The sequence below is a fragment of the Puma concolor genome, chromosome C1 (genome assembly GCF_028749965.1).
Source record: "Puma concolor isolate L17-30 chromosome C1, mPumCon1.1.hap2, whole genome shotgun sequence".
Lineage (NCBI taxonomy): Eukaryota > Metazoa > Chordata > Mammalia > Carnivora > Felidae > Puma > Puma concolor.
This window is the reverse complement of record NC_141674.1, coordinates 24,960,032-25,030,665: the sequence shown is the minus strand read 5'-3', so window position 1 is coordinate 25,030,665 and position 70,634 is coordinate 24,960,032. Positions and strand designations below refer to the sequence as shown.

Sequence of the window (70,634 nt, the reverse complement as noted above, 5' to 3'; positions counted from 1 at the left end):
TCTTTCTCGGCTTTGCCTTGGGCCAGGCTATCCCTGGGATGACAGACACCCAAGGGACTTTCCTGGAAAAGGACTTCTTGCAGGGACAGACGAATGGCTCAAGAGAGATTTTTGACTTGGGGACGGCCCTGTGCGGAGCCTGAGGATGCCTAGGAACCCAAGCAGATTTCCCAGCCTTGCTGGCAGCCCAGAACTCAGAGCAGATACCTGGACTGTAGTTCTTTTTGGCCTTGAGGGTGCAAAAGCAGGACTGTTATTGAATGAAATGGCGCACGAGCCCCACACAAAGCTCATACAGTCCTCTCCAGGGGATGTGGGCACCACCATTAAAAGGCCTATATACTGTAGGAAGCTCTAAGCCCTTGAACACTGGGCCCTCAAGCCCTGAACTGGGATGGGTCTCTCTGGGTCCTTATGGAGAGGATTTTTGGGTTCTGATGAGCAGGTCTTTGGATACTCCGGCCCCAGGGGAGGGTTTCTCACAATAACAGATGAGTTACGAGAAAGACAGGAAGAGCTAGAGTGTCTGAGTCAATCTGAGTGCACGTATTTCCTGTGTCTGTCAAGTTCCTCGGTGCCACTCCTTCCCCAGGGCACTCACCCCCATGGCTATCTTGTGCCCTCCACATTGGCCTCCCAAGCATCACTTTGTGGAGCTAAAGATTAAAGCTGGAGAGGTGAGGAGAGCTGCCCAGGACCGCACAGAGAGGGACACATCTGGAATCAGATCTGACCCTCTCCTCTGGTCTCTATCTGCCCTTGTACCCTCTGCTAGCCCACCCTCCCCAGTCCAACCCAGCCTTGCCTTGCTAGCCTGTGCTGAGCTGCAAGCCTGAGAAGCCAGAGAACCAACCCCTGCTCTCCCCCCACACCCGCCCCCATCCAAGTTTTCCTTTCTGAAAAAGCCCTGTCTGGGAATGAACTGGGGGCTCTTATCCTGGCTCTGCCTCCTTCCCCATGTTGCTGTGAGTTTAAGTGAAATCGTGCATCTATAAAAGTACTTCATAAACTGAAAAACACTGCAGCGACTCAAAGGGAAGCCACCCTTTCATGCACGGAGACAAGAAGCTCACAGTCTGGGGAGACAGACACGCAGACCCACAACCCCAACATGGCACGAATAATGCGACAGCCCAGAGGTGTGCCAGGCACCGCGAGACAACTCCTAAGGGAGTCAGGGAAGGCCCTGAGAGGACGCCTCAGAGATGGCCCCTGAGGGATGTGTGAGAGTTTAGCAGGTAGATAAAAGATGAGACAAGGCATGTGTTCCACAGGAGGGAGCAGCAGCTGGTGCAAAGACGGGGTGGAAAGGGAACGGTGTCCGGCTAGCGCTTCCAGTCGGTGGTGGGGACACGCGTCTTGGCAAGGCAACCCAGGGCAGGGTGGAGGAGAGCGTGGACATGCTTGCAAAGAAGATTCGGAGCTGTTCTCCACAAACAGTGGGACTTCTAGAGGAAGGAGGGGTACTTGTGCACGGAATCATGGCTTCCATTTTTTACAGATTTCAAAACAGAGGCTCAGAGTGAGCCAGCAAACTGCCCAAAGCCTCTGTATTCGCATAGGGCCAGTCCAAGTCTGGGTTCCCTGTGAGCCAGTCAAGTTGACACATAAAATTAACTATAGCAGCCTCATGGCTAAAAAGTGGCAGGGCTGGGGTTCGAACCCAGGCCTGGGACTTATGAACACTCTGCTGCAGCAGGCACTGGGCACAGAGAGATCCAGGCTCTCCTTTCCTAGCCTGGGCTCCAGCCCCATGCCAGCTGGAGAGAAGCAGACGGTCACCAGCCAGGGTGGGCTGTGGGCCAGTCAGATAGACCAGCAGGGCTTCGGGAGGAACCAACCAGCAGCTTCTCTGTTGTAGGCCAAGCTTTACAACGGCTTTACACCACCTTGGGAGGAGAGGTGAGGGCAAGGGAGCGGGGCCTCCAAGAAAATGCCTGGCAGGAGCAGGGAAAGCCTCCTCAGTCAGGCATCTGAGCAGCCCACCTCTGTCTCTCTCGTCCTCCTCTGGCCTGGCCCGGAGAGTTGTTGCTTCCAAGATTGTTGGAACTAGAAAAGCCCCCAGCCATGCTTTTTTCGAATCAATTCCACGCCGTTAAGCAAATGACAAAACACAGGTCCAGAAAGGGAGAAGGCTTCCCCAGGGTCACGCAGCCAGTCCGGTTCTCTTCGACCCATGTTTGTAGGCCTCACTATGTTCTACTGGGTAGGGGGCTTAAAATGTAAAGAAATTGAATAGTTGAGTCCAGGAGTGTGGTTATGTGACCCTCTCCCCACCAGCCAGGGGGCCCTAAGGATAGAGTGACCTACCTCCGTGCCTCCAATGGCAGCACAGGGCCCAGCATAGGGAAGGTGTGTGCCTATTCAGTAATGTCCCCACATGTTCCACAAGGTCCCAGGGTACATAGGATGGACTCCCAGAGAACAGAGTCTTTATGACGTGGGCTAGTATAAATGTGGTGGTGAGGAAAAGGAGGATAATACGCCCCAGGTTCCAGGCTTCCGCTCCTGGGTATGTGGGGATAGCCTTGTCTAATTTCGAGAACAGTCAGAAGAGCAGATCTTGATAACAAATACAGTTGGGACCCTGAAATCACAAGTAAAGGGCTGGGGGAGGAAGGTTTGCTTGAGGAAGTTATTGGTGTATGTTGAAGAGTGAGGAGAATTAGATCTGAGCGGGAGAGGGTTTTGAATGGAGCCTGAGGTTGGTGCTTGATCCCATCTGGGCAGAGAGCCCCTGGAGGTCTTTCAGGGGCATGGATCCCAAAGGTCACTTCCAGCCAGCACCATGGGAACAGCACACCCCAGATTCAAGGTGTGCTTTACAACGGCTGTAAAGGAGGTGGGGGGAGATGAAGTTGGGCTGTGCCTCTATCTGTCCTGTTCACCCCATTGAACTCAGTAACCCTGAGAGGGGGGAGGGCTAAACAGCCCATTAGCAGAAGGAGAAACTAAAACGTTTCTTCTTTTTTCTTTTTTTCTTTAATGTTTTATTTATGGGGCTCCTGGGTGGCTCAGTCGGTTAAGCGTCCGACTTAGGCTCAGGTCACGATCTCGCAGTCCGTGAGTTCGAGCCCCGCGTCGGGCTCTGGGCTGATGGCTCAGAGCCTGGAGCCTGCTTCCGATTCTGTGTCTCCCTCTCTCTCTGCCCCTCCCCCGTTCATGCTCTGTCTCTCTCTGTCTCAAAAATAAAATAAACATTAATGTTTTATTTATTTTTGAGAGCCAGAGACAGACTGTGAGCGAGGGAGGGGCAGAGAGAAAGGGAGACACAGAACCCTAAGCAGGCTCCAAGGCTCCGAGCTGTCAGCACAGAGCCAGACAAGGGGCTAGAACCCATAAGCTGTGTGTGAGATCATGACCTGAGCTGAAGCTGGACACTTAACCGACTGAGACACCCAGGCATCCCGAAATAAAGACGTTTCTAAGATGGGGAGATGAAGTGGCTTGCCCAGGGTCACAGCTAGGAAGCAGAATCACAGTACCCAAGATGCTTGGAGCCCATCCCCCTCCTGTTTTATAGAGAAGGAACGAGAGACCTAAAAGGGAATGTCCCCGTTCTGCTGATGAGGAAGTAGAAACACAGGAAGGCCAGGTCTTCTCCACGCTGTTCAGTGAATAGTGATCAAGCCCTCCAACTATCCTGGGTGTCTTTTCATCTGTCCACGGGGCTGGGCCTTTCTACTGTCCCCAACCCCAGAGTTGACAAAAATACTTGGCCACAGGATCTTGGTTTCACGATCACGCCACTGCAGAACCAGATACAACCCACTGTCGCTCGGCACTGAGATCCAGAGAGGGGAAACAACCTCCCATGTCACCGCACAAGCCCGGATCTAACTCCCAAGGCCATTTCCCTGGGCCGCCTTTGGAGGAGCACAATAGAGGCGTGGCTAGTGGGCCAGCCTCTAGGAGACCCTGGGAAACTGCTCTGAAGAGAGAGAGGCTCTGAGGCCCAGAGAAGGCGAGTGGGCTGGGCTGCGGCTCCTCACGCTGAGGCTTTGCTGCCGCCCCATGAAGCACCGGGGGAACACCTGGTACTTTCTGACCGCGGTGGGGGCCGGCTGGGGTCACAGCGCCCGCCACAAGAACGCACCCAGCTCGGGGAGCTTTTTCAGCCGATCCCCGCGAAGTTGCGCCACCACCCCCAGTCTCACCACAAGCATTTCCTTCTCTAAAAACTCCCTTCTCGGTAGGCCTGAGGCCAGCACGGAGGACGCACACTAGCTTCTTGGTGTGGCGGGCACACCAGCTCAGGAATGTCCCCGGGGGCCCTCTTACCCCGCCTCGCCACAATTCAAGGGTTGGGGGGCAAGGGGCGGGGTGCTGGCCTCAGGAAGGGCTGGGCCTCCGAGAGTGAGAGTAACCGGCTCCCACCGCTTGCAAGCAGTTTACAGGCAACCGCGCCCTGGGTCCTCACTGCGGTCCTGGGGGCGTGGCACGGTTACGGGGGACAGTCGCCGGCTTACAAATAAGGAAATTGAAGGCAGGGAAGGAGCCAGGGGCAAGGCGGCTCTTTTCCCCCCGCGTCTGACTCAGCTCTCCGCTCCTCCTGAGGGTCTATCTACTCAGTGGTGTCAGGTATCAGGTTTCGATTTTGCTTTCGCATTCGGAGATTTTTTTGGAGGGAGGTTCCCTGGGAGTTAAAAGACTTAATCACGCCAAAGCGGGAAGGGTTTCCCGGGATGGGGAAACGGGTGCGGGAACGGAGACCTGGGTCGGCGAAGGTTCCACAGCAAGTGAACTGGCTGGCTGGGGCAGACTTGGCCCGGCTGCAGCCTCCCACCCACCCACCCCTAAAGCCTCAGTTTCTCAGCCCTCTAGGCTGGGGCTCCTCCAGAGCGCACGCCTCGGGTGGGGCCGCAGAGTGTGGGAGCTGCGTGTGCCGGAACGGGTTTGGCTGTGTGGGTGCACAGATTCCGGCCCCGCCTCCCCCAGCCCCGGCTGGCCCCCCCTCGACACCCGCCCCCCCCCAATCTCGAAAGGCCCCGCCCCCAGAGACGCTCCCGCTGTGAGGGGCAGGGTGTCGCCGCAGCCGGGGCCAGGCAGGAGCCCCGCACCCCACCTGAAGGACCCACCCAAGAGAAGGGGTTTCGCTCCCCCTGCGAGAAAAGAGGGTTGGGCTGCTGGACGACGCCTACTGGCTCCTGACTCATTCATACCTTCTTCCATTCACGCGTTTGGTCTCCCCATGTTTATTCATCCATTCTCTAACATTCTTATCCATCCCCTTCTTTTTTTTTTTTTTAATTCTTTGTTTTTTAATTGAATTTGAGAGAGAGAGAGAGAGAGCATGAGCCGGGGGAGAAGGGTAGAGGGAGAGAGAGAGAATCATAATGTTTATTTTTGAGAGAGAGAGAGAGAGAGAGCAGGGGAGGGGCAGAGAGACAGGGAAACACCGAACCCGAAGCAGGGGAACTGACAGTGCGGAGCCTGACCCCAGCTCGAACTCATGAACTCATGTGCAGTGAGATCATGACCTGAGCCAGAATCAGGCGCTTAACTGACTGGGTGCGCTTAACCAACTGTGCCACCCAGTCGCCGAGAGAGAGAGAGAGAGAGAGAGAGAGAGAGAGAAAGAGAGAGAATCTTTTTTTTTTTTTTTTTTTTTTAAATTTTTTTTTTTTTCAACGTTTATTTATTTTTGGGACAGAGAGAGACAGAGCATGAACGGGGGAGGGGCAGAGAGAGAGGGAGACACAGAATCCGAAACAGGCTCCAGGCTCTGAGCCATCAGCCCAGAGCCCGACGCGGGGCTCGAACTCACGGAGCGCGAGATCGTGACCTGGTTGAAGTCGGACGCTTAACCGACTGCGCCACCCAGGCGCCCCAAGAGAGAGAGAGAGAATCTTAAGCAGACTCCATGCTCAGCGCAGAGCCCGAGGTGGGGCTCGATTCAGGGACTGTGGGATCGTGACCTGAGACAAAACCAGGAGTCCCATGCTCAACAGACTGAGCCACCCAGGTGCCCTTTATCCAGCCCCTTCTAATTCTCTCATTTGATGTATCCTGACAGCGACTCTGGGGCATGCCTTCTGCCGGACCCTGCCCTAGGGACACAGAAATGAACAAGGCGAACATAGTCTCTGCCCTGGAGGAGTTTAAGAGTATAGGGAGTACAGCATTGTGTGTCTGACGCTATAGCAGAAGGATGGTCGCCGGACAGCCACAAGACAAAGGGAGTGGGAGGTATGGGAGCTGCCGGGGGAAGACTAGAAAGGAAAGAGGCAACTGACCTGGATCTGGAAGGGAACAGCAGTTGGCCAGGTGAACAGTTAATAATAGTAACAACCCCAATATAAGCTCTTTGCAGGCTCTTACTGTATGCTTTATTTCCATTAATTTTCATGTTGACCGCAATCCTGGAGGATAGATATTAACACCTCCATCTTACAGACAAGGAAGCTGAGACTCTAAGAGGTTTAATAAATTGTCCAAAGTGAAACAACCAATAAATACCGGAGCCAAAATTTGAACCAGGTCTATCTCCAAATCCAATGCTAAGTTTAGACCTAAATTTAAGTATAAACATACAGGATGTTAACTGTAAAGTCCTGGAGGCTATGCCCCAAATACTAGCAATGGTAGTCTCTGGGAGATGAGTTGGCATTGTTATACACTGACATACGTTTGGATTATATATTTCTAGCATATATAGACATATCTATATATGCTAGAATTCACAATTATCCCCAGGTACACTAGTTTTGTTTTCTCCAATTCTTTTTCTTCCCCCAGAAATGAAAGTTGCTTAAGTGTGGGTTTTTTTTTTTTCTTGATTGCAAAAATATAGGATCATTTAAAAAAATCAGTCCATATTTGGGGCGTCTGGGTGGCTCAGTCAGTTAAGCATCTGACTTTGGCTCAGGTCATGATCTCACAGTTCGTGGGTTCAAGCCCCACGTCGGGCTCTGTGCTGACAGCTCAGTGCCTGGAGCCTGTTTCAGATTCTATGTCTCCCTCTTTCTCTGCCCCTCCCCTGTTCATGCTCTGTCTCTGTCTCAAGAATAAATAAACATAAAAAAAAATTTTTTTTAAATCAGTCCATATAAAAATGACCATCACCAGTGATTTTTTTTCCCCTTTCTCTTTCCTAAATTACTGCATCAAGGATGTATTACTCTTGTCATTCAAAAGTAAATGTTATTTTTAAGAAATAAACTGCACGTGGGGCACCTGGGTGGCTCAGTCGGTTAAGCGTCTGACTTCGGCTCGGGTCACGATCTCACGCTTCATGAGTTCGAGCCCCACATCTGTGCTGTCAGCACAGAGCCTGGAGCCTGCTTTGGATTCTGTGTCTCCGTCTCTCTCTGCTCCTCCCCTGCTCACTGTCTCTTCTCAAAAATAAATAAACATTAAAAAAAAATTAAATAAATAAAATTTAAAAAGAAAAAAAGAAAAGAAATAAACTGCACGTGTCAAGGACTGGGGTGACCCAACCAACCAGACCTCAGGCAGTTCCTAAGAAAAAGGCCTGGGGGTTTTGGTCAACCTCAGAGCAGAGTGAGTCAGCAGGGTGAAGTAACTGCCAAAGCTAGACAGACAAGTAGAAACATAGGTCCCATATGGGAGTAGGAAACTTCCCCTGCACCCTCATCTGAGGCTCAGACTTGCTAGAGAGCCCCTAAGCACCGCTGAGGGGTACCTTGGAGAAGAGACACCCGGAGGAAGGTCTCTACGGCACGTGCATAGTGGGTATGCAGGTATGGGAAGGGCTTGACCAGGCGGCTTAACCTGTCTGGAGAAATAGTGAGCAAGGACAGGTGGGAAGACCGCCTCATTGTAGGGCAGCTGTGTGGGTGATAGGTTGCATTAGGAGACCTCCCTAACACGTACAGTGTTTGTAGGATATGAAGGGGGAGGGATACATGCCCAACTCAACATCTCAGAGGGAACGTGCTGGAACTATCAATAGTAAGCACTGGGTGGCTCAGTCAGTTAAGCTTCTGACCTTGGCTCAGGTCATGATCTCACGGTTCATGGGTTTGAGCCCCACGTCGGGCCCTGTGCTGACAGCTCAGAGCCTGGAGCCTGCTTTGGATTTTGTATCTTCCTCTCTCTCTGCCCCTCTGCCACTCATGCTCTCTCTCTCTCTCAAAAATAAATAAACATTTTAAAAAAGCAAAAACCAATAACGAGAACCATTTGTTGAGTGCTTATTGTATGCCAGGCTCCTTACACCTAGCACATTATATGTAATACAATATATAGCATATTAACTATGTTAAGTGTATCTATAACATATGGTATGTTATACAGTACATAATATAATTATATATAGGCATATATATAGGCAAGGCATAAAGGCATATATATAAATGGCTTTCAAGCTTGAGCTACACTAGAATTCTCTGGAAAGAATGTTGCAACATAGATTTCTGGGCCCCATTTGAAGAGTCTCTGATTCCATATATCAGGGGTGGGTCTAACTGACAGGTAATATTAATGGAGCTGGTCTTGGAACCACACTTTGAAAACCACATTACATTATACATTATCTTATTTGTCACAACTACCTTACAATGGAGGTTCTGTTATTATACCCATTTTACAGATCAAAAAACAAGCAAAACAATGTATATCATCTGAGTCTTCTCCCAGAGGTAAAATTACTGGGGTTTTGGGGTGGTTTTTTTTTATGTTTGTTTTGTTTGTTTGTTTTTGTGAGAGACAGATCACGAGGAGGGAAAGGGCAGAGAGGGAGACACAGAATCCAAAGCAGGTTCCAGGCTCTGAGCTGTCAGCACAGAGCTCGATGTAGGGCTCGAACCCATGAACTGCAAGATCCTGACCTGAGCCCAAGTCGGACACTCAACCAACTGAGCCACCCGGGCACCCCTAAAATTATTGTTGACAGCTAGTAAGTGGCAAAGCCTAGGTTTGAATCCAGGCCTTCCAGATTCCAGTTAAGTTCATGCTTAACCGAAACAGTTCTTCTGTTCAATTCATTGATAAATAGAAATCAAGATTCTGTTGTTTGGTAACAAACTTATAAACCGTTTATTCATGATATAAAATAAGAATAAAAATTGTGATGCCTGGAAGAGGCTGGAGCAGGAGTTACCAGTATTCTGGGGGCAGAACAACCGCAAAGCCTTGGGGGAGGTGGGGATCTAGGATCTCATGTGTGGGCTCTCTGCTGGAGCAGTATTCTTCCCTTTCTTATGATGCAATTCACCAAACATGTGTTGAGTGTCTTGCTCAATGGAGCAAGTCAGGCTGAATAACGGCCAACCAAAGATATCAGATCCTAATCCCCAGAACCTGTGAACATGACCTTATATGGCAAAAGTGACTTTGCAGATGTGGTTAAATTAAGGATCTTGAAAATGGGGAGACCACCCTGGATTATCAGGGTGGGGCCATTGTAATCACAGGGGCCTTGTGAGAGAGAAGGCAATGTGTGGAGACAAGCACAGAGAGAGAGAGGTCTGAAGGTGCTGTGCTGCTGGCTTTGATGATGGAGGAAGGGCCAGAGCCAAGGAATGCAGCTCTAGAAGCTCAACAGCCCAGAAAACAGATTCTTCCTAAGGGTCTCCAGAAGAAATGCGAAGCTCTGCCATCACCTTGATTATAGACCCTGTATGACCCGTTTTGGACTTCTGACCTCCACCTGTAAGACAGTGAAACTGTCATTGTTTTAAGCCACTCAATTTATGGTAGTTTGTTACTGAAGCAATAGGAAATTGATTCAAACATAATTGCCTCTGGTTTTTGCATAAGTTTCCGCACAAATCCACACACATTCACACTCACACTGCTGCTGGCCTTATGTATGCAGGGGAGCGAGTGCAAATTGATGTTTAAGTGGCTTCCAGCCTTGGGGAGCATCTATAGTCACCTAGACCCACACAGACCACTGCTGGTCTTATTTCCACAAGTGAGCAAATGTGATTCATTCCCTTGACTGTGCCCAGCATGGTGCTGGATATGGGTACAGAGAAATGGACCCAAATAGATCCTCGTGGGGTTTCTGGTCTAGGAGTGGGAGAGGGGGTTAGAAATCCAATATCCTCTCACATGGTGAGGGTTGTCTCTGAAGGAGGTTTACCTCTATAAAGTCAGCCCTCAGGTGGAAAGGGCATAGCATTCAAAATTATATTTAAAAGCCCTTAAAGTGCCTATAATGCACACTGAATCTTTTGCATACTTGGGTCTGAGACCTGGGCTGAAAGAGGTAATTAAAGCCATCTTGAGATATTGGGACATTAATGCTTCTCTCCCCTTAAGAAAAAGACTCTACCTTTAGGGACGAATTGAGGTGGAGCAGAGAATTCAGGAGTGCTCCTGGCAGCAGCAGGGATGATTCCAATCTGTTTTTCTATTAAGCGTCATCATCCTAGTGTGTGTTAAAAGATTAGTTTGTGGGGCACCTGGGTGGCTCAGTTGGTTAAGCGTCCGCCTTCAGCGCAGGTCATTTCATGGTTTGTGGGTTCGAGCCCCGCACCAGGCTCTGTACTGACAGCTCAGAGCCTGGAACCTGCTTCGGATTCTGTGTCTCCCTCTCTCTCTGCCCCTCCCTGCTCATTCTCTCTCTCTCAAAAAAAGATTAGTTTGCTTTTGTGGGGATAATATCAAATTCTGGAGATGCACCTGGAGGTCAGTGGCTGGAAGGTGAGTTCTGAAGTTGGTGTTAGTTAACTGTGCCTCTGGTGCGAGTCCCCAGGGCAAACTGGTGTCAGTGCAATTATGGAAAAGAGAAGACTCACTAGACTCTATGGTTAGGAGACCGTGGGGGTTCACAGAGCCCTTCCCAGAGGAAGTTACATTAAACTGACATCTGAAGGGCAGGTGGGCATTAACCAGCCAAGGCAGCTGAGAGGGAGAATGTCCTGGGCACACAAACCACCACAGCGAGTGATTAGAGATGACACCTCCACGGTAGGCCCCAAAGAGTGACACAACATGGCCAGCCGCCTTGCTGCCTAGAGGAACGCTAGGACGCTCAGCCCTAACCTTGAAACCTCAGGATATCCTGGTCTTTCAAACCCCAGGCACTGTTCTACTTCCTAGGAAATGCTGGGGATTCCTTAAGATGGGATTTGTTGTTTATGCCTAGGGCACTTTCTGTTTTCTGGAATGGTGAGGTGAAGCTTTGGCGAAAGTGTTCCTAGAATCTGCTCTCATATTGGCTTGCTATGTGACCTTGGGCCACTCGCCAGTCCAGACCCGTGGGCCTTGATTTGTCTATCTATAAAGTGGGGCTTGGGGCAGGCTGAGCCTTTCCTGCTCCCTCCCCCAGAGGGACTGTGATTTGAACCCCCAGACCATGGCACTGGCTCAGAGCGTGAGTCCCGACTCCGTCATTTACTGGGAACTTGGGCAAGTCATTTCACCTCTCTGAAGCTCCATTTCTTCATCTGTAAAACACAGGCCTTTGTTCCCATCCCCCTGGACTGCATGAGGATTAAATGAGATCACCGACATAAAGCATGTGTTGCTGGGCTCGGCAATTGCTGTCATTTTTTGTAATGGTTGTGAAATGGAACGTGTTGACTCTGCTGATGGCTGCAAAACACACCACCCTCAGGGTTTACCATCCATGCAATCTCTGCAAACAGCATCAGAAGGTCCTCTGATGGGTGTTCAGGGAAACACCCAGAGCTGGGTGGCTTCATTTTGGCAGGAACGGAGGAAACTCCCTACTCTGGGTAGGCGGTAGCTTCACTGACTCTGCCTAACTTGCGAGTCCAAAGATGGTTCCCAGACTGAGCTGCTAGAGTGGGCCTGGGATGGAGTCTGGCTGGCCTGAATTTGCTTGCGGCGGGGGAGGGCGGGGAGAAAGGAAACATCCCTTGCCCTCGGCTGGTAACCAGAGCCAGGGCAGGCTAGCACAGGACAGACACTGCTCTCCCCCATGACTGGCCCTGCCATCACTGATTCCAGCTATCTAGTGTCTACTCATACTGTGGCTAACACAGTCTGACCGCTCTTTATTTTTTTTTTTTTTTAATTTTTTTTTCAACGTTTATTTATTTTTGGGACAGAGAGAGACAGAGCATGAATGGGGGAGGGGGCAGAGAGAGAGGGAGACACAGAATCGGAAACAGGCTCCAGGCTCTGAGCCATCAGCCCAGCGCCTGACGCGGGGCTCGAACTCACGGACTGTGAGATCGTGACCTGGCTGAAGTCGGACGCTTAACCGACTGCGCCACCCAGGCGCCCCAGTCTGACCGCTCTTTAAACAAGGGATGGGAAACGGAGTCCCAGAGAGGGGCAGGGACTTGCCCTGCAAGTCAGAACCAGAATCAAGGTCTCCAGGCATCAGATCCAAGAATCTCTGACAGCATCAAGGCAGCCTTCTTGACTGTCAGAGTGAGGGAGTAGCTAGTTGTTGCCTGGCAACTGCAGCAGGCCCAGATGTTTTCCTTCTCCACATTTCCATGGGAATCAGGCCACCCAGTGACAGTTGGGCTCAGACCTCAGAGACCAAATGTTTCTGGCTTTCAGGGCAACAGGGAGGAGGGCTTCTCCTGTTGAAGCACAGACCCAGGCAAGAAATAGTCCCCCTCCAGGTACTGGGACTCCTCCCAGGCAGCCCAGACCTGTCTATCTTTCTGGCTTAGGGACAGACTCCCATCATTCCTTCTGTCTAGGCAGAGCTGAGCTGTGGGCTGTCTTCACAGACAGCAGCAAGTGCTGGAGGAGAAAATCGTGCCAGAGCAATGTGGAGAGAGAGCAGCGTGGAGTCCCACGTGAGCCCTGGCTCTGCCACTCGTTGGCTACGCAACCTTAGTCAAGTCACTTCACCTCTCTGAGTTGGTTCTCTCATCTGCAAAATAAGATTATTAATAACTACCTCTCAGGTCTGTATAAGGAGTGAATGAAATAAGAAAGGTAAAGTACCAGGCATAGAAGTAGGTACTCAATATTGATATCTGTAGCAGTTAGCTTGCTCGGTTATAAACAAGAGTCCACTCTAGACTGTCAGGCAGAAAAGGGCCAGAGAATCACTCTGGGAGGCTATACAGCAAGGAACCATTGCTTGAATGCTACTCCACTGAATGCTGCTTCAGTAGAGAGAGCACAGATATGGCAGCATGCACGAGGGATGCTGCGGGCACCCCGTGCGCTTCTCACTTTCCTTTGGGGATCTGGTACAGGAGGAAAGAAGGAGAACACCAATATCCAACACATATATGAGCACCAAACACCTGGTACTGCTTACAAGTCTTGGGGAGAGATACTATTATGATGCCAGTTTCCAGGTTTGGAAACTGAGGCACAGAGAGACTTCCCTAACTTGCCTGAGATCACCCAGCTAGTAAGTAGTGAAACCTGGAATGGCCATGCAGCCCAGCTCCAGAGCCTATGCTCTTAACTATTACCTCTGCCCTACTGTTCTGAACTGGAACTCAGAGTGAGGTATCCCGAGAAATAGTGTTATACGTGATGGGGAGCTTCTATCATAAATATGACTAGATGGATGGATGAATGGATTTAACTCATTAACTCAGCTAGAATTAAGCACTTTCTATGTTCTCTGTGATGAGCACTGAACAAGACTAACACGTCCTCTGCTTATAAGGAGCTTAGCGCTAGTGAGGAAACAAGAAGTAGGCAAACGCCCAAATAAATAAAACAATCACAAATTATGATGAGAGATGATGGGGGTGCCTGGGTGGCTCAGTCAGTTAAGCATCTCTTTGTTTCAGCTCAGGTCATGATCTCACAGTTTGTGAGTTCGAGCCCCAGGTCGGGCTCCACGCTGACAGTGCGAAACCTGCTTGAGATTCTCTCTCCCTCTCGCTCTGCCGCTCCCTCGCCCCCCACTTGTGCTCTCTCTCTCTCTCTCTCTCTCTCTCAAAATAAATAAACTTTAAAAAAAGAGACGAAGGACACACAAAGCATGGTATGAGGAAGAATGACTGGGTCATTACTGGGGGTATGAGGACTCTCTCCCTGGCTCCTTCTGTTCCAGCCGTGTTGGCCTTCATGCTGCTCTTTGAAACCACCAGGCACGCTTAGAGCTTTTGCATCGGCCGTGGCTTCTGCTTAGAAAAGATTGTCCCTGGTTATCTACATGGCTAACTCCCTCACCTCCTTAACGCTTTACATAAATACCATCTTCTCAGTGAGGTCCCTGACACCACTGTTTAACATTGAATCGCCTCTCCACCCCTACACCCATCTGCACTTAGGCTAACGGTACTTAGCCCTTATACGTTCTAACAAAACTTAACTGTGTTTACAGTTTATCTGCTTCCCCTTGTAGAATATAAGCACTAAGAGAGCAGGGATCCTTCTTCCGTTCACTGAATGGTGTGTGGCACATAGTGTAGTGAGTGTAGGTGCTCAAAAATATTTGTTGAATGAATGTAAATAACACCCCCGAGGTCACGCAGCTGGGAGGCAGCATGGCTGTGATTTGAATCGAATTTTTTTGTTTGTTTTGGTTTTTGTTCCAAAGCTATAGAATCTTCTTTCTAGGGCTGTTATGAGGCTCAAGTGAGTTCACATGTGTCAGTCACTTAGCAGAGTGCCTGGTACAAAGGTCAATGTACCATGAACCTGAGCTATCATCATAATCACCATTATTATTATTATTATTATTAATATTAATGCTCCCCTCTCCTCCTGGGTCATTTTCCTTTTTCTTTTTTTTTTTTAATGTTTATTTATTTTTTAGGGAGAGAGCAGGGGAGGGGCAGAGAGAGAGGGGAACAGAGGATCTGAAGTGGGCTCCATGCTGACAGCAGAGAGCCCCATACAGGGCTCCAACCATGAGATCATGACCTGAGCCCAGGTCCGACACCTAACTGACTGAGTCACTCAGGCACCCACTGGGCTCATTTTTCTAAATTCCATAATAGTTCAGTCAGCTTTTTGGGATGGAACTTTAGACCTAATTTTGGCAGACACACTGACATGAGCCCCAGGAAAGAAAAACCCCCCACATCTCTTGCCAGCTCAGGTAGCAGGGAGCCAGGCCCCTGCAGGACCCAATCCTCTATGTGGCCCCACCCACTTTGTAACTGACCTGAAATTGTTCTCCCACAAGTGCAAACAACATAGGCTTCCTGTGTTTTAAGAAAGGGGAAGTCCAGTCAGCAATTTACCTTGAGTCATTTGTTTCCAGAAGGAAGCCTCCGCAATTGGCAAAAGGTAGTAGGAGGAGGAGGACTGCCAGAAAAGAGAAAGGAGGCCTGGCTTCTAGGAGTGCACTCACTTCTCAGCTGACTACAATGAGCAAGCCCCCTCTCTGTCCTTAATTTTCTCACATGGAAAATGGGACAATGATCTTCAATTCACCTGCTTCTCTGCACAGTACTAGCATGGATGTGGGAGCACATGTGAGTGTGTGTGTGTGTGTGTGTGTGCGCACGTGTGAAGCGCTGGGAATATGAAAGCACTATGCCATTGGGAGGGCTTGCAGTGGCCTCTAAGTCCAGAATTAAAAATACACAGATCTGTGTTCAAATCCTGCCTCTATCACTTTCTAGCCGTGTGTCCCTGGGCAAGGAATGGAACCTCTCTGAATCTTGGTTTCTTTTCATATAAAATGGATCCTTGGTTTCCTCAGCTGTGAAACGACAGCTTAACTCCTAATCTGGCTTTGAGAGTTAAATGAGCTATGCACATCAAGAGCCAGGAAGGACCTAGGCTCAGAGCAAGCTCTCAGGAACAGTGGTTCTTGTTTTTAATCCTCGATGACCTCTCACTTCTTCCCCTCTGCCCTCTATGTGGTCTTGTTCAGCTCTGGCTGTGCTCAGGGCAAAACCCCTTGTCAGATTGCTTCTAACAGACCCTCTCCCACACCTGTGAGGCCACACAGAATTGTTAAAATGGAGGATAATTTTATTTTTATTTTTACTGATAACACAAATAGTCCATGGCAAAAAAAAAAAAAAAAAAAAAAAAGTTTTAAGCAAATAAGTAAAGAGAAGAAAATAGAGATTACATGTAACTTTACCCAGAGATAATCACTATCGATGGTTGGGCGAACTTTTCTTCCTGATTTCTTTTTAATACATGTATCACGGGGTTTTTTTTTTTTTTTTTTCAACGTTTATTTATTTTTGAGACAGAGAGAGACAGAGCATGAACGGGGGAGGGGCAGAGAGAGAGGGAGACACAGAATCAGAAACCGGCTCCAGGCTCCGAGCCATCAGCCCAGAGCCTGACGTGGGGCTCGAACTCACGGACCGCGAGATCGTGACCTGGCTGAAGTCGGAGGCTTAACCGACTGCGCCACCCAGGCGCCCCTATCACGGGGTTTTAAATGCAAGTTTCCTATCACTTTGCATTTAGAGCGGAGGCAACAAATGCCAAGGACCACCCAGACAGGGCATGCCAGAAGGATGGAGAAACTGGTTCTACCCGAATTAACCCATCACCTACCTCTTGTCACCATGGAGTGTGTTTGTGTTAGAGAGAGAGAGAGAGAGAGAAACTGAAACAGACACAGACACAGAGATACAGAGACAGAGGAGAGGCTGGTTGTGGGGGGATTTCTTTTGGACAGGGCTGTTGATTATTGTCTGGTCCCCACTGCAACAATCCCCTCTACCCAGAGAGGAGGGATGAAGGTGTGCCTCCTCCTCACTTTAGGGTGGAGGGATTTAGAGGCCGTTTGGCAAGTTTGTGCCTCAGGGGTCCATGGGCCAGAGAAAGGCAAGGCTAAGGCAACAGCCCCTCTTCTATCACCTCCATCCCCCCAGCAGAGAGATGATCATGCTGAATTGTGAGTGTCTGCTGAGTTGTCTGCCTCCCCAACTTGACCTGTATCCCCTGCCCCTGCAGGAGGCATAGCACCTAGTTGATGCTTGATAAATGTTCTGGTGAACAGAGGAAAGACTGTTGGAGCCACACAGATCCAAGTTCAAATCCTGCCTCTGCCACTTTCCAGCTGTGCTCCCTTTGGGGAAGTCACATCATCTCTCTAACCTCATTTTCTCACTTGTAAAATGAAAATAACTGAGTATCTGTACTTAATAACACAGAGCTTTATTTTCCCCTGAGCCGTCATTTTATTCTGACACAGATCAGAGGTGCCCCCTGACGGGACCTTCGTACCTTCCCTCAGCCATGGGCCCACTGGTGGGGGTGCAGCGGTGCCGGCCAGCACAGTGGGCATGGGCTGTTAGTAGCCAGAGCCGGGGACCTGGGCCAAGCCTGTCCTAGCTCCTTCTTGCGGGAACAGAACCCCATCTGCTCCTCTAGGAAGGAGATCTGCTCACTCAGAGAGAGGGTCGATGCGGTCCAGCTGCTGGAAGGGGTGAGCCAGGAAGCTGCTGGGGTCAGGCCGCCTGTGCTCCAGGGCCCTCAAGGCTACGCTGTACAGTGGGGCCAGCAACAGCTACAGCTTCTGCTCCAGCACATCCACCCTTGACCGAAGCCGCCGCACCTCCTCCTCTACCGCACTGTCCATTCCTGTTGTGGGGTTCGGGGCTACCCTGGGGGTCCCCCTCTTGGGCAAGCAGAGCACACCATCTGCTGATGGGGTGTGCCCTTCCCGACACTGGCAGCAGTAACTACCCACGGTGTTGACACACCACGGGAGACAGGCGCCCCCTCCAGCACTGCATTCATCCACGTCTGTCTGGCAGGTGTCGCCCTGCCATCCTGCAGGGCGGTGACAGCAGCCTGGCTGGACACAGTTCCCCCCGTTCTGCCACAGTGGCTGGCATATTGCTGCTCCATGGGCCCTGGGGAGACTGCTGGTCCTCTTCCAGCCAGGGCAGCAGGCATGGCGAAGCCCGGCGGAGGCTGGCCCAGGGCCGCGGCAGTAGGCAGTCCTGTAGATGGTCCAGTAGGTGCTGCAGGCTCAGAACTGTCACAGGTGGTGAGGAAGGGTTGGTACATTTGCTACACAAAAGTCTCGACTCGGGGCCCTTCGGAGCCCCGATGGCACACACCCTGTGGCCAGGCCGGTAGACATGCTCAGTGCCACCCACTGCCAGCACCGAGAACCACAGCAGAAGTAGCTCCCTGGAGTCACACATGCCCCATGTTTGCAGGTGGGATGGCCTTCTCCTCAGGGCGGCCGCTCCAGCCGAGAGCACACTGAAAACCAGAGTGTTTATTGAAATGAGATCAAGCATTGGCACATAGTAGGTCTCCCAACAATGATGAACGTATAAAGACACAGCAGTCTTGGAAATTGCACACTGGCAGGCCCTCCTGAGAATTTCCCGTCTGAGCTGATGCAGTGCTGGAACTTCTAGATCTTGGTTTCCTTCCCTGCTCCTTCCTCAGTCACCACCACCATCATCATCATTAGCAGCAATAGCTGCCGGTTGTATGGAAATTTCCAGAAATTCTATGACTTGGTCTCATGTAAATCCACCAATAATCCTGTGAGGTCTGTATATAATTCCTATTCCATAGAAGGCATCTAGGCCTAGAGAGGGTGTATGACTGGCTCAAGGACACAGGAATTTGAGGCTTGAGGGCACTGCTTTTGACCTTCCTTAAATGAACTGATTTACTATGTATTCAGTACCCACTGTGTGCCAGGCACGTCAATTAGCAGCATGGCTCCTGTCCCCTCACAGATGAGTCGAGAAGGACAGGCATGCAAGGCAAAACGGTACTTATAACTCTGCACGGCAAGTGCTGCCCATGAAAACCCCAGACAAGAGGACGATTTCTTTTTGGGGGGGGGGGGGCAATCAGTTGGAGAGCAGATCCAGTCCACTTTTTTTTTTTTTTTTTAATCTCTGTGGCTTTGGGCAAGTCCCTTCACTTCTCTGGGCCTTGATTTCTTCATCTGTAAAATGGGGACTATGAGGAATGCCTCATATAGGAGAGTATGACTCTCTCACACAATCACTGCAGAGATAACAGACATAATGCATATGTGTGGCACAGGGGCACAAGCAAGAACTCGGTGAATTGTAGCTGATTCTTCATTATTGCAACCTAGAGGTGAGCCAGGGGCCGCCTGACCCCTTGAGATCCTCACAAGATGAGCCCAAGCACCCACTGCAAAACCCTCTTCAAGATTACTGCAAATTCCTGGGACACTTGATCTCTCCTGACCCGGCGCCTGCTTCAGCCTGTACTGTCTTTGGTCAACATTATACCAAAGTAGATGTAAAACTTGGCCCCCTCCACTATTTCCACAACACCCCAATCTAAGCAGCCTCAGTGAGTATAGGAGGCTTTTTTGAAGGTTTCCAGGGATGGGAGACAGAGAAGGGCATCACATCATAGTTACAAAAAACCTCAGGGTGAACTAAAAATAACTTGGTTCCCTAGATGGCCTCAGCCTTCTCTTCTGCTTCCTTTTCCATTGTCCCCGGCCCTTCAGCCTTGGGACAGCTGCCATAGTTTGGCTATTGTCTCCAATTCCCTCTTCCTAAGGAGCTCTCCAATTTCCATTCCGGGCATTATCCCACCGTGGGAAGCCATAGAGGTTGGAAGGGTTGGCTCTCCCTCCTATCTCTCCCTCACCCAGCCACCCACGACACCCCCATGAGTAAAGCACCACAGGGTGCCTTTCCCACCTTCTCATAGCCCCCACAGGAAGGGAAAAAATGTTTGCAATCATTCCTGGTAGTTGATGGTGGTGGGTGGGTGACCCTGGCTAGCTGCTGGCTGCAGACCTGCCTCCCCCATTTTCAAGACCCAGTCCTCCAGTTTCTGGTAGATTCTCTTGAGTGCTCGGTAGCTTAAAGCATCCAGTGTCGTTTTAGGAAAAAATTCAAATCCTAGTCCACTTTCTTGTTGCCTCCACAGCAGCTGTGTCTCAGAGCTTCAAGAACAAACTTTCACCCTCAACAGTTTTTCAAAGTGTTTTCCCAACCAAAGCCATCCTCTTCTCTAGGACAGGAAGTCACATGCTGAGGATCTATAAGCTGCAACTGGCCTGCAGGGATGTTCTTAAGAAATCAAATCAACACTTAAAAATTCAAAGATTACACATGAAAATCTGGATTTGTGGCATTTCATGTAAACTCGTAATATCTGTCATCGTAGGACCCACATTCCTCCCAAGGAGCATGTTGGCCTGAATGGAGAGCAGAGTCTCTGCCCTTTAGACAGGTTTTTCTTGTGCTGTCACCCACTGGCCTTATTTCTCCTGCTTGATCCCTGTAGGCTTTCAACTTTGTGACCTTTGTTAAAGGGCATTTCGGCACCGGTTTCCACTCTCCACTGCGTTATTACAATCAAATTGGGTCTATAAATGTGCTAGGTTCGCAAAGGGTACCCTAGGCAGAAGATACGGCAACAGTAGTCACTTAAGTATGCAATCGGTGACTGTTCCTGGAAGGGCAAGGGGTCCGGAGGAACTGGGTCTCTGGGCTAGGGGGCTGTAAAGGGTTAAACTGGGGCTTGGTTCTGTAGGGCCTTAATGCTCTCTTACAGGACACTGGGAGCCAGTGTGGGGTTTAGAGCAGGGACACAGCATGGGGTGGGCATATGAGGAAAAGGGGCTGGGCAGCTCGTGAACGGGATGGACTGAAACCCTCCCATCCCTCCGAATGTCCCCCCAAAAAGCCCAGCGAGAGGCTGAGGCCGTGATCCAGGAAGGCCCGGGACGCTGCGGCCAGGAGCGGCGGTGGGAATGGCTGGGACGATGGCAAGGGAGGGACTCTGGAGACAGCCTTGCGCGGGAACGGGTACGCCTGACCTTGACGCAAAACACTGCAGGCGCCGCGGCCGCAACGCGTTCGTCTATCCCCCCCTCCCCTCCCCTGCGCCGCAGCGGACTGCGGAGGAATCCCGGCCCCTCGCCTCCGCGCCCTCCCGCGCCGCTGCGGCACGCGAGGGGCGGGGGCGGCGGGGTGGCGGGGATGCCCGTCTTCCCTGGAAGGCCGGAGAAGGGGGTGGGGGAAGGAGGCCGGTCACGTGGCGCCGCCACCAGGCGCAGCCCGATTGGCGGTTCCGCAGCCCTGCCTGCCCGGCTGCTCGGATTTCCAGGCACGGAGCAGCCCCTCCTGCGTGTCCGGGCGGGCAGGGGATGCTCTGGCCCAGCGCCGAGCAGGGTAGGGCGGGGCCCGGGCTCTCTGTCCTGTTAACCGCTGCCAGGACCCTGGCTTCTCGCCGAGATCCTCACTGCAGCTTGGGAGGTCTGATTATTGTCTCAGTGAACACTGAGTCTCTTCACTGCGTCTCTCCTGCCTTCCCCCATCTGTCCCTTTTCCTACCGTGCTACCCGGAGGCCAGCTTTGCGAGGACTGGCTGAAGCAGGTTTGTGTTACTTGCCACAATGTTGCAGCTTTGGGCGAATCAGTTAACCTGGCTGGAAGTGGGGAAGATTCAAATAGAAATCCCACAGACACTCTTTCTCTCTGCTCCTCCCCTGCTCACGCTTTGTCTCTCTCTCTCTAAAATAATAAATAAACATTAAAAAAAAAAATTTTTTTTAAAGGGGGTGCCTGGGTTGCTCAGTTGGTTGAGCCTCCGACTTGGGCTCAGGTCATGGTCTCGGGGTTCGTGAATTCCATCCCCGCGTCAAGCTCTGTGCTGACAGCCCAGAGCCTAGAGCCTGCTTCGGATTTTGTGTCTTCCTCTCTCTCTGCTCCTCCTCTGCTCACGTTTTCTCTCTCTCTCAAAAATGATAAGTAAACATTAAACAAAAAATTTAGAAATCCCACAGACACCTCAAGTCCCACACATCCAAACCGACCGCAGTCTCTCCCAAACTGCTCCTTCTTTGTTTCTCCATCTGTTTTAAGCAAAAACCCAACAGCCGTGTCCATCTTGCTATCCCCCAACACATTTATGACCGAAACCTATTAAATTTACCTCCAAAATATTTCTTAAACCTCAGAACCGGGTATTTTCCCTTAGGATTTATCCCAGTTTATGTTTATTTGTGTGATTGCTGTTGAACAGTAAGCTCCATGAGAACAAGGACCTTGTCGTTTTGCTCATCACTGTATCACCAGCACAGTACCGGCACATACTAGGTGCTTCATAAATTTTTATTAAATGAATAGATGCACGGCAAGTCCCGTGCTAGGTACTAGCCGTGGAAGGGACAACAGAATTTAAGGTGAGACACACAGTTCTCTCCTCAAGAAGTCATCTGTGTTACAAACGTGCCCTGGGGCCTTCTCTATGTTAGGCCAGTGCACAAGACGAGTAAGACACCATTTCTACCTTTCATCTAGGGGGACCACACATGACCAACCTAAACAACAATAAGACTCTGGTATTGGAGGGGTCAGGTGTGGTGGTATATAATGACCTCTAGAGTCAGAAGAGTCCAGGGTTTGGAATCTAATGATCTGGCTTCCCAGGCCAGCTTTGTCTCCTTCTGGCTATGTGACCACAAATCTCCTCTCTCTCAAAGGCTCCATCCTTTCATCTTAAAAATGGGGGATAATAATACTATCTAAGAGACATGAACAAGACAAATGAAAACGTTAAGTGCCAGGTTTTACAACAATGCCAGGTATGGGTGGGCGACTATACCTCCTTCTTTGCCTGAAAGAGACCAGTTGACACCCGTTGAACCAGGGCAGTTAATTAATAACAGCGTTCCTGGGGGCACGTGGGTGGCTCAGTTGGTTGAGCTTCTGACTTTGGCTCAGGTCATGATCTCATGGTTCTTGAGTTGGAGCCCCACGTCAGGCTCTGTGCTAAAATCTCAGAGCCCGGAGGCTGCTTCAGATTCTCTGTCTTCCTCTCTGCCCCTCCCCCACTCACGCTCTGTCTCTCTCAAAAATAATTAAACATAAAAAAAAATAATAATAATAGCATTCCTGAGGCTCCTGGGAGGCTCGGTTGGCTAAGTATCTGACTTTGGCTCAGGTCATGATCTCGTGGTTTGTGAGTTCAAGCCCCACATCAGGCTCTCTGCTGTCAGCACAGAGTCTGATTCGGGTCCTCCATTCCCCTCTCTCTCTGACCCTCCCTGCCCCTGAGTGCATGCACTCTCTCTCTCAAAAATGAGTAAACATTAAGTAAGAAAAAATAATAGTGTCCCCGTTCGTTCTCAAAAGTGTCCTGGGCTTGGACAGTAAATTATATGGTCATCCTAGTAATAGGTGTGATACTAGAGTTATCTACACCGTGCCCTGGGGACACAAAGGTGGGAGGGTGGTGGGGCTGACTGTAGAAAGGGGGGCTGTGACCATGGAAATGAGCCTGGAAGTATGCATGTCATTACACCAAGTGAAGAGAGACGGGAAGGGCGTAAGAGGCAGAGGGACCAGCATCTGCAAAGGAAGCAAAACTTGGTAATTCTGGGCATGCCTAGATAGCATCAAGAAGGCCAAATGGTGCTCGTTTTGGCAGCATATATACTAAAATTGGAACGGCACAGAGAAGATTAGATGGCTCCTTGCACAAGGATGTCATACAAATTCGTGAAGCCTCCCATATTTTTAAGGGGCGCTTGGCCGGCTCAGTCGGTAGAGCCTGTGGCTGTTGCTCTCCAGGTTGTGAGTTCCAGCCCCATGTTGAGTGTAGAGATTACTTAGGAAAAAAAGGTCAAATAGCTCAATTCTAAGAGGCATGGAAGGAGATGAGGCTGACAGTGGGAACTGTAGAAGGGATTGGCATGAGTTGGTGGCTTTACAAAAGAGTCCAACTGAGGAGCTGGGGCCAAAGTCCAGGCAAGAGAAATAATGAGGCCTGAAGCCAAGAGAGGTTCTAGAAACACTTTAGAGGTTAACTGGACTTGGGGGGTTGGAGGACAGGTCAGGGGCAGGAGAACGTCTAGGGGAATGGAGAGGCCATTCATTGAAGCAGGTGGGGAGGAAGGGCCAGGAAACCCAGGAGACAGGAGGTGACCCAGATTGGACTGCCAAAAGTAGGGGTCATAAGAAGTAGGGGTCACTTCTGAGGCCAGGGGAAGGAGCTGGGGCCCAGTTGGTATTCAGGTGACATCTGAATAAAAATTACCTTTCAGAGCAACCTTGAAAGGCAAGAGAAAGCTCAAAAATAGAGGCTCAAGAAAGAGCTGATTTTGCAGACCAACCTCATTGTACATATCGCTCTCCTTGATCAAAATGTTCCCACAATGCCCCGCTGCATAACAGAATAAAAGCTGAGGTCCTCAGCCTGGTGTTCAAGGCTTCTGGTGACCTGGCCCCAACCTATCTCTGGTGAACGTTTCATATTTCACCTGGTCACTTTTGGCCCCTCCCTTCTTCGGAAAACAAGAATTGCTCTTCCCCTGGCCTAACATATGGTCCAGGTGGGAACTATCAATCATGGCATCCCATTCCCTATGATCAAGTGTGTGAGTGAGCATGTGACCAAGCCTGGTCAGTCAGAATCCTCCTGCGGGATTTTGGGGATTTGGAACAAAGGGAAGAGAATTTCTCATCTCTCTGGTGAGGGAGCTAGAAGGCATGAGCTGGGGATTGCTGTCGGGCACAGTTCCAGCCTAGAGAGGAAAGTGGTCTGAAAAGCCACAGCAGGGAGATGAGAGGGTTACTGTTTAATAGGTAGAGGGTTTCAGTTTGAGAGAGAAAAAAGTTCTGGAGATGCATGGTAACAAAAGTTGCACAAACAACGTGAACATACTTAATGTCACTAACTGCACACATAAAACTGGTAAAAATGCAGGGCAGCTCGGTGGCTTAGTCCATTAAGTGTCCGACTTTGGCTCAGGTCATGATCTCACGGTTTGAGAGTCCGAGCCCCGCATCGGGCTCTCTGCTGTCATCTTGAAGCCCCCTTCAGATCCTCTGTCTCCCTCTCTCTCTCTTCCCCTCCACCATGCTCGCTCGCTCTCTCTCTCAAAAATAAACACTAAAAAAATTGGTAAAAATGGTAGATTTTATGTAATGTATACTTTACCACAGTTAAAAGGAGGAGGAAGAGGAAGAGAAGGAGAGGGGGGAGCTTCCAGGCAGAGAAGCAAAGATGAATGATGGAGGAGTGCAGGTGGTTCCCTGGCTGCAGTGGGTCCTTGGGCCCCTTTGCTGTAGTACTTGTCTCAAAGGATTGCCTGAGTCAACCTCCTCTTTTAGCATCAGCTAGTTCATGTTGGGTTTCTCTTCCTTGCATCCAATGGAGTCATAACACAAGAGGCTTTCCATTCTCTCTTCTCTCTCGCATCCTTTCGGACATTCTCCACTCTTGTCACACGCTGCTGTCCACACTTGTCAGACTGATCCTGTGTTTGTACTCCTATGCCTTTCCTCCAGACTCCCTCTGCCCTTTCCCCTACTGACAAGTGTCGATTCCCTACTCTACTCCTCATTTGAGACCCAGCTCAAAGGGCTCTTCCTCGGAAAGCCATCCCTGACTACCCCGAGCAAGGCTTGCCATTGCCCTCCTCTGGCCTGTCCATGTCTTTGTCACCTAGTATCCCAATGACCTGCTTTCCTGTCTGCAACCCTCATTAGGCTCTGTTTTTCATCTCCATGATCCTAGTGCCTGACAAACAGCCTAGCACAAGGAATCATAAATGTTTACTGAATGAGTGAAAAATGAGTAAGAATCCTTCTTTCTCTCGTGCCATCCCCCTGAGTCACTACTCAGTCTCCACCAAGTGGAGACACAGGAAAAAAAAAAAAAAAGTAGGAGGAATTGCTTTAGTCCCTCGATTCAAGGGTGATGGATCCAGGAGGGAAGAAAACCCAGTAGGAAAGGAATGGGCCATTGCAAAGTTCAATGGCATTTATGAGAGGTCAGCTTTCTGCCAAAGCACTGATGGTGGCAGCTTTGAGCTGAGGCAGAGTTTGTTTGGACGCCAGTGCCAAGACAAGCAAACATTCAGTGTTGAGCTTTTCAGCAAGCTTGGATTCTGACAGCTGTGTGGGGAGAAACAACTAAAAGCCGTCTGGGTCTGCCTGGAATCAGGAGTCCCTGTCTCCTTCAGACACAATCTGACCCAAGGAACAAGGCAGCCTCTTCTCTACCCTTCATCCCCACCACAGGCACACACCTCCTTGAAGGGACCCTGCCACTGATCGGGACATTTGGCACTGAGGACAGAGTAAAAAACAACTCTAGGGAGCTGTGGCTTTGATAATATGGCTTACTAAATAGTCCATGGCTTCCCCCCTACAATTCCCAGCCTCCCTTGCCGTTAGATTCAGCTTGTGTGACAAGGTCTGGTTAATAGTCTGAATGGAAGTAATGAGGGTCACTTCCAGGCTGAAGTCTTTCATTGCCAGTACATTACCTTCCATGTAGCAACCTTTCCCTTATTGAGGCAATCCTGAAAGCCTTGTATTGAGGTTGTAGAAGTGACCTGGATCTCTGAGTTACCCAGTGGAGTAGAGGATCGGTATGCTGGAGAGCACCTTGAGCCATATCAGGCTTTGCATGAGTGACAAAAATAAACCTTTGCTGGGTTAAGCCATTGAGCCATTCGGGTTCTTTGTTACCATAGCAGAGCCTAGCCTATTCTGACGAATATATAGAAATTAATTGTTGTTTTAGCCATCCAGGAGCAAACCTCCTTACTTGAGGAGAAACATGCCCCCTCCTTACGGTATTGGTCACTTCTCTCTTCTTTCCTGACTTCTCAGCAGCAGTTGTCACAATTGACAATCGCAACATTTCATCTTGGTGTCTGTGACATCACACCTGTCTGGTTTTTCTCCTCTCACAGTCCCTGCTTCTCAGTTTCCTTTGCTGGCTCCTCTTCCACTGTTTTACCTCAAAACTTTGAAGTTTCTTAGGGCTTATTCCTGGGGACCTTTCTCGTGGTTGTAAATGCCACCCATGAGAAAGACACCTGGTACCTTCCAGTATTCATTCTACCATTCTCTATCAATCACAGAGCCTCTATTTTTAGCCAGGCACATTGCGCCTAGTTAAAAGGCGACATTTCTCATCGTAGCTCATTATTTTGGCCAATGAGATGTCAGCAAAAATGCGTGGGCCTTCCAGCGCAGTCTCTTAAAAAGAAAAGGGTGCACTTTTCCCCCTCTCTCCTGCATGCTTCCAAAGGTGGAGCGCAATGAGGTAAATTTAAGATTGGAAACCAAGCGCTGAGTGTAGCAGAGCAGCTCAAAACTGCCTACCTTTGGACTTCTTTTTTGTGAAGAAAGAAATCAATTTCTATCGTAAGTTATTATTTTTTTTTCTTTTGTCATTTGCGACTGAACCTCATCCTAACTGATCGTTCCTGTCGCTGTCGTAGTTGCATGCTCACATCCCACCAGGAAGCCTGCGTACAGCAAAGGACAGACACCTCCAGGGGGAAAGAAACGCTGGGCCTCCTTCCGCAATTGTAAGTAACCAAGCTACCAGGAGGATAGGATGGGAGGTGGGCCTAGGAATACAGTTTATTAGCTCACAGAGAGCACTGAATGCTAGATTAAGGAATTCGGACTTTATTCTGCAAATCCCTTGCGGACAGGACACCCTGTCTGTCTTATCTAGTAATGCTTCCACTTTGTAGATGCTTAATGAATGACTATATTCTTTATTAATTAATGCTGTTAACTTAAACGACAGAAGAATTGTTGCGAGGTGGACCAGTTGGGAATCACCACCTGATCCACCCCTGTCCGGGTTTTACAGGTGAAGTAACCTAAGTATCTTTTGCTGGAAGTGGCAATCAGCCTATCCGCGAGGAAAGGCAAACCGAAAACTCCCATCTCGAGGATGAAGGCGGTAGGGGGTACAGAATTGGGAAACGGGACCGAGAAAAGCAGTCGGATGTGTGGCTCCTCAAGATGGCTGCCCCGAACCCCATGACCGGGAGGAAGCGGAGCTCCGCCCCAGCGCGCCGGGCCCCACCCCACTCGGCCCCGCCCAGCGCCTCCCCCCCTCTCCGGGGGGGGGGCGGTGCGGGTTGTGAGGTGTCTCAGCGAAGCGCCTGCGCAGTGGGCAGCGGCGCGCGGGGCGGAGGCTTTATAATCACTTCGACGCGGCCGCTCGGCTTCTAGCTCGGGGAGGGCGGCCAAGGCGGCGGCGGTCGCCGCGCCGGTTGAGGCGGCGCTGAGGCGGGAGCAGTGGTGGCGCTGGGCGCCCCTCGCTCCTGGGCCTCTGGGGGCCATGGGCTCCGAGAAGGACTCCGAGTCGCCGCGCTCTACATCTCTACACGCGGCCGCGCCCGACCCCAAGTGCCGCAGCGGCGGCCGGCGCCGGCGCCTCACCTTCCACAGTGTCTTCTCCGCCTCGGCCCGCGGCCGCCGCGCCCGGGCCAAGCCACAGGCCGAGCCGCCGCCCCCGGCCGCGCCGCCGCCGCCCGCCCCGGTCCCGGCCGCGGCCCAGGCCCCGCCGCCCGAGGCGCTGCCCGCCGAGCCGGCCGCCGAGGCGGAGGCGGAGGCCGCGGCGGCGGCCGGGCCCGGGTTCGACGATGAGGAGGCGGCGGAGGGCGGCGGCCCCGGCCCGGAGGAGGTGGAGTGCCCGCTCTGCCTGGTGCGGCTGCCGCCCGAGCGGGCCCCTCGTCTCCTCAGCTGCCCGCACCGCTCGTGCCGGGACTGCCTCCGCCACTACCTGCGCCTGGAGATCAGCGAGAGCCGGGTGCCCATCAGCTGCCCCGAGTGCAGCGAGCGACTCAACCCGCACGACATCCGCCTGCTGCTCGCCGACCCGCCGCTCATGCACAAGTACGAGGAGTTCATGCTGCGCCGCTACCTGGCCTCGGACCCCGACTGCCGCTGGTGCCCGGCCCCGGACTGCGGGTGAGCGCGGGGGCGTGGCCGCCTGGGCAGGGGCTGCGGCGGAGGGGGACCCGGGCCCGGGGACCGGACCCCACCCCGCGTGTGGCCGGCCCGGAGAGGCGATCGGCGGCGCCCAGGGTGCGCGTGTGTGGCCCAGCACCGAGGGAGCGGAGAGGGATGAACAGCGGGAGGAAGGAGAAGGCGGCAAGTGCGGCGGGTTGGTAACCGGCCCCCATCGGCAAGCCCAGACCGGTGGGGGAAGGCACCCACCACCCGCCCTACCCGAGGGCTTGAGGTGGGGGCTGAGCGGTCCTCGAGGGCAAGGGAGCTGTCCATCAAGTCAGGAGGCCTGGAGAGGCTTTTAGGTCGGGTGAACGCCCCTCTGTCCAGAGGTGTAGGGGGCATGTCTTAATGAGGGCTGGGAGGGAATGACTGGCAAAGGATGGAATGAGAATATCATTCTGAGGGGCTCGCAGCAGTCGGAGGGGTGTGTCCCTTTGGCCATGGGCAGACTTAGCAGCATTGCAGGAGAAGGTGTGTTCTGACCACCGCGGCTGAAAGTTGGAATGGAGGTGATGGAAATGGCACTAAGGAGGAAAACACAGCTCACTGGCAGCTCTGGGGCACCCGGGGCATCGTGTGCCTTCTGTGCTAAGCTGTTGGGAGGCCCGCTGTGGTTTTTCACTGCTGCCTTGGGCAGAGTGAGGGGTGGACGGGCCCTTTCTTTGTCCAGAGAAGCAACGGGGCACTGAGAAGAAGGATGCCCAGAGGTTGATACGGTAGGAGAAAATGTGTTACCCGGCCCCTCTGATCGTGAGTTCTTGATGACAGTCTTTTTCATGCACCGTATATCCTGAATTTTTAAGGTCAGTGAGAAAATATGCAGTCTTTACAGGGACAGAATTCCAGCAGATTTTGCTATCTAAAGTATAAAGTGGAGACCACCCTGCCCCCCCCCTTGAAAAAAAATCTGTGTGTTACTGTCAGTACAAACCATGAATGGTTGCATGCAGCAAAGAAGAGCTTATCTAAGTGGTTGGGAGTCAGACAGTGCCATTTACCAATTCTGTGACCTTGGGCAGATCATTTTATTCTTGTGTATTATGCTTTGGGGGCAAAAAGATGCTAGGGACTCCTTGCAGTGTGAGAATGTAATGCCACTAAAAAGCTGCATGGTCCTTTGCTTCAAAGGAGTTAAGAAGGGCTTTTAATTGTAGCCTGTATATCAAGGCTGTTTTAAGATTTCCCCGATGCTATTTGTCTCCTTCGAAAGAAGCTGTCTTAAGAGTGTCTAGAAGAGTTAACTTCTTTCTATTTTGCCAGACTTGTTTAGAGATGGGTGTGTTATTTAACCTCACTGAGATGGAGTTTCTAAATTACTTTGAAGGGTTGTAGTCAGAGGTATGGTGTTTGTCTATGGTAGATCACTTTCGCTTTCAATTAATAAGTGTCGGAGGGAACCTTGTAGGCTCTTATTTCTGGTGGTCTGGTGATCTTAATGGCATTTAGAGGTTAATATACATATGATATGCAGGCATCATACATACTGTTGATCTATTTTCTGAACTAAAAGAACATTAGGAGAACATTGTATGGTTAATTTTGGAATAGTATATTAAACTACTTTTTTGAAATGTCTTTCCCTGAATTTTAACTGAGAAATGTGGCATCACTGATTATCTTTCTGGAAAAACTCCCTTTTTGTTTTTCTATGAAATCAGTCACTGTCTTTGCTCACATCAATAAAAATGGACAGGAATTAACTCACCATCTTGATGGTAAACTGTAAGCCACTACTGAAAGCTATTAAGGAATTAAGACCATTTCTTATTTCAGCCAAGTATTGGATTAGTATCATCCAGAGTTTTTTTAATTAGTTAAGAGAATTATAAAAATTATATAACTACATTTTTAAGTGTGTTATGTGTGGGTTTAAAGAAGGTAGAGTTTGGAGAAAGCAAGCAAGCTGGCAGCTGAGTATACATGTGCCAGGCATACATAATTGAATTTGATTCTTACAACATTGTAAGATAGATTTGATCTAGTTTTACAGATGAGAAAAATGAAATTTAAATAAATTGAGTGACTTGTTGAGGGTCATATAGCTAGTGGGTGGTGGAACCAAGCTTGAAACACTTAACTCCAACCAAGGCCAATATTCTTTCCTCTTAGCTTTTTCTTTTTAAAAGCATGAGATTGTTGGCATTATTGGGGATGCTACTGTTTGGATCATTTTGTCAAATGTTGTAGCTTAAGGACAACATTGAAAGAGCCAAGGATGCTAGAATCTAGTTTCTTTTCTGATTCTTTTTGTGAAGAGCCACTTATCTGCTTTTTCTTATCTGAAATAGGCCTAGTCCTTTCCTGAGTTGAGAGGCTTATTAATTAATGTTTACAAAGTGTTTTGAGGTGTGCAGTTGGAGGTGTTAGATAAATAGAGAGTAACTTTAAAATTCTGTCACTTCCCAAACAAGTGTCTGAGTTCCCGGGGGATGTGGTCGATGATTTTGCCACCTCTTTTTATTTTAATTTATTAAAATAAATTTTTTTTAAACGTTTATTTATTTTTGAGACAGAGAGAGCATCAGCGGGAAAGGGGCAGAGGAGGGAGACAGGATCCAAAGCAGGCTCTGTGCAGTGAGCACAGAGCCCATTGCAGGGCTTGAACTCACAAACCGTGAGATCATGAGCTGAGCCGAAATCAAGAGTCAGGCAGCCACTTAACTGACTGAGCCACCCAGGTTCCCCACCACCTCTTTTTAATGCCAGGAGAAAAATAGCTAATTTTGTTTTGTTTCAATCAAATGGTTCTATTCTTCTATGTCTGTTAAAATTCTGGATGAGCAGTTAGAGAAGCATAATCCCCAGTTCTCTTCTTGAACCTGACCACCTTTATTCATAAATCAACTTCTTGCAGCCAGATTTATCAAGTCCTCCCTTTGCTCTGTGTGTGTATATGTGTGTGTATTTGAAGGAGGCATGTAATTGATCTTACAGAGTTCTGATCGTTAGGTTCACTGTGATTATGATAATGAGAACACTGTATATTAAAAGATTATTTGTTTACGGGGCGCCTGGCTGACTTCAGTCTGAAGAGCGTGTGACTCTTGGGGTCATGAGTTCGAGCCCCTTGTGGGTTGTGGAGATTACTTAAATAAATAAACCTTAAAAATTATTTGTTTACAAGGTATTTGTAGAGCAAAGAGTCATGAATTTTCCTTTTCCCATACTTGAATATGATTTTATTTTAATCATAAATAAGAGGACCAGTTTCAGTGGGGAAACATTTACATTATTATTTAATATTATTAAGTACAGCATTACTAAGTACATTTAAAACATACTTTCTAATAGGTAAAAGTAACTGAAAATACAAATAACTGATCTTTTTATAGTTCTTTATGGTAAATTTATTTTATAGAGGAGAAACCAGCCCAGAGAAGTTTAAGTGTGGGCTTCTATGTCTCAGTGCTAATAAGTGGTGCAGTTGATTATAACTGCTTAGAGTCTCTGCTTAAGCATGAGGTCTTTTCAGAAACCCCCACCTCATGTAAATATATAATGTTTTCCTGTCAAGTACTGTGTTGCCAGTCTTCAAACCCTTTCAGAATCTCCGGAAGACTGAGGGGTGAGCAGAGGAGGCAAAGAAAATTCCTGGTGTACAACAGCAGACCTTCTGTACGAATGAATAGGAGATAAGGCTGTCTTGACCTAAATTCTTTGTGCAGGTCCACCACTCCAGCCTCTCATTGCTGGTTCTCTCTCAGTCCCCCCTCCTACGTGACCCCAACAGGTAGTATCAGCTGTTGGTCTTCCTGGAGAACTGGACTGGACCATCCTGTAAATAGGAACCTTCTGTTCATCTCTAGCACACTTATGAGCAAGACAAAATTCTCAGTCAATGAGGGAGGATTTTCTTTTCCTCTCTGCAACCTTCCTGGACATCTTTTATCTCTCTCTTTTGGTCTGTGTGTGTGTGTGTGTGTGTGTGTGTGTGTGTGTGTGTGTGTCTTTCTGGTATGACATGTAAAAAATTGAGATAAAGTTGATCTGGACGTTTTCTCTTAATTGATGTCTGTACCTTCTATTTCACAACTCTTAAGTCTCTTAAGCCTCTTAAGCCCCCCGTCCCTCGCTTGTCCATCTGCATCATCCTCCAGCTCCATATATCTTTCTCATATTTGCCAAAGTACTCATTCTAAAGTGGAACATCTTATATCACTCCCCTGCTTAGAACTGTTCATACCTGGGGCGCCTGGGTGGCTCAGTCGGTTAAGTATCTGACTCTCGGTTTCGACTCAGGTCATGATCTCAAGGTTTCATGGGTTTGAGCCCCAAATTGGGCTCTGTGCTGGCAGCACAGAGCCTGCTTGGGATTCTCCATCTCCCTTTCTCTCTGCCCCTCTCCCAGTCACACTATCTCTGTCTCTCTCAAAATAAATAAACTTAGAAAAAAAAAAAAAAAAAAACCTGTTCATACCTGACATATAAGATGACTTCTTATGTCTTTAAGAAGTGATTATTGGGGCGCCTGGGTGGCGCAGTCAGTTGAGCGTCCGACTTCAGCCAGGTCACGATCTCGCAGTCCGTGAGTTCGAGCCCCGCGTCAGGCTCTGGGCTGATGGCTCGGAGCCTGGAGCCTGTTTCCGATTCTGTGTCTCCCTCTCTCTCTGCCCCTCCCCCGTTCATGCTCTGTCTCTCTCTGTCCCAAAAATAAATAAACGTTGAAAAAAAAAATTTAAAAAAAAAAAAAAAAAAAAAAAAAGAAGTGATTATTTATATGATCTACCCTTATAATGCAAGCCCCATTATAGTCCTCTACCATCTTTTCATGTTATTTTCCATTTTTCACCTACAACAGTATTTTCCAATGTATGTTATACGTATTACTGGAAAGGAAAACGTTTTGTGACCAAATAAGCTTGGGAAATACTGGCTTGAGCAAAAAAAAAAAAAAAAAAAAAAAAAAAAAAAAAAAAAAAAAAAAAAAAATTCTGAGCTTTCTGAACCCTTTAAACATGCTAATATACACTGTAAATTTTGCTAATGCTAATAAACAGTGTAATTTTCAATCTGGTGTAATTTCCCCAAACTTAGGCCAACAGGAAACATGTTTTTGTTTTTTCAATGGCATCTTTAACTGAAACTTTCCCTATTTGCAGTTTTCCAACTCCTTTAACAGCTACTCTGTCTTCTGTTAGTGTCCTTATTTAACAATGAATCTTGTACTCTGAATAGATTAAGAGCTCCTCTAGACTAGGATATCTGTATTCCAACTTTTTCCACAACACTGTGAACAAAATTTTTCAGTTAGATCTCAGAAGAATGGGATATTGAATTTAGATAGTTGAAGATAGATAAAGATAATGAATAGCACAGTTTTTGGAAGAGAAGCAGATAATGAGGGGGAGGGTAAGAAGAGGACAGATGATCATTAAGTAGACACTTTTGAGAATTATAAAGTGTTGAACCTTAGGTAAATATTGGGTATTACAAAAAGGACTTAGACATGGTCCTCTTGATAGGGAGTTTGGCCTGTTAGAAGAGATGATAGGTAAGTAGGTAGGTAGGGAGAGAGAGAGAAAGAAAGAGAAAAAAAAAGGAAAAGGAAGAAAGGAAGAAGAAAGAAAGAAAATGCAGTGTAACACATCCTAAAGAAAATACAAATCCTCTTAGAGGATAGATGAAAGATTTTGTATGAGGGTGTCAAGAAAGGGGTGCCTAGGTGGCTGACTCAGTTAAGCATCTGACTTTGGCTCAGGTCATGATCTTACAGTTCATGGGTTTGAGCCCCACATCAGGCTCTGTGTTGATGGCGTGAAACCTGCTTCAGATCCTCTGCCTTCCTCTCTCTCTGCCCCTCCCCTGCTTGTGCTCTCTCTCTCTCAAAAATATATAAACATTAAAAAATCTTTATTAAAAAAAAGACTTTGCAGAGCAGGTAATATTTGATCTGGGCCTTGAAGAGTATGAGTAGTAATTCCTACAAGGCAAATAAAGATGCAAGTAGAGAAAAAAGCATCTTAAATCAGAGGGTTATGAGCAAATACATAGAGGTATAAAAATGCAGTGCTAAGTCTGGAGGCTAGTTTGGTCAGCCTCTGGATGCACAATATGGAGAGCATGATCTGGAAAGTAACTAGAGATCAGTCTGAAAATATAGACTGGATTCAAGTTGATAGCCCTATCTAAGCCATGCAAAGTTGAGGTTTGAAAGACTTTTTTTCTTTTTCGTTGAAGGATTTTAAGTAAAAGAGTAACATCATGATAGATAACTTTCTGGAACTGGAATTTGGATTGGAGTGGAGAATAAGGAGACTAGATAGTAGACTCTTAGAGTTGTCTGGCCAAGAGGTGACATGAGTTTGAACCAAGGGGGTGGGAATAGAGGGGGGAGAGATAGTAAGAGTACAGCTCATGACAACTTGGTGCATATCTGCTACCCTTACACATGCTCAGGGTCCATTTGTAAATGAAGTTACATGGCCTGGAGCTACAAAGTGCAGACATAATATAGGAACACATTTCTTTAACTACTAGGGTATGTGGAACATAATCAAATAATAATGGGATTTTTTTTCTCCAGGGCTGAAGTTAGGTAATACTGTGGTCTAGCCTGTCACACATATTTCTGAAGACTTAGGAAGTGAATAAAATTGGTAAATTTGTATGAAATTAAGGGGAGGGAGAAGGACACGTCTGTTTTCTTAGCAGCATGTAATTTCCAACACCTATTTAGCTGCTGCTTCTCCCTCCCCACCCCCCATTTAGCTTCTAATTAGCAAGCCTGAGTGCTTGGTTAATCTAAGAGCAGGGTGGGAGAGAGGCTCCAGCGTGGGATATGGAAGAGAAAGAACAAGGTCATCAAGGTGGATTTGGTCTCAAGGATGAAGTTTTTTTCAACTACCTGTGGAAGAAGATTACCCTATTCAGAATTTAGGAGTTTACTCCTAAAATGGGCTTAGACAAAGTTTTAGGACTAAGTTATAGTACCTGGCATATAATAAACCAGTAGATACATGGATAAAGTTTAAAGATTGCTTTAGGACAGAGTAATGGTCCATGAGAAGAGTTAGAATGGCCTGGGGAAAGTAAAGAACTTAAGCAGGAGAGGGTCTCTATCATTCGTTGAACACAAGCATTTTAAGCATGAACCAGTATACTATACCCTGAAGATTTAAAAAAAAAGGATGATACTTTTCCTTGAGTCTAGTCTGGTTGGGGAAGCATATGTATAAACAAATAATTATAACATAATGTGATAAGTAATATGAAATAATCATACATAGACATAAAGTAGGCAACCAGCCGCCTAGAGAGATTAAGTGGATTTTATAGGGAGATGAAATTTGAGCCGGTTCTTAAATGGATCAAGTATTTGCCAGGGCAAGAAGAAGAAAGGAAAGAACATTTCTAGGCAGAAGGAGTAGATTATGCAAAGGCTATGAAGTAGGATAAAATGTGCTGTATTTTTATATCATACCTTTCAGGGCAAGATCTCAAATGCAGTTTTAGAGTATGTGTAGTTCCACTTAAATGTGGCAAGCACCTATACCTCCATTTTTGGGGTAGAGGTTAAGGCTTGGAGATTTAAATTAGCTCAGTGTCATGCAGTATGAGTCAGGGACAAGGAGCCCAGACCAGGCGCCCAAAAACAGGAATGCCAAGTCTCGTGCCCTGAGTAATTCTGTGTCATCGTAATAGATTGCTGTGTGTTCGTGAGTATTTGGGGTTATTTTACTTCCTTAGAACCAAATTCTACACCCAAAATTGACATTATCAATCTTGTCAAATGTTCTTTAAAGAAAAAATAAAAGATTCTGTTAATAAATACTTACTCCCACCATGTGAGGTAGGAATGGATCAGGAAATGATCAAGGCTTCCTGACTGTGTAATTTGTATCATCAGAAGTTGACTACTTTTCAGAGGCCATCCAGTACCTTTCCTATAACCCAGAATAGTAAGGAAGTCACTTTCTTCAGGAGAAACATTGTTTATCTGTAGTAGTTATTTTGCAGCGAGGTGGGGTAAATTTGCTCAGAACTCCTACAGGATATGAATCATTTGCATTCATACATTGACCCCTTTGCTGTTTCTGAGAAGAGATTTAATACAGACTATATTATGTAACATAGATGATATGTCATCGATACCTTCAATGTCATTCTCAAATCAACTTGCAGAATCTATAATAAACCTGAGAACTTGAGTTGCTGTTATGAACATCTAATGTACATTCAAATAAACAGTAGAAGAAACCCAAGAAAACTTTTATTAGCCTTCCATAAAAGTTGTTTAAGGTCTTTGGCAATTGGAAGAGAAAGTGGAATAGGGGACAGCAAAGCCCAATGGCAACACCTAAGCCTACAGTCATTGACCTGTTTAAAAATTGTTTGAACTTTCACAACTGCTATTTTCCCTTCTTTGTTTCTTTAAATTACTTAATTTTTTATTTTATTTTAAACAAGTATTCACTTGTTAGGGTAATCTGAACATTTAGTTGACATATTTAGAACTAGTCAAAAGTGCTAATAGTTATTAATATTTTGGATTGTGAGAGAGAATTCTTGGAAAATAAACATGAATTATAAGAAACAGTTGATGTTGGTGCAGATAGATTCTGAATTGCCCATCTTTACTAAGAATGTGTATTAGAAGAGAGAAGGAAGGAGAGGGAGATAATAACCTTATTCCGTATTAATTAGTAAGGTAGAAGAATGATATTCTTGGACTCTGGAGCCTGTCAAGGAAGTAGATATTTCAAGGTATAGATTTGAGTAAAAAAAAAAAAAAAAAGTTTGAAAGATAAAATGAGCTTTCAATAGGAGAAGCTGGTCATAATCCATCTGTGGCTCTTGTCTCAGGCTGTGTGTGGTCAGACCAACTTCACTGTGGAACTTAAAAATAAAAAAGTATACTTTAGTTTTTGCTATAGCTTGTTTTACAAATGTTCTGTCCTTTAATGTAAACAAATTTTAATCTCTCTAAATATAGTAAACCATCAAAAGGATATAGTTTTGTACCCTGTAATTTAGGAAACTTGCTGTGGGAAACTGCTTTTAAAGCAGCTTGAACTGTGACTGAATATGTGCTAGAATTCAGGCTACCTATGGTATTTTCCCCTATTTTTTCACAAATAAGTGATTTGTGTTTTTTTAGAATCTCAAGAAGAAATTTACTTTCTCACACAGAATATGTTTTACAGTTTGTTCGGCATGCTTGTGTGTATATGTTATGTGTGATATGTGTACTCTTTTCTCTCTATATCATGTGTAGTGACAAGGAGTGTCAGTGTTACCCCACTGACACTGATGAATAATGTCTGTCTTGTTCCGATCTTTCTTACCTTACTGATCTCTCTTCCTGTGTCCTTACCCAGTTATGCTGTTATTGCCTATGGCTGTGCCAGCTGCCCAAAGCTGACCTGTGAGAGGGAAGGCTGCCAAACGGAGTTCTGCTACCACTGCAAGCAAATATGGCATCCAAATCAGACATGCGATATGGCCCGTCAGCAGAGGGCACAGACTTTGCGAGTACGGACCAAGCACACTTCAGGTCTCAGTTATGGGCAAGAATCTGGACCAGGTATAAGTTGGCATTTTCTCATTTTTCTCTTTATTTGATATTTCATAACATGAGCCTAAAGCTAGGAGAGATTATCTTAATGTATAACCAAGTGTTTCCTGGGATCAGAGAGCAGAACATATTTGGTAATACCTTCAACGTTGTATTTGATATGTAGCTTTTCTCTCTGATAACTATAGGTTTTCCAACCTATAAATTGGTAAAATTGGAATGCAACAAAATTGAATTCTCTAGTTTCTACCTTCTAAATTTTTTTTTTACATTTATTTATTTTTGAGAGACAGAGAGACAGAACACAAGTGGGAGAGGGGCAGAGAGAGAAGGAGACACAGAATCCGAAACAGGCTCCAGGCTCTGAGCTGTCAGCACAGAGCCCGACGCGGGGCTCGAAACCACAAACCACAAGATCATGACCTGAGCTGAAGTCGGACGCTCAACCGACTGAGCCACCCAGGAGCCCCTCTAGTTTCTACCTTCTTAGTAATATGTCTCATATTGGAAAGTAATTAGGTCCTTCTGCTAAGGACTTTTTCAAAACCTTCATTGTAAGCAGAAAGACATTTAATTAGTATTAAACCTCTATTATTTTCCTACCAGCTTTAAATGCACCACTGCTTTTGGAAGTAGGGTACAGAGTTAAGGAAAGGAAATAATATTAGTATGGATTAATGATTAACCTTAAAAGGAGGAACCTTGGCAAGTCAGAGTAAACCTACTTAAAAATTTCACTGGGTTTATTGCCTTTTATAAATGTATTTTATTTCACTGATGTCATTTGGGAGAGGCTGGTAGGAAAGATTTTACCATTTACTTTTTCCTGGCACAGCATAATCTCCTAAATTGTCATTTTAATAGGATAGTTCCTAGCTTGCTGTGAAAATTACTAGGTGTGTGCTACATAGCATACCCACTTATATTTAGGTTTTGAATTTGAAAGTATCATGGGAAGGGTCTGTGGGTTTTGTTAACAGCAAATCACAATGATACTTACTGAGACTGAGAAACGAGTTTCTTGAGCTAAAGTTTTTTTGCAGACTGTTCCTCCTGCAGGACTCTGCTTTGAATTCTGCCAGCCTATTGGCTGATGAAATTCCATTTTTCTTGGAACGATCTTTCTCTCTTGGGAAGTATTCTCGCTCAGAGTGTGGCTTAAGTGCTGTGTAAGATGCCAGTTTGGGGGATAGGCAGCTCAATATGAGACAGGATCCATTTTATGAAAATTCCTGAGGTCTAGACATAGCCAGCCTTCCAGTGAAGTGGATTGCACAATTTGGAATTCTTAGTTGAGAGTTTTTGACTGCCTCCTCATTTTTTATATATATTCCTAGGAATAATAAATCAAACTAGGTTTAACCAGGGATATTTTTCTACCCGATTTTCCTTCCCCTCTTAGCAGATGACATCAAACCATGCCCACGATGCAGTGCTTACATTATCAAGATGAATGATGGGAGCTGTAATCATATGACCTGTGCAGTGTGTGGCTGTGAATTCTGTTGGCTTTGTATGAAAGAGATCTCAGATTTGCATTACCTCAGGTGAGAAGGCAAATGTGTCCATTGCTTTATAATCTTGTTCTTTTACTGATTGAGGGGAAAAAGGAGGTCAAAGAGACATAGTTGTCTGTCCTCGCATTACAGAGTAAGGAAGCTATAAAAAGTTCTTCTGAAGCACTCCTGTGACCATGTTTTTTTCGAGTTCAGCAACTTCCAGGGACTGTTTTCATTACCTTCCAGATAGAGTTCAGTTTCCCTAGCATGGCTTTAAGTCTTTCCACAATTTGGTCATCATCTAATTTTCTCGCTTTTTCCATGTTGCTTTTATACATGCTATATATTACAGGTAACCTGGGCTTGCTGTTCCCTGTGTCTGCTCTGTGCTGTCTTATTGTTCATGTTCTTTCATAATTGTTTATGTTCTTGCCTCTGCTCAGAATGCTTTCTGATCACATCGCCCTCCCAGCAACCTCTTTTTATCTCAACCTGTTCAGTTTTTATTCACCTTTCAGAGGTCACTTAAATGCCATTTTGTCTATGATGCCTTCCCCAGCTTTTTCTGCCTCATTCTTCTATATTGGCATTCGTTAAATGTTTGTTAATAAACATCACTACTTTTGCTTCATATACAAGTCTAATTTTGCTAAACTGCATAAGTTTATTAAGGTCGGACTTACCTTTTTACAGTTTCTTGCATGTAATGACTTCCTAAAGGATTCTAAAGGATTCAGTGTTGAATATTAAAATATTGTCCTGAAGGAGTTAATATTTACCAACTTAACATTCATTGTGTGCATGAAGCATTTTCATTTCCAATATGGCAGGCATTGAGTACTGACACTATACCGATTATCAGTGACACGAGTGTGTAAGACATGATCCCTACTTTCAAAATTGCTTATCCTATCTAGTCAAGAAGACGGGACAAAGGGAGTGAGCAAAAATGGTTGAACACATAAGGATTGGGTATAAAAGTAGCCAAACTCGGAATATGAAACTGACACAAAGGGTGTGACAAAGTCTTTTTATGTCCTTTCCCAGGAACATAGTTTACACTATCTATTGGATATGGGTAGGACAGATGCCAAGAAAACTATGCAAATCAGTGTTTATTAGCTGCCGGGCACAGTGCTTTTGGATGCGATATCGAGTGTGTAGGTTGTTCAGGATCCCAAGTAGTATATCAGTCAAGGAAGCGGAATCAGTGTTGATAGGTTAAGGAGGACAGAGTTCAACAGAAAAGAAAGGAAAGAGGTTTCAAGGCTGGAAGCGTACCTTTACAAAAAGTAAAGGGCCCAGAGCTCTAGTAATCTGACCTTGTCTTTTGCTCCCCCTCATATGATATATTCATTTCCTGTAACCTCTTGTAACTATTAATCATTCCTGTTGAAAAAGAAGGCTCTTGCTCTTAGTAAGCCCTCTGGTGACAATAGCTGCATTTGTAATACTACCATTAACTTCAGCATGTTTCCTCTGCAGCCCCTCTGGCTGCACATTCTGGGGCAAGAAGCCGTGGAGCCGTAAGAAGAAAATTCTTTGGCAGCTGGGCACACTGATTGGTGCTCCAGTGGGGATATCCCTCATTGCTGGCATTGCCATTCCTGCCATGGTCATCGGCATTCCTGTTTATGTTGGCAGGAAGGTAAGACATGCTGAGTTCTATGTATGTTCCATCCCCAGGTTTGCTGGTAAAGGTTTGAAGGAAATAGGGAGGAGCTTATATTTCAGAGCTTCCTGAAAACCAGCTGGTTCTTGGATAAAAATAACCTTAATTTCTTAAATGGATTTTCATAAACCCCGAGAGATCTGGAAGTTCTTATTAGCATCCTGGGCCTGGTTTGTCTCGGTGACTTAAAGGTGAAATACTTTTCCTCACTCCTCTGAGTTATTTTGTCTCTTCTTGGATTAACTTTTTCTGTATTACTTTATGTCACCCTGGTCTGAGTTAGGTTCAAATTGGAGTAAGATGGCCTCTTGGTGGGTGGGGGATATATTTTAATACAGATAGAATATTCACTTGTCTTTTTTCACCCTAGCAAAAAGATTGATATCCTAACCTGCTGACCTGAATTTTATTTCTTCTTCTTAGATTCACAGCAGATATGAGGGAAGGAAAACCTCCAAACACAAGAGGAATTTGGCTATCACAGGAGGAGTGACTTTGTCGGTCATTGCATCCCCAGTCATTGCTGCAGTTAGTGTGGGTAAGCTAGCCGAGACCACAACTCTTCTCCTTCCCTTCCTCTCTTTTCTTTAGCACCCCCCCCCCCCCCCCCCCAATACCTCTCGCTTTCCAACTATAGCAGTTTAGCCAGCTGGCCAGATGCTTCACCTCGGAGGCTCCTTCATTCTATGCCAAACCCACCTTGGGAGTTAACTCTTTTAGGCACTATCATTGTGATTATCAGCTGCACTAAATTGTCACACTTTGGGATCTTTCATTCTTAAATTAGTGCTTAGAACTCCATCTGGCACATAGAAAAGTTTGAATTAAAGGATATCACTTTAAGGCCTAGTTTTTCACCTTTCCTCTCCACTTGCCAGGGAACCCACAAAATAAAATTACTTTTATTTTGATTTGCTTAATGCCTCATAGTATTTTAAGAGGCATGAGGGTTTGTTCTAGAATAAGACTGTTATAAGTAACATTTATTACGGCTCTCCATGTGCCAGGAGCAGTTCTGAGTGTTTTGCATGTATTAATCCATTTGATCCTCACAGCAGCACAATTGTAATAGAAAGGTGCAGTAATTTGCCCAAGGTCACTTAGCTGGGACATGAATCAAGGCAGTCTGACTTCAGAGCCTGTGCTCTTAACTAAGCCATTCTGCCTCACACAGCAGTAAGATTTTGGAATTAACACTCTGCAGGGGTGGGGATTCTAAGCCCCCACTTATTTAATGTTTGATTATTGATTGTTTCTTGGATTAGCATGTCAGCAGTGAGTAGAAGAGGGAAAATGAAAGCAACGTGTACTCACTGTGCTGGGCACTGTACATACTTTTCTTGTGGTCATTGACAACCCTGGGAAGATATGTCCGAGGTTATACAGCTAGTAAATTGGAGCCAGGATTCTAATCCAGGCCTGATTCTAATCCAGGCCTAATTCCAAGTCCGGTCATCGTCTCTTAGTCCCACCTACCTCTTTAGGATAAGCCATCTTCTGTCTTTCTGTGGCCCTTTATAAAGTGGTTTGTCTGTGCTCAGGCTGGAAAGGAAAATTTAGGGCGGTTGAGACCTGATGGCCTGCTGACTTGTTTCCTTCTCCTCCCCCAGGTATTGGTGTCCCCATTATGCTGGCTTATGTCTATGGGGTTGTGCCCATTTCTCTCTGTCGTGGAGGCGGCTGTGGAGTTAGCACAGCCAATGGAAAGGGGGTGAAAATTGAGTTTGATGAAGATGATGGTCCGATCACAGGTAAAGGGAGAATTTTAATTTCCCTTTAAATTTATGGGACGGAAGATAAAAATCAGTAGAATTCTGTACATTTTACAGAGAGATTGTCATTGGATTACTTTGGGTAATGAGCTTTGTAGGGGGTAAAGTATTTTTAGCTTTTCATTTCTTTGTTCCAGAGTTATTAGGTTAATTCCTCTGGTACTTGGCTCTGTGTGGCAGGTACAAACTAGTAGGATTCCAAGTAACTCCAAGTATGCTGGTAATAGTAGTGATTATAATAAAGTCTTATACCTGCACAGTACTTTATAATTTTCAGAGGACTTTACACAGTTATTATCTCATCTGGTTTTTATAGCAGCTCTCTGAATAGGGAAGGCAAGGGCTATTATCATCCGCATTTAATGGGAACTTCTTTAAGCTTTTGTCTCAACATCTGTTAAATGGGTTTAAGAGCTTCTGCAGAGCTGGGACTAGAGCAAGTCTTTCGACTTCTTCCCCGCCTCCCCACCCCCCCCCCAACTTCTACTTTGATGTTTTTGCTTTACCATATTAACTAAGCTAGGGCACAGAGAGTCCCACAAGTTTTTTAAGCTTCCTACTGGTATCAGACGTGACCTGAACATATTTTGAAATCTTCATGTTTGATTAGATGGCATCTGTGGTATAATAGTGGACTTAGAATCCGAAGTGTAGTTTTGTGTGACCAGCCATGAACGGGACAAGTCATTTACTTCTAAGATTTCACTTCCTCAGCTGAAATTGGGCCTGTTATTGCCGAGTTATTGGGAAGATTAAATATTAACATATGTTCAAGCATTTGACATGTAGTGGCTACATGTAGTAGCTGTTCATTAAGTGGACATACGAGTATTCTTCTCCATGAATGCTCTCCACTCTGAAGAGTCATTACAGGAAAATAACAGACTGTCTTGATGCTGTGTTGTCTTCAATTGAGATATTTCGTTCCTTCCCCAGTGGCAGATGCCTGGAGAGCCCTTAAGAACCCCAGCATTGGGGAGAGCAGCATTGAAGGTCTGACTAGTGTATTGAGCACCAGCGGAAGCCCTACAGATGGACTTAGTGTTATGCAGGGTCCATACAGCGAAACAGCCAGCTTTGCAGCCCTCTCAGGGGGCACGCTGAGTGGTGGCATTCTTTCCAGTGGCAAGGGAAAATATAGCAGGTAAGCAAATAGATAATTTCTGACAGAACCAGTTGGAATCATAAGAAGTAAAATACCTGTTTTGACTCATTTCTCTGTGCTGGGCACATCTCCTGTATCATCTCATTTGATGTAATCACCAGTGGAGCCGGGGGGTTTTGTGTTTTTAACTTCACAATGAGGAAATGGGCTCAGAAATGTTAAGTGAATTACAGAAAGTTTGGTGTTCTTCCCACTGCACCATAGCGACTCCACGTAAAGAGTAATCCTGACTTCAGATCTTCCCTCTACTACATTAAGCTGCCTGCTTCTGGAAGGGAAAGCACACGTTTTTGTGGCAATCCCTAAAGTGCACTCCCCATTAGGCTTGTCACTGACTTTCAGTTGAACAGCATTCATGCTGTATGTTGTTGGCTTATTGGTGTTGTGATCCTTATTACCTTCTTACTCCTATTTGATAGATAAGGAAAATCAATTCTATGAACGTGTGTTGAGACGATGTAAAACTTTATGACTAAAAACGTTTTGACCTGCTCAGTTATTTTACCAGTGAGATAAACCAGAACATATTCAGAGAAGCGTAACAGATGTCACATGAGAAGCAGTGAGTTGAGTGCACTGGAGAAGGGAGACCTGTGGATAGGGCAAAACAAGGCGAGGAGGTAGGAGAAATTATTGCCTTCAGATAGCTGAAGGACCTTGAGTTGGAAGAAAGGATTCTGACTCATGCCAAGAGGTAGATTAAGGCAACTTAGCAGAAGTTAGAGGGAAACTAATTTTGTTTCATTATAGAGATTATAGGGAAAATCTATATAAAAATCCAAAGAAGGATTGGATTGGATAACCTTGAAAATACTGAGCTGCCTATCCCTGGAACTATTTAAAGTAAGACCAGATGGCCATTTGGCTATTAGGCCTTTTGGCTAAGGAGTCAAGCAACAGATGACAGATGGATTAGATCCCACACCTGAGTACCTGTCAGTCACCTGGGAGCCTCTTAAAAATAGACTTCAGGGCCCTTTCCCAAAATGAATAAATTGAATCTCCTGGGGTGGAACCTGGGGATCTACGTTTGGAAAAGGCTCCCCAGGTGATTCTAGCACAGTCACTGTACAAGCTGGCATCTGGGAAGCACCTAATGGATGGTGTTTGTAAGAAGTCTCTTCCAATTCTCCGAATCTGTGGAAGAGCCAAAACTAGAACCCAAGTCTGTGATCTGACGCCTCATTCTCTTGGGCCGTGGCACATGCTTGAGGGCATCTGAGGCCGGAGCTACAGAGCAAGGCATAGGCAGCAGGATGGTGGTTGCTGAAATGTGCAGCTGAAGGCTGCTGCTGACCTGTCTGTATCTCATGACTCTGGCCGTCTCTTGTTAGGGGATCCCGCCCCCACATGCCAGAGAATTCACTGCTGGGCTTTCTTAAAACCATCACCCTTGTAAAGAAGCAGACAGACATAATTGGAGACTGACTTGCTGAAACTGCTGCTTAACCAGTCTAGCTGTTCCAGTTCTGTGAAAGCCTTTTATAGGAAGTACATGAGTCAGGTGGGTTTGACTGAAACCTATTAAGAGGAAATACTTAAGGTGAACTGCAAACTGGTGTTACAGCCAAGAAGGGAAATAGTTATGGGTTCTCAGCTTTGAGACACAATCGGGGAAGCTTGCTGCTCTTGTGGGAGATCAGATCCTCTGTGTCCTTCAGTCTCATCGCCTGGAGGTAATTTGATAGCTAAGTGTTTGAGTTCCCATGTGCAAGACGTAATATAAATGAGATGTGGTCTCTCCTTTTTTCGGAGCTCACAGATGATTGGAGGAGAGATGCACGAATTGATTTAATAAGTACGTAGGTGCTATGGGAGCACTTAACAGGAAATGACTGGTTTGCTGGGAGAATGAGGGGAGATGATACCTCTGTTGTTGTTAAGGACTGAATATGAGTTTGTCACATAAAGAAAGGAAACTTCCAGAGTGAGGGAATGGTATGTGCAAAGTCATGGAGTATACAGTGTATATAGGTGTGTAAGGAAAGAAAGAATTCAGAGTGATTATGATTTAGGACTGTGGTGAGAGACGAAACTGGAGAGAGAGCTTGGAGGCAGATCAGGAAGACTTTAAATGCCTGTTGGCAGTAGAGAACCAAGAGAGGACTGTTAGAGTGATCGGGTCTTTGTCCACATTGGCACTGATCTGGAAGGTGTTGGACTTGGACTTAGGGCTGCTGGAGAGAGAACCCAACTGCAGTTTTCCAAGGAGGAGATGTTGAGCACCTAAAGTTAAGTAGTAGCAATGGGGATAGAAAGGAGGGGACGATTTCAATAGGTATTCAAGAGAGAAAATATGTGGGCATCTATCTGAGCTATTTGACAATTGGAGAAGATCAGATCAACTCAGTTTGCAAGAGAATAATAGAAGAGATGTGTGCCAGGAAGCAGACTGTCTCAGAATACCCAGGTCTCATATTAACGTGAACGTCCCCTCTTTACACAGGTTAGAAGTTCAAGCCGATGTCCAAAAGGAAATTTTCCCTAAAGACACAGCCAGTCTTGGTGCAATTAGTGACAACGCAAGCACTCGTGCTATGGCCGGTTCCATAATCAGTTCCTACAACCCACAGGACAGGTATGTGAACAGTCAGAGATGCCCAGGAGAGGTTGGAGTTTGTAGTTGGGTATAGGCCTTCAGAAGCTCAACGCCTCCTGTTAGGGCTGCGTGTGCTATCGGATGGGATATATCGTGTGTGCCCTTTGAGTTCACCCGGCAGGTTCTTGGTATAGGAGTGTCTGAGATCTCTTGATTGATTCTTCTTGTTAGCACTTGATATTTAGAGATTTCTTTCTTTCTCCCTTTTCTTCCTTCCCTCCCCCTCCCCTTTCTTGGGTCTTTTTTGGCTATTGTATAATTATTCACGTGAAACTTAAGGAGCTCGGTTGCTGTTCACTGATGTCTGTGGGTCTGTGGTTTCTGCTCTCATGTTGCTCATTGCTTGATGTGACTCCCGTTGCCTATTTCTCTTTATTTTTGAGGAACTAGTGTAACTGACATGGTGTGATTGCAGCACCCCCTGCTGGAGGGGTTCTGGTTCCTTCCAATTGTGACACAATAGCAAAACACTATGAATCTCCTTTCACTTTCATGTTTTGAGTAAGATAGTGTGAGGGTCCGACCCTTAGCTGAATTTTGAAAGCTCTTTTGTAGTTGTATAAAGAAATTGGCAGAGGTGCATATGTGTTTTTAATCATCGAAAGAGACCTAGTTCTTCACCATCTCACTTGAGAGTTAGGTTAAATTTTTACGTTTGCCAAAAGTGAGCTCTCGTCTCCTGACTACCTGTGTTTCGGACTTTCTAATTCTCAACCCACAAACTGCTTGTACCAACAGGTATAGCATGACCCGTACGTGACTCAGCAAAGTGGATTTTGTCTCCACAGAGAATGCAACAATATGGAGATCCAAGTGGACATTGAAGCCAAACCAAGCCACTACCAGCTGGTGAGTGGAAGCAGCACAGAGGACTCACTCCACGTTCACGCCCAGATGGCAGAGAATGAAGAAGAAGGTGGTGGCGGTGGCGGCAGTGTCGGCAACGAAGAGGACCCCCCCTGCAAACACCAAAGCTGTGAACAGAAAGACTGCCTGGCCGGCAAACCTTGGGACATCAGCCTGGCCCAGCCTGAGAGCATCCGCAGTGACCTGGAGAGCTCGGACACGCAGTCGGACGATGTGCCGGACATCACCTCAGATGAGTGTGGCTCCCCTCGCTCCCAGATGGCAGCCTGCCCCTCCACTCCCAGAGCCCAAGGTGCACCGAGCCCAAGTGCCCATATGAACCTCTCTGCCCCAGCCGAGGGGAAGACTGTCTTGAAGCCAGAAGGTGCAGAAGGCAGAGTATGAAGTGGAATGAATGCTCCTGTTCTGAGAAGCACACTTGTAACTGCATCTTTTGGAATTTTTTTTTTGTTGGGGGGGGGGGTGGGCGGGAATTTATGTATTTTATTTCAAATATTCTCTGGTCACAGGTTTTCCCCAGGGAAATTCTGAGAAATTTGCTATTTCTTACCAGGTAAAACATGGAAATTTTTGCCCTTCGTCCCACCCCCCAACCCTTTCCCTCCTTGTTTTAGTTTTAATTTATTGGTTAAACTGAAAGTGGCAATCCGTGAGGTGTGTCAAAGAGTGTACAGATGTATGTGTGTATATTGTACGTATGCTAACATATTACTGAAAGAAACACATTTTAATAAAGATTTCTGTCGTAATTCAACTCCTCTCATTTTCCTTGGCTTGGGACAGTCCTACAGAGCCAAGTGTTTGATTGAATAGACCAGTCTCAGGATGGGAGTTTTCCTAATCCCAGGGAAGAAGCATTGTGTTCTAGTTAGACTGCAGTGGAGCCCCTATACACTAACGACTCCGAGCCTGACAGGAAGCGAAGCTTGGCTTGTTTGGGACTCCAGGGTCAGACTGCAGAATTAGCTGAGTCAGCTGTATGGAGAAGCTGTAGATTAAAATGAACCTCATTTGTCCTCTGGAGGCAGCCTGCAGTTTTCCTGTTCAAGCTTTACTTCTTTTCCGCACTGTAGCCGCCAGTAGGAATGTGCTTCAGAGGAGAGAAGGGGTGGCTGTGCCAGTGACTCTTCAGAGAGTCCCAGTGAATGATGTGGGGTTACAGGCTGGGGACCGAGTATTCTTACTGGAGGAGGAAAGGTACTGGTTTTGCATAAGCACCAAGCAATAACCCCGAATGTTTGTTACATTCCCGGGTACACATTCCCCGTTCCAAAAGGCTTTCTTAGTTTTGCCAATGTAGTTTGAGTAAGAGGGACTAAGGAATGTGACTAAAACTCGTAATGAAAGGAGATAGGAGACATGCCATCAAAATCTCAACATTTGATTTTATCTGCTCTTATAAATTTGTCAGAATTGAGCTATGTTAGTACTACTTGGGGTTTTGGCCTTAGAAATGAGAGCTCATACATAGTGTAGCAGCAAAACTAAAAGATTCATGAAACCTGATGTAAGATTCTAAACCTGGCAGTAACTTACTTTGTGACCTGGGAGTCAGTTTTTCTCTCATGCTCTTAATTTCCCCAACTCTTCCACAATGTTTAAGGAACTTCTTTAGCACCTTAGCCCTGGGCCCAGAGGAAGAATTGAAAACACCCTTTCCCTAAGGACCAGATGGCTTTCTGTTTCCTTCCACAGATGCACCTGCTCCTTGTCTTCCTGGCCTGTGCTTTACCACAGTGAGGATGATGAGTCTGGACAACAGACAACTTGGAAGACTCTTATCTCTTGGGCACTGCAGCCAGACTGAGCACATTGCCCTGCATCTGAGATGGGAAATGCACTTAGCGGACTTTGAGTCTCTGGAAGAAAGTGCCCTGGAGGGTGTCCTTGTGTGAAAAAGGGAAACTGTTGGAAAAGGGGGCAAACAGTCTGCAAATCTGTGAAATGCAAATTATCAGCTCAAGATTGCAGTTCTCTTGAAGCCTTACCAGGACAGCAGTTAACTTTGATAAACTGGAAGAAGTCTTTGGGAGGGGCAAGAATTGGCAGCCAGACCTGTGTTCTTATCTAAGCTCCACTTCTTCCTGCTGTGACACTTGGACAGTTGCCTCTGAGTCTGCTGTCACTCAACCAGAATGGGGAAATTAATCGTTAATTATGGGTTCGCAAAGATTGACATGGTGTACTGAAATGCTTTTGGTAAAGACCCATGTTTTTTTCTCCTGCAGGAATAAGAATAAATAAGGGAGATTATGGGGGTCATCTAAGAAAAGCCCAGAACTCTAGACCAGAGGCTATGAAAAACTAAGCTTATTCTAATCCTTCGCAACACTACTTTGTATGGCCTAGACGTTAGCTGATGAAAAGGCCCTTCGGCACCACCTGGAGGAGAACATGAGTAATGCGTTGGAAAAGTTGGTTCTCCCTTTAGAAAATGGGGAAAGTTTAACTTCTTCTTTGTACAGCATTCGTTCGTTTTGAAATGCCTACTACATTTCAAGTGTAGCATGCAACAGCGAAGAAAACACAAAATTGTTGTCCCCATGGAACGTACACTCTAGTGGGGGAAAGACGATAAAATAGATGATCTGGATGAGGATAAGTGCACTGGAGAAAACAGAGTAGAGAGAGTAAAGAGAGTGGTAGATGGAGCCACTTCAGATGGTAGTATAGGCGTCTTTCATGAACATTTGATCAGAATCCTAAGGGGAGTGAGAAAGAACCAAATGGTTCTTTCTATCTAGGGGAAGAACATAGCAGGCATTGGGAACAAAATACAAAGGCCCTTTGGTGGAGCATCCTTAGCCTGTTTAAAAAGCACACACACAGCTTAGAGACCTATTTGGCTGGAATATGTGGACCAAGGAGGTTGAAGAGATGGCTGGGGGTGAGATTGTATAGATCAGCAAAACAACTCTGAAGACCAGGAAATTGTAAGTTTCTCTGAGTCCAGGAAGAGAGGTAATCTTCAAAGCCAGACAGATGGGATACTTACAGTCAGCTTTCAAATGGGCTAAAACTGGGAGACGGTGTGTCACCAGTCCCACTTGAATGGGGTCATGTAAAGAAACTCGTGGATATGGTAAATGCGTACTCATTCATTCTGACCCTTTCTAATACACTTTCTTGTACCCAGAGGCTGGAAAGCTAAAAGCGATGGGTTTTAAACTTCCTTAAACCAAGGTTCTGAATATAATTTAAATTTTGCAAATTAAATGTATAAATAAGATGTGGAAGGAAGAAGTGATTGTGGGGCCATCTTCAGCTACTTTGTTGCTACTGCAAGGATCTAAAGACCTTGGGTTTCTCTTCAGTGGTACCCAATATCCGCCCGTAGTTTTGTGAGTGTTGAAGGGCTTCCTGATCATAAAGAACAGTGATGTGTGTTCTTGTAGTCAGCCTGTGGTGGCCTGATGATTCCTCATCTTGATGGTGGCAGAGGGAATGCTACCAGGGTAGACCTGGAGATCCAGTCTAGAGCCCACTGCTCAGGCTTTCCAGTTCTTGCAAGCACCTAATTTACTTGCGTTGAATCCTTTGCTACTTAAAATAGGTAGAAGGGTTTTGTGTCTTGCAACTACTAAACTCCAATAACCCTGTTTGTTTCCGAAAGTGGTTATAGGCAGTAGGCCCTCAAAGATGGCACTCTTAGATTAGTTATGACTGTTGGATTTGAAGGAAATGAGGATAAATTGCCATTGGAAAATAGTAGACAAAGATTACTTAATTTGTGTTTCGGTTGAAACGAAAAGTCTCTTGGAGGACGTCGGCAGATCAAATGGCTGCCACTACAGACCATCATGTAAGAAATGAGGGCCTAGATGGTGGTGGCGATGCTAAAGAAGTAAAGAAGAAAAAAAGCAAAAAACCCAAAGACCCCAGAACTTTACATTTTCAGCTCCAGGCATGTATAGGAGAGCCCCAGAAGAATTTTGTCTCTTGCAACTGCAAGGCCGATGTACATGAAAACCAGAAGGAGATTCTGGGTTACAGAATTACAGCATGAGTTAAATTCATAGCCTTACCATGTCTCTTATGTGAAAATTAGAACCTTGTTTGGGAGAGAATGGGACCCTGAAACGAGAAATGGGGACATTTGAGTGGATTTAGGTAAGTCCCAGTGTTCTAAATCCAGATTCCACTTAGTGTCTCTTACCAGCAGAAACAGCCTTTCTTCCCCTCACTAATATGGCTGGTCCTGTCTTACTTGGAGACCTTGGGTAGTTGCCTTGAAAGGGAATGCCAATACTCATGTCCAACCCACTACCCCATGTTGCCACCAGATCTGTAACTAGAGTTAGATCCCGATGTGCTTCTGGAAGGCAAACACAAAGTCTGATCCGAGGGAAGGCTTACAGAAGAATGGTAAGACTTGGTTAATTTGAATCAGCAGAAACCTGGGTTTTAAAGGTTTAAATTAGACCAGGAAGAAAACAACAAAATTTTATTTCATTTGGGTTGAATTTATGGATATGGAAATTCTAGAGATTCTGGATTCAGTATATTGGCTTTAGCAGCTACGAGTGGCTCTTAGCTGGTTGGTTAGATGAAACCTGGACTGCACACAGTGTACATTCAAATTGAAACTCCTAAAACTCCTTAGCATAGCAGAAGATAAATCCAAAAACATGAAGATAGAAATGTTGATCAGATTTGTCATATGTGTGACTTAATCTAATTTTGCCCTCTAGAATTGCTCAGAGGATGTTCCTTTCACCAAGGAATTGGAAAGTATGTAGATAAGAGGAACACCTTATCTTGGAGAGTGCTGTAGTTTATATCCTCCATAGGCTGGGAATGAAGCTAAGAGATGCTGCCGTTGAAATGGAATCCCTGACGTCAATAGGAATGATGGGGTCCCGGAGTGGAGGAGCCAAGGGGCAGTACCAAGGCAACAGAGCCGGAGTGATGAAATAGAACCTTCCAAGGTCCTATTTGGTTGGTATAACCCAAATCAAGACTCCAGATCTGGCAAAAAGAGACCTGTTTTGAGTCACCAAAATGGAAAGTTACAAACTCTCACTAAATTCTTGGGCCCAAGGTCCTTGAATAAAGGGGTGCGGAGTACCCTTGGAGGTAGCACCCAACAATATAACCATCACTGTAATTGCAAATCTTTCAGTGTTCCCCAAGGGAATCTTAAGCCACTTATCTATGTTCCTGTGCTTAGGGGAATGGAAATACCCAGGCCTTTAGGGAATACTTAGAAACTAGCCCTATGCTAACAGTAATCCCCAAAAAGTTCTGTGTTCCACTAGTTAGAATTGAGGTTTGTGGGGTATCAAGGGTTTGGAGGGGTGTCCTCCAAAATGTATGTGTTGGAACCCTAACCTCTCATACCTCAAAATGTGATCTTATTGGAAATAGGGCTGTTGCAGATATAACTGCATAAAATGAGGTCATACTGGAGGAGGTAGGCCCCTAATCCGATATGATGTGTGTCGCGTGAAAAGGAAGAATTTGGGGGCGCCTGGGTGGCGCAGTCGGTTAAGCGTCCGACTTCAGCCAGGTCACGATCTCGCGGTCCGGGAGTTCGAGCCCCGCGTCGGGCTCTGGGCTGATGGCTCAGAGCCTGGAGCCTGTTTCCGATTCTGTGTCTCCCTCTCTCTCTCTCTGCCCCTCCCCCGTCCATGCTCTGTCTCTCTCTGTCCCAAAAATAAATAAACGTTGAAAAAAAAAAATTAAAAAAAAAAAAAAAAAAAGGAAGAATTTGGACACGGAGACCCAAAAACAGAACGTCATGTGAAGATGAAGCCAGAGATCGGGATGATGCAGCAGAAGCAAAGGAACTGCGAAGATTGCCAGCAAACCACCAGAAACTAGGGGAGAGCCCTGGAAGAGATTTTCCCTCAGCCCTCAGAGGAGCCAAGCCTGCCCACACCTTGATCTCAGACTTCTAGCCCAATAAAATTGTGTTGTTTAAACCACCTAGTTTGTGGTACTTGTTATAGCATATCTAGCAAACGAATATATGGGGATCAAAGAATTTTTTAATGTCTATTTTGAGAGAGAGAGAGAGAGGCAGAGAGAAAGAGAATCTCAAGCAGGCTCTGTGCTTGACAGCACAGAGCCAGACGTGGGGCTTGACCTCACAAACCATGAGACCATGACCTGAGTCAAAATCAAGACCCAGACACTTAACTGACTCAGCCACCCAGGCGCCCCGGGGATCAAGCCATTTAAAAGGAATGTTGGCCCGGGTCTATCTCACATATTCGTCCTGTGGTTACTTCCCAGTTCAAGTGGTCACAGTTGTTCTAGACGTACTTGGCAACTGGCAGAATCTTTCACAACGACCTGTACAGTTAAAGCTATTGTGGTGAGAAGAGTAAAAGCCCCTGGAACCGTCCCTCCCTACCAGAATAATTCAAGAGCAGTAGTGCGCCCCTGAGGGCATGACAGATACTGCTGCCGAGTCAAAGACTGAGAAATCCAGGAGTGCTGATTGATCTCTATCTCATCCCCATTTAAAATTATTTGTTTGCCCTGTACAGGACTGGCAGCTGTTATTTCAGATGTAATCTCTTCATGAAGCAAGTCAGCACCTGCCCCAGCACCTGCAGCCATGCAACTGTTGACCTGGAAGATGCTTTCTTCTCTTCTAGCCCTAGGAGCAGAAAACGTCAAAAGTAGAATACTTTTCACCTATCAGGGTCAACAGTACATCTTACTGTCCTACATCTGGGTCGTATCACCTCACCAGCTCTGTTGAAATCCAATCTGCAGGCACTTAAGTCATCTCGTTTCCCAGAACACCGCTCTACATGGGATGAAATCATGTGTCTGGGCTGAATAGGAAGCAGCAGGTGTCTAAATGCCTCGGTAAAGCACGTGTGTTCTAGAGGCTGGGAGATAATCCCCGTGGGGATTAAGGGCACTTCCTCCTCCATGAAGTTTTTAGGAAACCAGAGCAATAGTGTGGAGCATGGCAGGATGTCTACAGTGAAAGATAAGCTATTGCACTCACTGCACGCCTGCCACCACTCAGAAACCCTGAGAATTTGATCTCTTTTGATATTGGAGGTAATAGGCCACGTTTGGTTATGCTGCGCTGACCTGTTTGTCAAGTATCTCACACGGCTACCAACTCCAATGGGCCAAGAAGAAAAGATGCTCCCCGGTTGGTATAGGCTGCAGTGTAAGCAGCGTGGGTTTTATGATTCAGCGGATCCAATGGTGGGCAAAGCCCCTTGGCAAATGAGGATAGTGTATACATACACGCCAGCAAACTTCCATAAGAGAATCACAGTGCAGGGCCTAACGATGTTGGAGTCAAGTTGTGCGATTTTGGCAAGGCCTATTCTTTTTAGAAGCTGGTATTGGCTTACTACTGAGCCCTGCTCCGTCGTCTGGGGAGATGAGCTGCACATTTCGTAGCAGATCAGCTCCCTCCCATCACAGAGGACACGGGGATTTTCCTCAGTGGAAAATCAAGATCTGGCTTGTTTCCATGAATGTCAAGCCTAAAATATTCACAAACTTGAAATTAAATTATTACAAAACCAAAGACATTCCCCCTTCTCATTATTCTAAAAAAAGTTTTTTTAATGTTTGTTTATTTTTGAGAGAGAGAGAGACACACACACACACACAGAATGTGAGCGGGAGAGGGTCAGAGAGAGAGGGAGACGCAGCATCCAAAGCAGGCTCCAGGCTCCGAGCTATCAGCACAGTGCCTGATGCTGGGCTCGAACTCACGAACAGTGAGATCAGACCTGAGCCAAAGTCGGACACTTAACCGACTGAGTCACCCAGCCGCCCGCCCTCCCCGTTATTCTAAATTTGCTTGTACTCTCACAAGCATGGTGGTTAAGAGGATAGACTCCAGAGCCAGAACGGCTGGATGGGAATTTCTAACTCTACCTTTTAAGTAGCTTATGACTTTGGGCAAATGATTTAACCTCTCTGTCTCAGCTTCATCATTTGGGACTGTGAGGATTACATGAATACTGAGAATAGTGCCCAGACTGTAGTAAGTGCTTTATGTATTAGCTAATATTTTCATTTATCATCATCATCATCATCCATGAACTTACTGAATGCCTTATTCATTGTCTGCACACCGCCTCTCATCAAGTGAGCTAAGTAAGCTAAGGCCAATGGGCCTGTTCGTGACATGCCATTTTGCTAGCGCTGGTGGGCAATCAAGCTATAATAATAATAAACTCCTGGAAAGTCTGAATTGGAAGCACCTTTGAAGATCAATGACCCAACCCCTTCATTTGTCAAATGAAGAAGGGAATTGAGACACGATAAGGACGACACACCGTCCATGAAGCTGAGTGCCCGCGGTTCCCTCAGCCTCCTCCCAAGGCCCGTGGACCTGAGCTAGTCTTGCCTCATGGAATCACTGCGATCTAGGTCACGTAAATCCGATGAAGCCAGCCCTGCCGACCTTCCTGCAGCTGATTGGACACAGGATTTGGGCCCAAGCCAAGTGCCGCTGTGAACAACCTAGATGTGCTGGAGGCCAACTGCCTGTGTGAGACGAGACTGCCAGACATGGGAGACAGAAGCATTAGAAGCACACCCAGAGCTCGTCACCACATCATCGTTCCTGTTCCCCAGGGACCTGCGTGGGCTGCCGGGATGGCTTCCCTGCCCACCGTACTTCCTCACTGCCCTTTCCACTGCCCCCATTACTGTCAGTCATCCGAGCACGGCTCTTCCTTGCACACCTGAAGAGGCTCGTGAGCATACCCAAACATGGCCACTGGTTTTCTGGGGGGGTCACAGCCAGATTAAAAAAAAAAAAAAAGCAGGGGGGTGCCTGAGTGGTCAGTTGGTTGAGCGTCTGACTTCTGCTCAGGTCACGATCTCGTGGTTTGTGAGTTCAAGCCCCGCATCGGGCTCGCTGCTGTCAGCGTGGAGCCTGCTTGGGATTCGGTCTCTCTCCCTCTCACTGCCCCTCCCTACTTGTGTTCTCTTTCTCAAAAATAAACAAAAAAACATACGGAGGAGGAAGAAGCAAGCCACAGACCCAGATCTGGAATTCCAGACCTGACACTCTTTCCACTCTGACATGGCCGTGTCACATGCAGTATGAGAGAGAAAGGGCTTCATGGGTGCAGGGACCAGAGGAGGCTGCCGGCGCTGTGCAGTTGAACTCTGAGGCTTGCGGTGTTACCAGAAGGATCCAGCGAGGACAGGACCACTGCCCCACCTCTTAGCCTGTGCTGGAGATGCTGCTTAACTTTACTTCTGTGTGTCTGCCTTTGTGAGTGGCTTGGGGTATAGTTCTAGATGCAGATGCTGCTTTGTCGTTCCTCGGGCACCTCCCTTGGAGGAAATTCATCCGTCGCTCGCTATATGTGGACAAGGGCTCTGCTCGGACCCTGTGCCTGGGCAGACACAGACAGACACGGGCCGTGGAGCTGGGAAATCACCAATGACAAAATGGCATTTGAAACCACAGATGTGAATGACGGGAGAGTTGGCTTTCTCTTCTCGTAAACCTTTCACCGACACGTGCAGAGAAAGGAGCAACCAGAAAAGGGGCGAGGGGAACCCAGGAACGAGCAAGACAGCGGAAGCCAAGCGGGGTCCGAAATTCCCAAGAATTTCGGGAAGGAAAGCACGGTTAGCGGACATGTGAGGTCAAGCTGGCCGAGAAGTGAGTTCGTCACATGAGAAGCGATTGCTGACTTGAGAGCGAGCCGTCTCGGAAGACAGCCGCAGTAGAAAATGGAGTTCATTTAGTTGAGGTGTGAGTGGATGGTGAGGAGGTAGAGACGATAGACAGATCTCTCCTAAGAAGGGGAGATTTGTTTTTTGTAGTAGGAGAGACTCATGCACGTCTGGACCCTCGGGAGAAAATACGGAGAGGGAGGAAGCGATTTAACGGTGCTCCGTCTCTAGAAGCCAGAGGGACGAAATCAAGGGCAGGCAGAAGGGTTGGCTGCGGACACAAGAAGGGGCCCTCCCCTCGCAGCTTGGAGGCACATGAAGTCAGCCGCGAGATTTAGTGTCCTTCCCAAAGGGGCTAATCTTTGCTAGGAGAAGGCGTACAATGCCTCCCAACAGAACAGATGGTTGATAAATACCAATCCTTCCTCCCCTCCCCGGCTGGGTTGTTCCAGTCCTCTGAAGTCACACACGACGTCACTCAGGGTGTTATGTTACAAGGCTAAGGAACACAGCTAGAGCTGGAGAAATTCAAGGCAATCCCAAACTTTTCTGGAATTTCGGAGAACTAGAGGCTGCTTTCTCCTGAGGTTCCTAAGCTGGAAGGACATAAGTGAGTGTGGCTCTTCCACTATGTGGACAGACTTCCTGACACTGAAGCCACACAGCAGAAGGCAGAGCTGAGAAGTGGAGGGCAAGAGACAGGGACACCATTTGAAGCCACCAGATGACATCATTTTAGGGCCGGGATCTAACCGTGCCTGAAGTCCCTGAAATTTCCCATGCCGTAATCCAACAAATTCTTTCTCCCTATCCAAAGCCCGCTTCTGTTAAGATTCTGTCATCTGTAACTGAAGAGTTTCTGACTAATACAGGAAGTGGGGTGTTACTGGTCGTGATTCCTAACACACGGCATTGGCAGGGGGGAGGTAGGGTACAGAGAGTGAGGATCTCCCCATCCCTGGCTGGGAGGTCGGCACTCCCTGCCATGCAGGTGTACAGCCAGGGTCTCTTGGAGCTCAGACCATGTACCTAACACAGGTAGGAGCTCGGGGACTTGGTAGAAATACGTCAGAAGGTTGTCTGTTTTGGCTGTTTTCCCAAGCCTTTAGTTCGGAGTCAAAGACACAAATTTTGCAGACAGAATAATGAATAATAAAAACTAATGTTTCTTTTTTAAAAAAATGTTAAGTTTATTTACTTTGAGAGAGAGAGAGCATGTGCAGGTGGGGAAGGGGCAGAGGGGCGGGGGAGAGAGAGAGAGAGAGAGAGAGAGAGAATCCCAAGCAGGTTCCACATCACCAGTGCAGAGCCCAATGTGGGGCTCGAACTCACAAACCACGAGACTATGACCTGAACCGACGTTGGACGCTCAACTGACTGAGCCACCCGGGTGCCCCAAAAAGCTAATAGTTCTGAAGCACTCATCCTGTGCTGGGCTCTAAGAGCTTTACCCATATTGATCCACTGACCCTTCACAATAACACAAAGAAGTAGGTACTGTTGTTATTCCTGATTTTACATTGGAAGAATCGAGACACAGCACCATTCACCCAACGTCACAAAGCTACACAGGGAGCCGCAACGATCGCTTGAAGCTGGGCAGCCTGGCCCCTGACCTTGTGTGCCTACAGCTTTGCCAAGAGAGACTTCCTGGAGCCTGCAGTCCGAGTTGACACAGTCTGAAGGTCACGTGCTTTGCAGGATTGAAAAAGCTCGTCTCTTCATGTCAAAGTTAAAGTGAGCGGAAACAGGGGCGCCTGGGTGGCTCTGTCAGTTAAGCAGCCGCCTTCAGGTCAGGTCATGAATTTGAGCCCCGCATCGGGCTCTGTGCTGACAGCTCAGAGCCTGGAGCCTGCTTCGAATTCTGTGTCTCCCTCTCTCTTTGCCCCTCCCCTGTTCACGTTCCGTCTCTCTCTCTCAAAAATAAACTTTGAAAAAAAAAGTTTTTTGAGTGGAAACAAAGGCAGGAAGGCAGGAAACTCAGCCCCACCCAAGCCCTTCCTGCCCGTCCCCACTAACAGGAGACTTAGCCTATGCAAAGAGCTTTCCACTGGGATAGAGCCTAGTGGTCAGAGTTGCTCCAAAGCAGTGAGGATGGAAACCCTAGGCTGAGCACTGGGAGGTCCCACAGCTGAGAGACACCCCCCCCCCCCACCACCACCGGTCTAGATTCAGAGACCATAATTCACAATTCTTCTGACTTGGTTATTAACCCCTAGAGTTATCCAAATATGAATAGTCAGAAACCTTCTGCATCTTTTAAGGGAGTGGTTTTGCAAAAAAAAAAAAAAACCACACAAAACAAATCCTGGCACAAGAAAGCTTGCAACTGATCAACCCCTAGGGCATTGTCTCAGTTCCAAACAATACGAACAGGACATCTTCACAATCCTTCTAAGATGTGGCCTGAAAGTTACAACAAATAGGGGAGACCAGCCAACACGGCAGAGCAGACAGACCAGCTTCACTCTCCCAAGGCAGGGCATCCTTGCTGTTCTCCACCTCCAGGATGCAATACACATTCCATACACCCCGCAGACCATTGGGTGCTGTTTTGCCTCCTCTCCTTTTCCAAATAGGGGTGTTTATAATTATCTTGTGTTCCCTCCGCCTGTGCACCAAGGTATTACGTATGGGGCTGATTAACTTCCGTGTTTATCTGTAGTGGCGTTTCCTAAACTTTTTGCTCGCAAGATCCCTTCACACTCTGAAAAACTGAAGACCTGAAAGGGTTTTTGTTCATATGGGTCACATGATCGATATTTGCCGTATTCGAAGTCAAATTAAGAGTTTAAAAAATAAGCGCGCCTGAGGGACTCAGTCTGTTGAGTCTGACTTTGGCTCAGGTCATGATCTCACGGTTTGTGAGTTTGAGCTGTTAGCACAGAGCTCTCTTTGGATGCTCTGTCCCCCCCCCCCCCCCCCCCCCCCGCCCCTCTCCTGCTCGTGCGTGCATGCTCTCTCTCTCAAAAATAAACATTACAAAAAGTTTAAAAACATATTTTTAAGTAAAAATGATGAACCCACTAAAGTTAACACAAATAACACCCTTTTCAATGAAAAATAACGACATTTTCCAAATAAAAAAAAATTAGTGGGAAGAATGACATTGTTTGACAGTTTTGCATATCTCTTTAAATGTCTGGCTTAATAAAAGGCGGCTAGATCCCTAAAACTGCTTCTTTGCTCCTTTACTCAATCTGTTGAGATTTGTTTTAGTTGCAGTATATGAACAAAATTCAGCCTCACACAGATATAAAAATGGAAAAAGGAGGGTTATTTTATTTCTTTATTTAAAATGTTTATGTATTTATTTTTTTTTGAGAGAGACAGAGCAGGAGTGGAGGAGGGGCAGAGAGAGAGGGAAACACAGAATCCGAACCAGGCTCCAGGCTCTGAGCTGTCAGCACAGAGCCCAACGCGGGCTCGAGCTCATAAACTGGGAGATCACGACCCGAGCCCAAGTCCGATGCTTAAACAACTGAGCCACCCAGGCACCCCAAGGAGGATTATTTTAAAAGCTTTTTCAGATAACTGTGATATTCCTCTTTTCCTTTTTTTAAGAGAAGAAAGTGAACGCAATCCCCCACTGCCTTAAATTACACAACCAAGTCTCCCGCATTTGGGGAAATTGAAGAGATCGGTACCCCGAGAAGTGCAATGGATGTGCCTTGCCCAGAAAAGCACCTTTATGATCACGGTTTTCCCTCGCCTGGTAAGTATGTGGATATTCCTCTTTGATACTATACCAAAACTTAACAAAACAAATGAAGACTTGCAAAATTTAGTTTCAGTGTGGAATCTGAAACCAATTTTTCGTTAAGTTAAAATACATTGGTCTATCATGCACTTTGAATGCATCTTTTATCCGTGACTGATTTTGTAACACTTGGAAAATAGGGTTCACTGAGCTATGGAGATCTTCTAAATGTCGACACATGTTATTATACAATATAAAAGAAATTATATTCATTAATGTCACCATTGACCTCATCAGAAGTCCTTAAGTAGGGGCGCCTGGGTGGTTCAGTCGGTTAAGCGTCCAACCTCAGCTCAGGTCATGATCTCACTGCTTGTGAGTTCGAGCCCCGCATCAGGCTCTGTGCTGACAGCTCGGAGCCTGGAGACTGCTTTGGACTCTATGTCTCCCTCTCTCTCTGCCTCTCCCCCGCTCTGTCTCTGTCTCTTTCAAAAATAAATAAACATTAAAAAAAATGTTTTTAAGTCCTTAAGTATTGGGAAGCTACTAAACTCACAGTGGTGGATACAAACATTCCAAAAGGCTAATTTTCACTCAAAAGCTGAAATTTTATTATTAGCAGCAAATATTGTCAATTTCCCCCTTGAGTCAGTAGGCTCACTTCTTTCATTTTAGAGAAAATGTCTGCAAAAATAAAAAAATGAGAAAAAAACCTACATTTGCATAACCATGGTCTGTCTTTCAATCCTTCTTCCAGGTAAAAATGGTGTTCAACTTGCAACGCAAAACAATTCCACAAGTGATCTTCCTGAGACAACCATGGTACTTAGGCATATAGCAGAATTCTTCCCACCCTGTCAAAATATTTAAAAGAAGTATAGTCAATGGGGCGCCTGGGTGGCTCAGTCAGTTAAGCGTCCGACTTCAGCTCAGGTCATGATCTCACAGTTCGTGAGTTCGAGCCCCGCGTTGGGCTCTGTGCTGACAGCTCGGAGCCCGGAGCTTGCTTCGGATTCTGTGTCTCCCTCTCTCTGCTCCTCCCCCACTCATGCTCTGTCTGTCTCTCCTTCAAAAATAAATAAAAACATTAAAAAAAATTTTTTTTGAAGAAGTATAGTCAAGGGTAGAGATTTAATAAAGTTAATAATTTGTACTGTTTCATCAAGTCAGTCTTTGAAATTTTTAAGTTTATTCACTTATTTTGAGGGAGGGAGAGAGAGAGAGAGAGAGCATGAACAAGGAGAAGGGGAGGAGAGAGAAGGAGAGAGAATCCCAAGCAGGCTCAACACTGTCAGCATGGAGCCCAACGTGGGACTGGGGCTCACAAACCACGAGATCATGGCCTGAGCCGAAATCAAGAGTCAGCCGCTTAACCAACTGAGCCACCCAAGGGACCCTCATCAAGTCATTCTTGAATGAAACTGCTGTATTTGTTTCCTTTGCTGAGCACACACAGCAGTGAGGAATACAGTGATTACAAATACAGCCTGGAGCCTCGCCTCGCTTTATCTTGGGCCAGCTGCTGTATCCGCCATCGCTTTCCCACCACCAAAAAGGCAACATAACATCTTAGTATTTATTACGAAAATAGCTCTGACTTCACAGAGCCTCTGAAAAGATTTGGGGGATGCTCAGGAGTTTGTAGACCACGCTTTGAGGAGCGCTGATTTAATGCTTTATTTATCCATTAACAAATATGCACCAAGCACCTACTGTGTCCCTGAGACTGTTCCAGGCGCAGGGCGTTGAGTGGTGAGCTATATACGAGATACTTAAGGCCTCTGCTCTCATAGGGCCCACATTCTTGTAGAAAGAACTGAAAATTAATAAAGAAATCAATAAGATTATTTCACCTAGAGAGAAATGCTTCGAAGAAAACTGTACACCCTACACCCTATATGGTGATGTATGTCAATTATTTCTCAATAAAACTGAAGGAGAAGCAAAGAAAATAGGATGATTAGGGGCCCCTGGGTGGCTCAGTCGGTTTAGCGTCCGACTTTGGCTCAGGTCATGATCTTACGGGTGGTGAGTTTGAGCCCCGCATGGGGCTCTGTGCTGACAGCTCAGAGCCTGGAGCCTGCTTCACATTCTATCTCCGTCTCTCTCTCTCTCTCTCTCTCTCTGCCCCTCCCCCACTTGTGCTCTGTTTCTCTGTCTCTCAAAAATAAATATATGTTTAAAAAAATTTTTTTGAACTAATTTGGTGGATCGAAAGAAAGGAAGGAAGAGCAGTGTGGCTGATGGGTAGAAATCAAGGGGAGAGTGATAGGATATGATGCTGGAGAGGTAGAGGGGAGCCAGGGCGTGCTGGGCATTGCAGGCCACAGTGAAGCCCTATGTAGGCCATGAAAGGGAGTTTTTATATGACCTGACTTACGTTTTTTGAAAGTAAATGGTTGCTGTGTAGAAAGTGGGTTGTAGGGGTGGAAGTAGAGAGGCCAGTTGGGAGGCTGCTGGATGAAGGGAGGGACAGCGGAGATGGAGAGAAGCCGTTTGACATGATACATAGTTTGGAGACAGAGCAACAGGGCTTGCAGATGGGTAGAATATGGAGAATGAGTAAAAGGGAGGAATCAGGAAAGGCTTTTGTGCTTTGGGCTTGAACGTGTAGGTAGATGACGGTGCTGTTTACTGAGATGAGAGAGACTAGGGGAAGAATGAATCAAGGGGAGAGGAACCAAGAGCTCTTCCTGAGTCCACTAAGTTTAGACGGGCGTTAGGCATTCAAGTAGAGATGACAAGCAGGCAGCTGGGCACAAAAGCTTGGCACATAGTGAGGGCTCAGAGCTGGAGATACACACAAGATTGACATCTTGATAATATAGAAGCCAAGGGACTGGCTGAGATCATTGAAAAAGAGGGTGAAGACAGAGAGAAGAGGTCTTTGCCCAAATTTTCAGGCATGCTATCATGAAGGGTCAGTCAAGAGATGGGCATCCCATGAAGGTAAAGAATCATTGAGGCTGCAGATAGAAGCTTTTGCCAAATGATGAGATTTGAGGAAGGAGGAAGGGAGGCAGAGAAATGAGTCTGGGGGGCAGTGTGTGTGTGTGTGTGTGTGTGTGTGTGTGTGTGTTGTATTGTTTTAAGATGGAGATACACAGATGTGGAGATATGTCTGGGTGTTGACTGGTGAAGAAGTGCTAGATGTTGCAGGAAAGAAAGGATATAATTGCAGAAGCAAAGCCCTTGATAAGGAGAGAAGTTCTCTTAGAAAGACCCAAGAGGGGGCGGCTGGGTGACTCAGTCGGTTGAGTTCCTGACTCTCGATTTCGGCTCGGGTCATGGTCCCGGGGTCATGAGACTGAGCCCCGCATCAGACTCCGCAATGAGCATGGAGCCTGCTTGGGATTCTCTCTCTCCCTCTGCCCCTCTCCCCACTCACACTCTCCCTCTCTCTCTAAGAAAGAAAGAAAAAAAAAAGACCCTGGAAGACTTCATTTATGGTAACAAGGAAGAAGGCAGAGAGCATGGATTCCTGTTTTGGATGTGGTGAGGTAATTACGAATAAAGTTGCTCCGAACATTCATGTACAAATTTTTGTGTGAATATGTATCTTCAGTTCTCTTGGGTACATACCTAGGAATGAAAAGCTCGGTTGTACGGTACCTCTCCGTTTCGCTTTTTGAGGAACTGCCAAACTTTTCTAAAGTGGCTGCGCCGTTTTGCCTTCCCACCAGTGGTGAATGAAGGTTCCAATTTCTCCACATCCTCAACACTTGTTATGTCTGTCTTTTTGGTTATAGCCAGCTATCCTAGTGGGGATGAAGTAGCGTCTTATTATGGTTTTTATTTGCATATCCCTACTGACTAATGAGATTGGCCATCTTCATGTGCGTAATAGTTCTTTATTCTGGATACTAGACCCTTATGCTTCACAATATGCTTCACAAATATATATATATATATATATATATATATATGCTTCACAAATATTTTCTCCAAGTCAATGGTTGTTTTATTTATTTATTTAAATTAAGCTCCACACCCAGCATGGGGCTTGAACTCCCAAACCCAATATCAAGAGGCATGTGCTCTACTGACTGAGCCAGCCAAGTGCCTCTTTCTTCTTCCTTTTTTAAGTTTATTTATTTATTTTGAGAGAGAGAGAGCATGTGAGCTGGGGAGGGGCAGAGAGAGAGAGGGAGAAAGAGAATCCCAGGCAGGCTCCTTGATATCAGCACAGAGCCCCACTCTGGGCTCAGCTGCACAAACTGTGAGATCATGACCTGAGCCAAAGTCGGACCTCAACCAACTGAGCCACTCAGGCGCCCTATCTTTCTTCTTTAAATCACCTTGGTACCCTTGTCAAAGATCAATTGACCACGTATGTATTTTTAGTTCTAGTTTATTTCTGGTTTCTTTATATGCTCTTATTCTCAAATCTATTCCATTGACGTATATGTCTATCCTTATGCCCAGTATCACATTGTCTTGATTACTGTAGCTTTGGAGTAAATTTTGAAATCGGAACGTGTGTGTCCTCCAACTTGTTTCTTTTTCAAGATTGTTTTGGCTATTTTGGATCTGTTGCATTTCCATATGAATTTTAGGATCATTTTGTCAATTTCTACAAAACAAAAGTGGGGGAAGCTTGGATTTTGATAGAGGTTGCAATAAATCTGCAGATCAATTGGGGAGAATTCCATCCTAACAATATTAAGTCTTACAATCCGTGAACCCAGGATGGCTTTCCATGAATTTATGTCTTTTTTTTTTTATGTTTATTTATCTTTGAGAAAGAAAGAGCATGAGCAGGGGAGGTGCAGAGAGAGAGGGAGACAGAGGATCCGAAGTGGGCTCCACAATGACAGCAGAGAGCCTGATGTGGGGCCTGAACTCACCAACTGTGAGATCATGACCTGAGCCAAAGTCAATCAGGTCATGATTGAGCCAAAGTGGCTCAATCAACTGAGCCACTCAGGTGCCCCCCCCCATTTATTTATGTCTTTTGAATTTTCTTTTAGATTGCTGATTTTAAGCAGAAGAGTGGCATAATCTGATTTTTTTTAACGTTTATTTATTTCTTAGAGACAGAGAGACAGAGTATAAGCGGGGGAGGGACAGAGAGAGAGGGAGACACAGAATCCGAAGCAGGCTACAGGCTCTGAGCTGTCAGCACAGAGCCTGACGTGGGGTTTGAACTCACAGACCGTGACATCATGACCTGAGCTGAAGTCGGAAGCCCAACAGACTGAGCCACCCAGGCGCCCCATGACATAATCGGATTTATACTTTAGGAAGAGTACCCAGTGGTGTGTGGAAAAACAGCTGGGGGTGAGAGATGTTATATGAACAAGGGCAATAGTAGCAGAGACAAAGAGGAAAGCACTTGTTACAGAATCGCTTAGGATGTAACTTGGCAGGACTTGATGATTGACTCTGTATAGAAAGAGAGGGAAGTGAGGCGCCTGGGTGGCTCAGTCAGTTAAGCCTCCGACTTCGGCTCAGGTCATGATCTCATGGTTCATGGGTTCTAGCCCCACATCAGGCTCTCTGCTGTCAGCACAGAGCCTGCTTTGGATCCTCTGTCCCCCTCTCTCTACCCCTCCTCTGCTCACTCTCAAAAATAAATAAATATTTAAAAAAAAAGAAAAAAGAAAGAAAAATAAAAAGAAGAGAGGAAAGAGTAAAAAAATGACTCCCAGGTTTTTGACTTGGGTACATGGTGATGCCACCAACAGAAAATACACAAGGAGCAGTTTGGGAGAAAAGAGGAAATGATCAGCTGGTACTTGTCCAGCTTGAGATGGCTGGTGGGAAAGTCAGGAGACTGGTATTTGAGTCCGATGCTCAGGGGAGGTAGTCTGGGGATGGTGATTTGAGAACTGTCATATAAAAGGAGAGCCATGAGACAACAGTAGCCAACCAACGGGAACAATAAAGGAAGCAGAAAAGATACAAAAAGGATTACCAATATCTAAAGGTAGAGCGGATCACAAAAAGTCCACAAAGAACCATTTGCAACAGCACGGATGGAGCTAGAGAGTACAACGCTAAGCGAAATAAGCCAGTCAGAGATGATGTCACTCGAGAAGAAACAAAACAAAGCAACAAAGGAAGAAAGAGACAGACCAAAACACAGACTCTTAACCTTCGAGAACAAACTGGTGGCTGCCAGAGGGGAGTGAGTGGGGGAGGCTGAGTGAAATAGGTGAAGGGATTAAGAGTACACTTATCTTGATGAACACTGAGGAATGTATAGAATTGCTGAATCATGATGTTGTGCATCCGAAACGAACATAACACTGTATGTTAACTCTACTGGAATTAAGATAAGCGTAAAAAAAAGAAGTCCACAAAGGAGACCGAGAAGGAACAACCAGGAACAAGGAGTGTGCTCTGTGAGTGCAGGGGGGGTGACTAACCAGCCTTGCGGAAATGCTTCCGTTGGATCCAGCCGAGTTAGAAGTCCCTGGTGACCCAGACAGGGCTCTTCCGGCAGAGGGCTGAAGCACATTGCCGCGGATGGGGAGGAAGCAGTAGTTGAGAAGATGGGCAGCACAGAAGGACGATTCACTCCAGAAGTTTGGAGGGGAAGGGAAAAAGGAGTGAAAAAGAAGTAGCTAGAAATGCAAAGGGAGTCAAGGGGTGGGGGTGTCATCTTAGGATCCAAGAGACAAGGGTGTGTTCACAGGCTTAGTGGGGGGGGGGGGGGGGGATGAGGGATGGAGTGCGGTCCACGTGTGGAGCTGGAGGAACGCCTGGGAGGAGGAGAGAGGGTTTGGAATGGTGCACACCAATCACATGTCTCAAATCCCCCTCTCCTCCTCAAGCTCAAGTCCTCCACTTTGCATTCCTCACCTGGATCACTGTGCTGGCCTTCAGACGCTCAGCCTTGGGGTGTAGGCTTGCTGGGCCAGCGGCCAGGAGAGGCTGACTGAACAGAAGGAAACAGAATGGGCCAGTGGCCTCTGTGAAGTCAGGGGATGAGGCACCAGGAGTCGGAAGACTGGCATTCTGCAGGAGGGGGCCTTGTGGGAACCCTTGAGGCTGGGGTTCCAGAGGGGAACATCCAAGGTGTGGCCCCATGGCAGGGTCATGACGAAGGTCACCAAGGAGATCAAGGAAGGGAATTGGAGGGTTATTTGCATGGATCGACAGGACATTAGGACAGACTGCCTGACAGAAATTCTGAAGTCCTTGATGGATGGAGGGGGGGGTGACAGGGAGGGCAACAGATCAGGGTGATGAGAAGGGTGGCAAAGTAGAGCCAGAGGGCAGGAGTTTCAGAAAGGGAGAAAATGATACATGTACACGGGAAAAGACCCTCCAAAGTGTGAGTGGGGTTGTCCGTGAGGGCAGGGAGGATTATGGGTAGCTCTGATTTCTTCTTTATACTTTCCTGTTATTTCCACCAAGTTTCCTACAATGAAAATTTTTTAATGTTTATTTATTTTTGAGAGAGAGAGAGAGACAGAGTGCAAGTGGGGGGGCGTGGAAAGAGAGAGAGAGGGAGACAGAATCTGAAGCAGGCTCCAGGCTCCGAGCTGTCAGCACAGAGCCCGACGTGGGGCTCGAACCCACAAACTATGAGATCATGACCTGAGCCGAAGTCAAACACTTAACCGACTGAGCCACCCGGCGCCCCTGAAATGTTTTTAGAAAAGTAAAAGATAGGAAAAAAATACAAATGACAAACGTCCCCTTTCACAGCATCTAGAGTTTGTAATTGTAAACATCCCAAGGTCCCCTTTAAGTACCTTCTCCTCTCAGACAAGCATGATCTTTTGTTTTTGTTTTTGTTTTTTGTTTTATGCATATGTATATACACTCCTAAAATAGAATATGGTGGGGGGGGCTTAATTTTTTTAAGTTTATTTATTTATTTTGAGAGACAGAGAGAGAGACACAGAGAGAGAGAGAGAGAGAGAGAGAGAGACAGAGACAGAGACAGAGAGAGAAAACAAGCAGGGAGGGGCAGAGAGAAGAAAAGAGTCCCAAGCAGGCTCCGCACCATCAGCACAGAGCCCAATACAGGGCTCAAACTCACAAACTGTGAGATCATGATCTGAGCTGAGATCAAGAGTTGGACGCTTAACCAACTGCACTACCCAGGCGCCCCAGAGTTTTTTTTTTTTTTTAAATTTTTATTTATTCTTATATTAGAGAGAGACAGCGTGCGCAAGCAGAAAAGAGGGGCAGAGGGAGAGAGACAATCCTAAGCAGGCTCCATGCTCAGTGTGGAGCCCTACAAGGGGCTCCATGCAGGGCTCGATCCCACAACCCTGACCTGAGCCGAAATCAAGGGTCAGTCACTCAGCAGACTGAGCCACCTAGGCACCCCAGAATATGGTAGGGTTTGTGCATGATTGTTTTATTTACATGGAGGACGTGTTCGAATAATCAAAGAGGCCTGAACCCTCTCTTCAGCTGAGCAGCCCAGCCGGGAGGCCATGCCCTGGGAAGACCCAGCCTTCAGTTGAAGTGCACTGGGCCATACCTGGTTGTTAAATGTTCCAGGAAGAGGGGGATTACTGCTTGCATTTCTCTGGCCAGGTTTCTACCCACTCTTATGTCTCTCAAGTTATTTATACCATAGAGATCTAGGAGGCAGAGAAAGTAATCATTATCCCCATTAGACAGACAGGGAAACTGAGGTCCGGTGAATGGCAGTAAGCTGCCAGCGTGTCACAGTGTGTTGGTAGAGGGTAAGGGACTAGAGCTTTGCCTAGATTTCTTCCCGGAAGCCCAGGCCAGTGTGCAGAAGGGTGGGGAAGAGGCAAGGGACACTGGGTGGCTTGGACTTTGACCACTTGGCAATAAGGAAGAGAAATGGAAATAACCAGGGAGCTAAGGCTGGGCCATGGCTGGGAAATTATCTGGGAAGAAACAGACAGGCAGTTTACCCTCCTGGGAGGGTGCCAGGCCCATCCTGGAGGCTAGGGCTCCCCTTCCCCTTTTCCCCATCCCCACAGTCCCCTCCTTCACTCAGGAGCAGCCTTTACAAATACACAGGTCTCAGCCCCATACCACTGATACATACTGTGTGATTTTTTTTTTTAATGCTTATTTATTTTTAGAGAGACAGAGCACAAGCGGGGGAGGGCAGAGAGAGCAGGAGACACAGAAGCCAAAGCAGGCTCCAGGCTCTGAGCTGTCAGCACAGAGCCCAACATGGGCCTCGAACTCACGAACGATGAGATCATGACCTGAGAACCCACGAACGATGAGATCATTGAGATCATTGAGAACCGTGAGTTCGTGACCTGGGCCGAGTTGAAGTGGGATGCTTAACCAACTGAGCCACCCAGGCGCCCCCATGCTGTGTGATGTTTGAAAAGCCTTTCACCTGCCTGGCCTCAAATTTCTCATCTTTAAAACAGGATAATAATCTTTAACTCAGTATTATTCCAAGAATAAAAAGAGAGAATCCTCATCTATGCATCTGAAAGCAGAGGCATTTAAGAGGTCCAGGCCCCCAGCCTAATTCCAAGAAGGCCCAGATGGGCTGTGTCAGGGGAACCACCTGACACTGATGGGAAGCCACATGCACTCACACACGTGACCACATGTGCCCTCCAGGGCGGCCCCTGGGAGGTAGGTGGCCTTTTGTCATCAGAAAGTTGTTGGTGGAGTGGGGTAGGGTGGCGGTGACCAGGGGTCCTTTTCTTTCTGTCTTTGTAACGAAAGCAAGACATGAATAAACGCTCACTGTGAGACTTCTACAATATAGCC

General features: G+C 46.8%; 1 protein-coding gene, 2 non-coding genes and 1 pseudogene across 6 annotated transcripts; 2 read left to right on the top strand and 2 right to left on the bottom strand.

Annotated features, from left to right (window-relative positions):
- Nucleotides 1-16,808: 16,808 nt before the first annotated feature.
- Nucleotides 16,809-20,717, bottom strand: LOC147577903 (epidermal growth factor-like protein 7 pseudogene; annotated as a pseudogene).
- A 2,460-nt stretch (nucleotides 20,718-23,177) lies between these two features.
- Nucleotides 23,178-23,284, top strand: LOC112849052 (U6 spliceosomal RNA). Its single transcript, XR_003222502.1, has one exon. It is a non-coding gene; the product is annotated as a U6 spliceosomal RNA (small nuclear RNA).
- A 4,396-nt stretch (nucleotides 23,285-27,680) lies between these two features.
- On the top strand, nucleotides 27,681-48,380 carry RNF19B (ring finger protein 19B). 4 transcript variants are annotated; one of them, XM_086716362.1, is made up of 9 exons: nucleotides 27,681-28,496; nucleotides 37,856-38,061; nucleotides 39,455-39,599; nucleotides 41,037-41,199; nucleotides 41,647-41,761; nucleotides 42,834-42,974; nucleotides 43,932-44,139; nucleotides 46,607-46,738; nucleotides 47,498-47,632. In XM_086716362.1, exons 1-9 carry the CDS (start codon nucleotides 27,865-27,867, stop codon nucleotides 47,517-47,519), a joined length of 1,764 nt encoding a protein of 587 aa, XP_086572488.1. In that variant the 5' UTR covers nucleotides 27,681-27,864; the 3' UTR covers nucleotides 47,520-47,632. The 4 variants fall into 4 exon arrangements, with proteins under 4 accessions (XP_086572488.1, XP_086572487.1, XP_086572485.1 ...); XM_086716359.1 differs by having other exon boundaries at nucleotides 27,687-28,496; nucleotides 47,548-48,380; XM_086716360.1 differs by having other exon boundaries at nucleotides 27,688-28,496; nucleotides 39,458-39,599; nucleotides 47,548-48,380.
- A 12,434-nt stretch (nucleotides 48,381-60,814) lies between these two features.
- Nucleotides 60,815-60,976, bottom strand: LOC112849189 (U1 spliceosomal RNA). The gene has a single exon (XR_003222612.2). It is a non-coding gene; the product is annotated as a U1 spliceosomal RNA (small nuclear RNA).
- Between the last annotated feature and the right edge of the window lie 9,658 nt (nucleotides 60,977-70,634).

Excerpts from the sequence above, each read along its gene's own strand:
- RNF19B (XM_086716359.1), top strand. The coding sequence starts at position 27,865 with ATGGGCTCCGAGAAGGACTCCGAGTCGCCGCGCTCTACATCTCTACAC. Across the intron at positions 39,600-41,036 it reads TCAGATTTGCATTACCTCAG|CCCCTCTGGCTGCACATTCT; the intron begins GTGAGAAGGCAA and ends TTTCCTCTGCAG. Across the intron at positions 44,140-46,606 it reads GGCAAGGGAAAATATAGCAG|GTTAGAAGTTCAAGCCGATG; the intron begins GTAAGCAAATAG and ends CTCTTTACACAG.